The sequence below is a fragment of the Nylanderia fulva genome, unplaced genomic scaffold, assembly GCF_048542155.1.
Source record: "Nylanderia fulva isolate GAGA-0341 unplaced genomic scaffold, ASM4854215v1 Scaffold226, whole genome shotgun sequence".
In the NCBI taxonomy this organism is placed as follows: domain Eukaryota; kingdom Metazoa; phylum Arthropoda; class Insecta; order Hymenoptera; family Formicidae; genus Nylanderia; species Nylanderia fulva.
Genome location: NW_028190290.1, coordinates 968 through 73,056, shown reverse-complemented (window position 1 = coordinate 73,056; position 72,089 = coordinate 968). Strand labels below are relative to the sequence as shown.

The window sequence follows — 72,089 nt, the reverse complement described above, 5'->3', positions numbered from 1 at the left end:
CCCCAAAACGATCTTTGCGCGTTTTGCCGCCGCCACTGAATCCGCCGCCGCTGCCACTAGGTATGGATCCACCACTAACATGGATTCACCGACATACTGTCATCTGCAAGCGCACCTTCGCACCCTCGAGTCGCGCTATTCTCGCCACGAGAGATTGTCTATGTCCAATCGAGAGACGCGGACGCTTGGCACGGCTGCGTTCTTCCAGCTCTTCGATAAACCGTTCGCACTTTTGCAGCCATCCGAAATATTCGCCCAAGTTAGCAACTTGGCGGGAAACGCTCCAAAAGGTCGCGCTCAATTTCTCCATTTTGTAAAAAATTCACTTATTACAAAAAAAACTTCTTGCACACTAAACTTTTTTTCTTGCACCTCGAATGAAGAGAGCGTGCGCTCGCCAGTGGTACTATGGCCCGGCAGCTGCATCGGTCCTCATTATATATCCCGATCATCCCTTTGTTCGTGGGGATGATGATGCAATTGTTAATTCGCGAGAATATTTGTGTGATATCTTCGGAGAAATTTAGATATCGCTGATAATTCTTAGAAATACATAGATAAATTTCACCCCGTCGGATCGACACGCCGGATCGGATTAACATGTCGCAACCTGTACGGATCAACCCGCTTGATTGTCGGCAAACCTTTTGTTCTTAGTAATTCGCAGAATTATCTTATCAAACTTAGATATCCGATTGTCGGCGCTCGATCCAAGCTTGGATTTGGATTTGCGGCAGCCATTCGCAAGAATTTTTATCTTATCAAATTAGATGAAGAAACGCAACCCCTTGATTGTCGGTGCTCGGGATCCAAGCTTGGATTTGGATTTGGATTTGCGGCAGCGCCATTCGCAGAATTTTTATCTTATCTTCGGAGAAAATTTATGAAAACTTTGATACCGCTCAAGCTTATCTTTGATACCTTACAAAGACGCCGCTTATCTTTGATACCTTACAAAGACGGCCGCTTATCTTGGATTCGAAAACTAGCTTATCTTATCTTGGATTTTCGGAGAAAATTTATGAAAACTTTGATACCGCTCAAGACGCCGCTTATCTTATCTTATCTTGTTTATAAATATATCAGGTAACATGATCCCCTTATCAGGTTATCTGATATGTTTATAAAACAAAAGATAAGCTTATCTACTGATAAGACCCCCTCCCCCCGCGTGACGTCACCCCCCTCGCCCCCGATTCCCCCCCGCCCCTCACCCCCCCTCATTGCAAACCCAGTAGAATCCTATCCTATTGAAAACCCATGTGAATCCTATAAAAAATTAATCATTGCAAACCCATGGAATCCTGGAAAAATTAACCATTGCAAACCCATGTAAAATCGTACCCATTGAAAACCTTTAGAACCATAAAAAATTAACCATTGCAAACTCATGTAGAACCATAAAAAATTTAAACCATTGCAAACCCATGAGAATTGTTTAAAAAAATTATCCTTTGAAAACTTATTAGAATCCTACTTTGAAACCCCCTGTAAAATAAATTGTATGAAAATTATCGTTTTAAACCCCTGTACAATCGTAAAAAAAGTAATGAAATAAAAAAAATTGCCCCAAAGTGAAAGTAGAAACTTGTACCAGTGGAAAATTAAAGTTGCAGACAATATAGAGTCGTATAATGAATCATAAAAATTTAAATTTGCAAATGTAGAATCGTACCATAAAAAAACTTATCTTTAAAAAAAAGATAAACAAGATGCCAAGTCCATGCGCCATGTGAAAAAGAAATAAAAAAATTTTAGTTAAAAAAACTGGGGGGCGCTGCTAAATAATTTCTAACAAAATTAAAATTAAATTGTTACTTTAAAATCATACATTAAAAAATGTTTTGTGTTTAAATTAAATTAATGTTACTTTAAGGTGCCTTGTAAATTTTTAAACTTAGCAGCGCCCCAGTTTTTTTAACTAAAAATTTTTTTTTTTCTTTTTCACTGGCGCATGGGCTTTGGGATCTTGTTTATCTTTTTTTTAAAAAATAAGTTTTTTTATGGGACGATTCTACATTTCAAAATTTTAAAATTTTTTTGATTCTTAACGACTCTATATATGTCTGCACTTTAATTTTTCCCCTGGGACAAGTTTTTTACTTTCACTTGGGCAATTTTTTTTTATTTCATTACTTTGTTACGATTGTACATGGGTTTATAATCGTAAATTTTTTATACAATTTTATTGTACTGGGGTTTTCAAAGTAGGATTCTACATAAATTTGCAATGGTAATTTTTTTTACAATTCCATGGGTTTGCATGGGTTTAAATTTTTTATAGGTTCTACATATTTGCAATGGTTAATTTTTATAGGATTCTACATGGTTTGCAAAGGGTAACAAGCAAAAAATATGTCAACCACGCACAGAAGCAAAAAAAAAAGAGCTCCATAAGACACGGCACACGGCAAAAAATTTTCAAAAGGGGAGGACCAAAAAGGGGGAAACACGACACACATTACCGAAGGGAAGGGTTTAAACACAATTTGTGGGAAAAAGGGGGAACCCTTTAAAATCGCACAAGAAAAAATTGGAAAATGGGGACCCGCGAAACGCAAAATGCCCACGGCACGACAAACCCAAAAAAAGGGAAATGGGCTTTAAACCTTTTTTTCAGGGGGAGGGGCTTTAAACCGACAGGTATTAAACACGACGGCGTGAGGACAGCCAATATCAACGATTTAAAAATGTAGGGAAAAATCGCACGAAAATCTCGCGTAAAATTTAACCTAAAATAGAGCTTCCATTTTTTTCCGGGGCCCACGAAGACGGGGCTCGACAAGACAAATTTGAAAACTTTTTCACAAAAATGACATTCTGGGATGAAAAGGAAAAGTTCCACTATTTCCTCATCTTTAAGGACACCGCAGGGGGGAAGGGGGATAAGCTCTATGAAAAAAACAAAATTACAAGGGGCCCGGGGGGGCGACAATAAAGGACTTTTTCGACTTTAAAAAAGGGATCATAAATAAACCACAAGGGGATTTTCGAAGCACCATGGGTTTATAAGGAAAACCCAGGGCGCTTTGGCGCGAAATTGGATACCATTCTAAACATCTGGGGTTCTTTTAAAGGCCGAAAAGGCCCACGGACCCGGGGAACGATTTGGATTAAAACACGAAATTAAAAAATCAAAACTTTTTCCCCAAAACCAAAACCCAGGGAAAAAAAGCTTTTGTCCAAGGAGAAAAGAAAAAATTTAAAAGTCTCCACGACTTCCTTTTCAAAACTTTGAAAGTGCTAGAATCTTTTTCTGGGAAAGTTGCAAAATAATCAACAAAAAAAAATTTTTTAAAAGGGCATAGGTAAGCACAAAAATCAATCATTTTTAAAGGTTACCCCTAACTATCTTGCCCCCCCCCATGCAAGGAGAATCTTTTGGATAACCATTGTGAAGCCCCTTAAACCCGAAGACAAAACGAAACAAAGAAAAAAGGGAGCTAAATTTTTGGGACAAGGGCTTGAGATCAACAGACATCAAGCCTGCGGGGAAACCGGGATCGGGGGGCAAATGCAAAAAAAGGCAAACACAACACACAATTTCCAAACAAAAATGACAAGAGTCGGGAAGTTTAAGGAACCGCTCGCAAGTCAAAGAAGCACCAAAACTATGGGTTACCCCAAGGGTTTATAAACTCACTTTCGTAAATTTTTTTTATTGTCTACGCATTTTTTGTATAGGGATTCAAGGAACCCCAAATTTTCATGTCGCGGGCACTCGACAGGGCCCCAAAAAGGAATTTCATTACTAAAAAATTTGGGGCCAAATCAACGCATTTTAAGGGAACAAACATAGAAACCTCTTTTATAGGAGTCATGCAAAAACTTTCAGCAAAAAAAGACGATTAGCTTCGTTTTAAATCCCCGTCTAAAAAATTTTTAGTGGGCCCCTAATTGTATTGTACACCAAAAACCAGCCATTACCTCAAAATTTCTAACAAAATCAAAGCTAATGTTTCCCAAGCACTTTAAAATTGGGGGCGATCCAAACTTTAACATTCCGTCAAATATCGAATTTTAATTTGCCGCCGAAATTTTGGGGGCTCATTTGTGCTGGCCAACAACTTTAAAAAACACCCAAACCTTTAAAAAAAGATTTCAGGGGGTTTGGGAAATTTCGGGGTCAAATAGGTAAAAATGTAAACCATCACAACTATTTTCATTTGGGCATAACGGATAAATTAAAGGGGACGTTTAATCGATTCGGGGGAAGTAGAGCATAACATATCACACCTACCCTTCCTGGGGGAAAGAAAAATTTTTCAACTTTTTTAAAAAACGCACCAGCAAAAGGATAAAGGGGCCCTTTCCCTATTTCCTCCCAATAAAAGCGGAAAAATTGATTGCCTTTTGGAGTTTCAAGGGAAAACGCTCTGAAACGCCAAATCTTTAAAAAACGTCTTTTGGAAGCACCCGGGCAAATGAAAGGGCTGAAAAAAAAATTCATTTCGAATAAAGGACTGGGTCACATTAGGAGGGCCCAGTGATGGGGGAGTTAAAATCTTTCCAACACAAACACCAGCTTACTATCTACCGCATCTTGCGAATCCAAGGAAAAAAGAGTACTCCCAAACTGAGAGGGGGGTTTCGATGCAAAACTAAAAGGTATTTCTTTAACGACGTGCTAAGGTTGGCCCGACACGGGGCAGGACATCTTTTCCCATTTTGTCAAGATTTCAAACCCTTAAACGCCCCTCAAACCGGGCCGACTTTATTTAAAAGGGACGGCAGGTACTAGTAGACCCTACAAAACATGTCTTAAACGCATCCTCGGGCCAATTCGCCAAAGAAAAATTAAAACATCCAAAACTTTTTAAAACACTTACATAGGGGCCCTTCCTCACCCATCACTTGGCCATTGCACCCTTGCAAAAACAACCGAAAAAAAATTCCCAACCCAAATTTTCCCCCAATTGGGGGTCCAAAGTGGGAAAAAACGACAGGGGGATACCTAGTCCGGGGTGAAAAACACCTTTAAGGGAGATATACACTATTAAAAGGAAAAAAAACTTTTAAATTATTGAAAAGAAAAATTTTGGAATTAGCAAAAGGGGCATCAAGGTTCCCCTCGGCAAGGCCAGCCAATAATTCAAACAAAAGGGTTTTTGGGGGGCGGCAGCTGACAAAAAAGGTAAAACCCACTTTGGGCCCTTATTTTGGAAGGTAACTGGATCAATTCCTTTTCCCCCGGGGCACCCTTTCGAACCACAAAAACAATCACAAAACGAAGTAATTGTCAAGGACCCTTTAATTCTAGACCACTCACGCCATTTTCTTCTGATCCTGATGACCTTGCACCTTTAAAAAAGCAGGACACTTTTAATAGGGGGACCTCTAAGTTTTATCCCAAACCTCTTTGGAGAATCTTGCAATCAATCGTTTACACGCTGGCAGCATCTGGAGCAATTGAGGAAAAACTTTTTGGGCCCGACTTTGGACAAAAGGAATACCTTCATCATCTCCACCCCAACGAAAAATAAATGGCAATCTATTGATTAACAATATATAAAGGGCAAAAGGTAATTCTAAAGGGGGACAACATGCCACCTTTTTTTTTGGCCCCTAGGAAAAAATATCAGAGATCCTCCGGGACACGATGGAATCGTTCGACCCGGCTACCATCAAGACAACTAAAGGTTCTTATAGCGCCCTATCACACGTTTATGTTTACTTCCTTTCGATAATGAGCCTCAGTCATGACTGTCAAATTATTCTTATTTTTCCATTATTATTATTTTTTTATATAACAACAAGTTATAATTATTGTTTATATCCTAACATTTTAAACTACCATTATAATATGTTCATTTATAATTATCCTATTTAGATTATTCAAATTAGTTATAAGTATAACAAGTGTCTTAACTTGTATTATCTTCCTACGTTGAAAGGTCACCCTTTCAAGGGGGGCAGTATGTACACGCTACTCGTGTCCAATTAGATTTAATGTCATCGCCTCTATAAATTATCGCACGAGCAATACGACTGCTGCGCGCAGGGCGCTGCGATCGCCTATACCACGCCTCTCTCTCGTGCGTCTTCCGGTTGTTGTTCGCCTTTTCCTGTACGTTCTCCGGCTGTCGTCCACGCGGCGACACGCAGTTTTTCTTATTATACAGTCCGCTTACTACAATAAACATTTTGGTTACACAACGAGTATCAACAATTCCCTCATTTATTCACTATGATCAAGGAATACCTTATATTTACCACGATATAAGGTAACACGGCGTCAGCACAAGCGACGACGAATACGCGTCCACATACGCGCGAGGCAACAAGCCCAAGTTGAAGCTGCACACATCCTTCGGCTCGCACACACTACTTTTCTTTTCTTATTTTCATTATTTTTATTAATATTATGAGAATCTAAAGAAATCAATACATTGTGTTCATTACTTACGTTATTTAGAGACTCGAAAGGATCGGTACTGCACTGCGTTTTAATCCTCTTGTCGTTTTATTTGTGAAGGAGTCTTCAAGAAAATGATCTTCACACAATCCCACAGTCGAATAGAACTGGCAGACCATTTTTCTATTTTCGTATTTCCTGTAATAAAACAAAAGAAAGAAAATTTAAAAACTAATTTATTTACTCGATATGTTACACATGTAATTGTATTAAAATTTGTAGAATTAAATTTAATTTTTTTACAATAAAAAAAGAAATAATTAATATTTTAATATTAAATTATTTTATATGTACATGTAATTTTATATGCACATGTATTATTTTATATGTATATGTAAAAAATATTATTTACTACGCGAAATTTATTCGGCATATATGTATATGAGTATAGATATGCATATATCTTCTTATATGTTTGTCACATAAAATTAATGAATATTTAGACAAAGACAATATTTTTAGATTTTTCTTTTTATACATTTTATACATTTATTATTATTAATTTTAAATATATATACATTTACATACTATTTATATATCAATATAAGTATCAAAATAAGTATTAGAAAAAAAGTAATATAACCCAAGTATTGTAGTAAACAAATAAAGTATAAAAAATGTTTTAAAACTCATTTAAAACTTATTTTCAAAGATATTTTAAAATGTGAAAATATTTGGTTGCCCTTTTATCATTAAAAGAACGTTTATTTAACGTCAATGTAATATAATATTTATTTAACGTTTATTAAATATTTTTTTTGTTATATTTTTTGTTAATATTTTATTAATAAAATATTAATATTTAATAAACCTTAAATAAATATTTATTATACAGTAATGTAAAAAAATGTTTTTTTTTAATTTAAAAGAAGGGACTTAATCAATTTTTTCACATTTTTAAAATATCTGAAAATGAGTTTTAAACATTTTGTTTGCTATATTTGTTTGTTACTTAGGAATATTAGTAAAATATAATAAGGATAAGATATAATAATGAAAATAAGCAAAAAATGGTAAGTATTATAAATAGTAATAATTATTTTCAACCATCCGTTAGTCATAATATTTTCCCTTTATTTTCTTTTGCTTAAAATAATTTTTCTTACACAAAACAAAAAATACATAAAAATAGTAAAAAAGACATTGATAAATAGGATGGTATTAGAATGGATAAAAATCGAAATGCTATTTTTTAAAATTTTTTTTTTACGACAAATTAATATTTAGAAATTTTTGGAAAACTGAGGAATTTGAATCCTATGGTTGGGATCTCAGAAATTCCCCTTTTCCTTCTCTTAACATCCCCTGTAAGAAAAAGACGAGAAAAATATTGGTCCGAAAGTCGGCTGAATCGGGAATCGAACCCGAGACCTTCCGCTGCCGGGCGACTGCTCTTCCAGCTGAGCTATTCAGACACCGTACAAATCAATATTTCTCTCATGTTTAGAACCCCCCACCCCCCCCACCAAGCGCGTCGTACCTGGTCTAAACGCAACAACTTAATAAGAATAGTTGTCAGTCAGCTCTCCTATTTTTTTTAAAAACTCCCTCTATCTCGACTAAGACCAAACGCGATGTATTGCGACAAATTAAATTTTAGAAAATTTTTGGAAACTGAGGAATTTGAATCCTATGGTTGGGATCTCAGAAAATTTCCCCCGTTCCTTCTCTTAACATCCCCTGTAAGAAAAAGACGAGAAAAATATTGGTCCGAAAGTCGGCTGAAAACGGAATCGAACCCGAACCTTCCGCTTGGGCCGGGCGATGCTTCCAATCTTCTACAAGATATTTAAATTGTTACATTTCGCTCAAATGTATTATATCGGTCACTTTCACCCTTTTTTATTTTACTTACCACATTTGGGATATAAATACAAGCTATTCCATCAAAACAATCTCTGATAATTTGCAAAACATTCTGGGACCCTGTTTCTTCATCCTCAAGGTCCCCAAGAATTATTTTGCATAATCCGCATGTGTATACTTTCTGTCATAAAAAAAAAACAATTATTCACCCGATGTGTCATTCCCAAAGTTCGGTTCCAAGTCATAAAGTTTATAAGAATTGAAATAGATTCGTAGCACATGTTACGGTACGTTTTTCTTTCCGAAACGCCCCAAAACATACACTTAACCTCCAATCTTGAATTATGCACAATCATATATATTACCTTCGCGATTGCTTTTTTAATATTTTTTTATATTAAACTTATTTTAAAATTTGGATATAAACCATACACTAACCTTTGGAATCTCCACATTTACTCCTGCCATCGTTTCAATTTTATTTTGAAATATGCACAAATACCACTCCCGCGTTGCCGCAAGTGAAGTTGGATTATTCCAACTTCACTTGCGGTAACGCAGGAGTGATTCAGAAAGCCCCTAGATCTGTTCTTTCTGAACTGCCGCGCGCGGCAACTTGCCGCGTCCATCAGTAGGCACCTTAAGGGTCGACAGGTCGGCGGCCAAACTCCGAATTGATGTTGGAGACCTCGCGGGGGGTGACAACGCGAAACTCCGATTTCAGTGTTGCCAACGCGAGAAACCAATTCTCGGGTTTTATGAAATGGTGCATGTCTGTACAGACATACAGCATTGCATTGCTCAGCGGACGCACCGTAGAGAGACAAGGACCGATAATCACGTGTTCTCCTTTTTCCTCTACCGTGCCGGATACGCAGATGCCGCCTGAAAATGCTTTCTGGCCTTCCGTAGCAGAAGGCAGGAGCGGGAGCAAGGCTAATAATACCTACTTTTTATAAATTTATATATCCTTATGCACATATGTGCGATAAATATATATATATAATATATATATATATATTATATAAGGGATATGTTGATTATTCTTGATTTCTTTTTTATTATTTATGCTATTGTATAATTTGTCCAATAACTTATAACGTGAAAAAACGTACCGTTGAAATAATATATAATCAATGCAAGGATGTTCGGTAATTGTTACGTCCCGATCTTTCATCCCGAATATCATCCTGTGTCGTGGAGCTTCATCGTTAAGGGGGGTTGTTTATGAAAAACCGCCCGGTGGTTGTTTTCAGGCTCCATGACAGTTTTGGTCTAGCTGTCATCTCGTACGGACGTGACTGACCAGAGAGCAATTCTTCTTTCTTTCGCGTGTACATTAGTCATTGTATTTCATCATTGTATAAAGGATCATTTCTTCATAAGAGAGTTATTTTTTCGCGAGCCGCGAGTGAGTGAGAGTGTTGTGCGAGAGACGTCTTAATCCTCGGGGAATGTATCATTTCGACGTTCCGTTCCGCTGCGGTGAGATATTCCTTCGATCCGATCCCGGACGAGCCCCCAAAATGTTACGTCCCCCGGGACGTTCTTTCTCGCAAAAGACGGTCTCTCGCACACACTCTCACTCATTTCGCGGCTCGCGAAATAAATACACTCTTTTTAAGAAAAAATGATCCTTTATACATGATGAATCAATGACTAATTACACGCAAAAGAAAGAAGATTGTCTCTGGTCAAGTCACGTCCGTACGAATGACCGCTAGACCAAACTGTCATGGAGCCTGAAAACAACCACCGGGCGGTTGTCGTAAACAACCCCCCTTAACGATGAAGCTCCACGACACAAGGGATGATATTCAGGGGAGAAAGATCAGGGACGTAACAATATCATCCAGTTTAAATTAGAGTCAAATATATCAATATCAATTTTTTATAATACAATATATATATATATATATATTGGAATATAGAAAAATAATAAAATATATTCGGCGATTTAAAAATTTTTAATATATTGAAAATATTTTTACTACATATATATAAGTGTAAAATAATTCAGAAAATAAATTTAATAAAATCTCCATACCAGCTGTGTGCATGTGTGCAATTGATTTATTGAAATTTATTTACGGAAGTATTTTGCATTTATATATTTATAGTGTGTGTAGTTGTAAAATGATTAAATATTTTCAATATAAAATTTTTAAGTTTATCGCCTATATAAAAAATATATTTTTTATGATTTTCTATATTCTAATATATTATAAAAAAAATTGATATTGATATATTTGAACTCAAGTTTTTTACGTGATTAAAATATTTTTGCTTGAGCCTCATACGTTACTCGTAAGTTCTTTCATATCTGAAATATATATATATATATATATATATATATAAATTTATATAATTATATATAACAAGCACTTTTACTTAATTATGTATAGACATTTTCATAATATAATTCTGCGATTATACGTATACTTTTATATATTTCTATATAATGTTATATTATATTTTAAATAAAAATTGGGTTGTTCAAAAAGTTATTGCGTTTTTTTCATTTGATTTTCAGGTGCGTTTTATTTAATATACGTAATGAAACATTAATCAATATATATTGGCCGTTTTGTTCAATGACCTTTGCCATCTCTCGGGCAATTTCATAATACCGCGTTCATAAAACTTCCTATCTTTCTCTGCGAGAAACTTGTCAAGGTGCTGTTTGATGAGGTCTTCAGAAGCAAACGTTTTACCGTTCAAGGAGTTTTGCAAGGAGCGAATAGATGGAAGTCTGATGGCGCAAGGTCTGGGCTATATGGTGGATGTGGCAACACATCCCAACCAAGCTGCAATAATTTTTGCCGAGTGACCAAACTTGTGTGTGGTCTCGCATCGTCGTGGTGAAACACCACACCCTTATGATTGATCAGCTCGGGACGTTTCTGGTGCGATGGCATCACTTAATTTCTGTAGCTGCTCACAGTAGACATCGGAATTGATCGTTTTATTCTGTGGAAGCAGCTCATAGAAGACTGGTCCCTTCCAATCCCAACCAGATTAACAGCATCACCTTTTTTTGGTGGATGTCCGCCTTTTGCTTGCCTTTCCGGTGCTTCATCTCGCTTACTCCAACTCCTTTTTTCGGCTCACATTGTTGTAGACAATCCATTTTTCGTCGCCCGTGATCATACCTTCAAGAACGGATCGTTTTCTTCGCGTTTGGTGAGTTGATCGCAGACGTTCATACGCTTTGTCAGATGAATTTCTTTCAACTCATGCGGTACCCAAATATCGAGCTTCTTCACGAAACCAAGCGATTTCAAAATGTCCATGAACACTTCCAATGGACACTTTTAGAGCTGGTAGCAAGCTCCCGAACCGTTGAATGCTTATTTGCTTGCACCAATGCCTTGATTTTATCGTCGTCAATCTCGGAAGGCCTACCGGAGCGATGAGCGTCTTACCGAAAAAATCACCACCACGGAATCGGGCGAACCAGTTTCTGGCACTGACGTTTTTCAATGACATTTCTGCCGTAAACTTGACGCAACTCTTCCCTTGCTTCAGTTGCTTTCTTCCCTTTTTTAAAGTAATAAAGCAAAATATGGCGAATATGCTCTTCAAAATTCTCCATGTTTAAACTACAATTGCAAGCACACAAAACTCGACTAAATTGCGTCAACTTTTTTTTTGGTTTTTAGGTTAAGTGTCAACAACAAAATGTGCATAAACATTTGAACTTCATGGCATTTTGCCAAAACGCTTGCGACTTTATTTATTTTTTTTTTTTTTATTTAGCAACGTGTAAATGATTTAACGCTAGCGACTTCGTCAACCAGAAATTTGTTTTGAAAGAGCAAAAGGCTTGCGATAAAAAAAGCCAGCGACAAGCGTCAAAAGAAGCATCGTGTAGAGCATTCTTTACACGCCGCAATTTCACAATTTTAGACGCTAGCAAATAAAAAACGAGCATCTAGAAAAAAATTTTTATTAGCGGATTTGCTGACAAATTAAGAAATTTGCTCAAAGCGAATAAAAGCAGCATCGTGTAAAGCACACTTTAAGTGTAGATCAGAGTGTATAAAAAAAATGAATTTTCGGGAAACTGACCTGAGTTATACAATCCTCCTGATCCTTCGAAAAGGACGTGAGAGCCATCCTCATTAGCATAAATACTTTTAGTAAAACACATAATATTTTTAACGTTTTTAACATAGTAAGTTTTCTCCTCTTATAGATGTTTGCAGTCGATTGGCTTTCATTCTTGACTGGTGACCAACCGCTATTAAATACCATAGAATCTTCTCAATGATTTAAATATATTAATCAATTCAATATCCCTTCAATGTTTCTTGCAGAGTCGAATCTAGATCGCGCGAAGCACTCGTCTCGGATGAAAGACATGAGAGGGCATAAAAATGAACAATAAATTGAACAATTTTTTTAAAAAAGTTTTTTTATAAAAATGCGAAAATGATATTAATATGTAGCAATTCAAATACCTACCAAGCTTATGTTAATTTGACATGCATTTGTGCATATGTAGATAAAAGGGGCGTCAATTGCTAATAGTGCCTCGGATGAGAAAATATCTAGATCCGGCTTTGATTATTTGTGTAGATACTAAATTATTAGCTGACACTTGTTTCTCGCGCGCTTTGTGCGCTCGGTATATAGTTGCGGATTTATGAGGATGCGCAAATAACAATTGGAATTTAAATTCGAAAGACTCGGGTTCAGTTTTTGATTCAACGACTTTCGGATCATTATTTTTTTCGCCTTTTTTTCTACAAATGATTAGGGGAAAATAAGCGAATTCTCGGTGTAATTAACGTCATCCGCGTTTAGCTCTTATAGCTTATTTATTCTTAATATACTTTTATTTTTAGTATGTTAAAGCTTGTATGTTTTTATTTATTTAGAGTTTGCCACATTATTTTTTATACTATTAATATACTTTTAAACTTGAACTAATAATCTACATATGTTAGTTTTTTAAAGATTTTTCTTGTGTTTTTAATGTTTTCTAAAATTTAACTTGTATGTTTTTTATGTGTTTTCTTTATTTTATCATGATTTGCTTTACATTTTTATATTTTTACGCGACAAGGAGGCAAGTATATTTTAAGCCGAAGTTCTATACTTACTTACTTGTCTATACTTCTATCTATATCTATACTAATATACATATAAAGAAGTAAAGTTTGTTTGTTCCATTGTGTGGGATAATCTGAGAAACTAATAAATTTTTTACTGGTGTATATCCTTCTGAGTAACATAGCCTATGTACTTAATCGTCTTACAACTTCTAAAAATGTGCGCGTTGTACAAAAAATGCGTTCTTTGCTCTTTATATTTTCCAATAATTTAATAATTTAGCGTAAAAACTACACGACCAATTTTGATAAAATCTTCACCAGTACATTTGTATGAATATAGTATGAATTATTTACGCTGCAACGTTAAATTATAAAATTATTGGAAAAATATAAAGCGTAAAGAACGTAAAGAATTTTTTTGTACAATACGCGCACATTTTTAGAAGTTTGCAAGACGATTGCATATAGCCTATGTTACTCAGGAAGATCTAAGTTATTCACCTGTAAAAGATTTTTTCTAATCGGTTGAGTATAGTTTCTGAGATTACCCCAAACAATGAAACAAACAAACTTTATCTCTTTATATATTATTAGTATGGATTAAATAAAGTTTTCTTAGATATTACACGTCATATGCAATTTTTTTTTTTTAATGATATTTATTAAAGTATATTTAATATGATTAAAAGTAAATACATAATTATCTAATAACGCAATAATCATTAGAATTATTTCATTTGCGATGATATACATATGTAAGAAATATGGACAACAATATAATTCTCTACAATTTCTTTCTAAAATAATTACAATTGAGCTTTACATTTTACTATGCAAAAATACTTTACCCTAAAAATTATAATTATATACTTTATTAGATATTATATATTAATATTTATTCAAATTTATTTTAAATTTTATAAATATTTATTACTGTTGTTATTATATAATTATACTTTATATTAATTACAATTATATGTAATATTTTATATTTATGTTATTATTAATGTATAGAAACACAATTATTATGTAAAAATAAATATATACTTATTTTACTGATTTTACTTAATTCTTCAGCCGCAGATAATAAGAAAAGCGGGTTATTCCACGGAAAAATATTACACCCGTATTATTTTTAGCTGCGTATCTCGACATTTAGGAGGTAAATTACCCCCTTGAAAAAATCGTTTTTTTTTTTATTTTTTAGCCAATACTGTCGAAACGGTAAAAGATATAAGAAAATATTTTGAATAAAAATTGGATGGTTTTTAATATTTTTTAAAACAGTGTAATCAAATTTTGCAAAAATGTCAAATCCCTCTTCCTCTCCCTCTTCATACTGCACTGTTTTAAAGAATATTAAAATCCATATAACTTTTATTTGAAACATTTTTTTTATACTTTATACCGTTATATCTTATACCGAAATAAAAAAACCAATTTTTTTCAAGAAGGGTTGTTTTATCCTCTAAATGTCAAGATACGCAATTAAAAAAAATACGGGTTTAATATTTTTCAATGCTTCAAAACATATTCCAAGTTCATTAAAATCAGGGTCACTTCCAATCGTTCCCTTGTTAGTTTTAACAATATTAGTTCAGTCAGTAATATTGAATTTTTTATTAGCTTTCATGAAATAGGCGTCTACGATTTACCTGCGATGATTACACTTATTACAAATATGAGATCACAATCATTGCACGCGTACATTGGTCATTCTATGGGCGAACCTGTTTTTTACGTAATGACAACAGAGCGTCCAAAAATTGCTAGAATGGTAAAAATGATGTTCAGTTTTGGACCAGGAATTTTCTTAGATCATATGAGAGGTCCACTACGATCGATGTTTTATTTGGTGAAAAAGATGCAGGTAATAATATGTAAAAATAATATACTACTTTGAGCTAGAATAAAATTAAGTAAATTGCATTTTGAATAGAAGATATCTTTAATTGCAGCCAATATTTCGAGTTTTGTTCTATGACGAATTACTCCCACAAAAAGTTTTTGAAACGGCAATGGCATTAATCGGCTGCAACTCAAATTTCCTTCTATCAGAGATGTGCGCTATTTTCATATTTTCAGTCTTCGGTTACGACCGTGAGCAGTTTACTTACGTGAGTAATAACTGAGTAAGTATTCGTCTGCGAAATTATAATAATAAATTTAAAAGGTTCTAATAGTCAAACAATTTTCAAACCGTTGAACGAGAATATATCACAGATAAAAAATTAAGGAAACGTTTTGAAGCTTTATCTTTTATTGTGTGTATACACTCACACACACTCACATATATATATATATATATATATATATTTTTTTTAATTTGCTGTTTAGACTCAGCTGCCTGTAATCGTGAGTCACATACTTGTCAGCCTTTCGACTAAGACAGTGGTGCACATAACGCAGGGAATCCAATCGGGCAAGTTTCGTCGATACGACTACGGTGCCACGAAAAATCTCTTAATCTATAATTCGATAGAACCGCCGGATTATGATTTATCGAGTGTTAAGGTGCCGATCGCGATATTCTATGCCAACAACGACTTCCTGGTCGATCCCATTGTAAGTAATATATGTACAAGTAATCTCGTTGTAAAAAATATGCATTGATAAAATGAGAATTATTACATAATAAATTAAAATATAAAATAAAATTGAGAAGTTAAAAGAATTATTAATTAGTTTGGAAGAATAACATAATGTAGTTATTAAGAGAATTAATTTAATTATATAAAAGAAATTCGTATAATAACTTATAAAATATTTCTTTAAAAATGTGAAGAGGTTGTATAATTTACTGCCCAACGTAATAGATTTGTACAATGTGCCGCGGCTCAGTTTTAATCACGTGGGCTTTATATGGGCCGAGGATGAACCTACACTTGTGTACAAAAGAGTTTTTAAAATCATGAAAGGGAAATATTTAAATAATGTAACAACGATATGATAATAGGTACATTGCGCTGATCTGGATTATGAAAATTAAATAAATAAATAAATAAATAAATAAATAATAAATAAGTAAGTAAATAAATAACCTTGGCAAAATTGATTTCGACGTAACTAGCAATTTTATTCAATACTTTCACGACGTTTCGACCATTTGGTTGTGGTCATTATCAAGTGAGAATTCTATAACACAATATTACAACAATAGTTTTTAACAATGTTGAAACATACAAGAACATATTTAAATGTTAAGTTATGACCACAAACACAAACATGCCCATCAAATAAAATGAGATTAACGCAACATAAAACCGATCTTATTTAAAATTAATAGTTAAAAGAGGAACACGTCCCATCGCTATGATGTTTCGTCAACGACTAAATTTGAAACCACTAAACAATCTTTATTAATTTGTCGTAAATATTTGTCAAATTCTCAGTGTCTTTCTGTAGGTTAACAGTATTATCATGCTTCTTTATGAAGAACATTTCAGCAATCTCTCTTTTTCTTACATGTTTCTCATTATGTAAAATGGTCGGTGATTTCCAATTAAAGTCATGTCCAAAATCACATCTGTGTTTACTCAAAACCGAATGATTAGACTCATGTAATTTAATATTGCTAGCATGTTCCTTCACTCTAGTGCATAAATGTCTTTTCGTTTGTCCAATGTATGAGGCATTACAATTTTCACAATTAATCTTGTATATTACATTTGTTTTTATATCATTAGTTATTAAATCTTTACCTCGTTTTATCAGCCTATTCAACTTTTTTGGCAAACTATAAACGACATTTAAGTTAGCATTTTTAAGTGACCTTTTAGTCGCTAACGTCTTTAACATATGGAAGTGGAATCACATAATTCTTATCTTGAGTCGAATTCACATTATCGTTATTATCCAAATTATTATTCAAATTATCGTTATTATCCGCATTGTGACGGTTAACATTTCTATTATTATTTAGTACATTAATTCTTTTATTTACATATTTATTATTAATACGACCCGGAAAGCAATTATTAATTAAAATGTTCTTTACAATCTCAATATTCGTATTATGAAATTGTTCGTTTAAAAGTAAAATTGCATGATTTACTAAATTATAAATCGTATTAATTTTATACTTAATAGGATGACTCAAAAGAAAATTGATGTATCTGCCAGAACATGTAAGTTTCCTAAACCAATTAGTTGTCAATTCATTCCCATTGCGGATAACTGTGGAATTTAAAAAATTAATAGAAGAATTGGTCTCTGTATTTCATGCGTAAATTTTAATCGTTCATGATAATTATTAAATGTACTTAAAATTTCATTTATTTTAGAGTTAGGTAAAATAACAAAAATGTCATCCACATATCTATAAAAAGTCTGAACTTTAAAATCGTAAGTATATCTTTTTAATTCTTTGAAGTTTTTATTATTTCGATTAGCTGAATTTTTTAATACTGTCGATAAATAATTTAAAAATTTTAAAGTTGCGATCTTATACCGCGATTGATGTCGCTTTTGTTCAAAATCAAAATCTAAATTTCTTAAAATTATACATCATCGTTTATTATGTATATAATAGTATTTATTATTTTTTAGGACTATTTTTATATTTAATTTTTATTAATCATTACTGGCGACTTTAAACTATTAAAAGAGTTTTTTTAATTTTTATTGTTTAATTCCTATATTAAATTTTTTTTGTGTTTTTTAATCTATAACTATATGAAATAAAAAAATAAATGTTTACATGTAATAGTAGCATCTATATACACAACAAACACATGTGCTATATATGTATATACATATTGTGGGATCCGCGAAAAAGTATCGGGCCTTCGGGTGACTAGACCGGGACCCGAACCCGGAACCTTCCGCTTGCCGGGCGACTGCTCTAACCATTAAGCTACCTAGGCCCTCTGCCTAACCTTCTCGCATCACCCACTTACGTGTTATGGAGGAGTCCCGATACTACAATATACAATAATTGTGTTATGCAAATATACATATAATAATATATGTAAAGATCTAAGAACATTGTGCGCATTATTTTTATTTATACAGAATGTTAAAGAAAAATCATTCAACATTCATAAGGTACCCGTACGACATTTTAGATTTCAGATACATATAGCAAATAGATAAAATTTGTAATGTTGCTATATAGCAGATACACAGTAATACATATAAATTATGTATTAAGTACATGTTTAATACCGATAAATGTCCGCGCTATGGATACGTAATTTACGTTATATATCAGATACATATGATTATATATATTCGATATATGTTAAATACGTAAATTATGTATTTCATACGTATCTGCAATATTGCTAATAGGCGTTTAAAATGTATCATACAGATTATTTATTCATACACATACAGGGTATCGATTATTGTGTAACTTTTTCTGAAGTAAAAACAAAAAAGTAAAAAAATTTCTTTCAATCACACATCGATTTCATTTTAAAATTAATGTATGATTGGCGGAAATTTTTAACTTTTCACGTTTTCACTTTAGAAAAAGTTACACCATCAATACTCATAAATAGTACACACAATACTGTAAAAATATTTTAACAAATATCAGTGTTTACTGTTATCTAAATAACATTATATAGATATGATATAGATTAAATTTTCATCTTATCTTTGTATAGATGATAAAATATATTATCTATATCTGCAGCTTAGATAAAATGTGTTATATTTATTAAATTATTTAGAATATTGTTCAGATAATTTGGTTTAGAATCATAGCATATAAAAAAACTTAAATAGTAGATCAAGCAGTAAAATATTTAAATATTATAAATATTTTAATTATAAATTTTATAAATATTTATAATATTGAAATAATCTCTACAAGAGATTTAATTCCATACATCCCCTGTTCCCCCTTTAAAAGGGACCTTCCAATTTTAAATTTTGGCCGTGTCCAAGTAAAAATTTAGTGCTTTGTGCACAGGTTTTAATCCTAACGAAAAAATTTAGTTTCGTTGAGATAACGCACTGTCATCCGCGATGTGGCTCTTATTGCCTGTTTAACACTCTCAATTTATAAATTACCATATTCATCTCGACTAAAGAGCCAAACGCGATGTTATTGCGACAGATTAAGATAAGAAAATTTGGAAACTAAGGAATTTGAATCCTATGGTTGGGATCTCAGAAATTCCCCTTGTTTCTTCTCTTAACATCCCCTGTAAAGAAATAGACGAGAAAATCTCAATTTATATTTATATTTATATTACAGAGCCTTGTTAAATTCTTATTTTGTTTGTTTTCTTTTATTTGTAAATTTATTTTATTATATTTGTATCTTTAACCTTATGATTTAACGTTATTTCAAAATATTGATATAATCTGCACATTTATGAGTCAACTTGCTTTTAACATGAAAAAGTTTATAAAAATTACATTATTCTGATTGATAATATAAATTGTTTAAATTTATGGAGGTTGTGTATTTATATAAAAAAAAAATTATTGTTTAGTTATGAATTAACACTTTTCTAAATTATCTTAATTCTTATAACAAAATACAGAAAATATTTCTATTTTTTTATTTTCTAAAAATGCCACAAAAAATTTGAACAAGTATAGGTTTAAATTACATCAAGAATAAAAAAATTTTTCATTACAGTCGATAATGCAAGTTTTATTCCATGGCGAAATATTTCCGCAAGATGTTTATAACACATTAATGACGTTAATCGGCCGCAACCTGAATTTTATCAAGCGGAATATTGCGCCAATAATTTCATATTTGCGCCCTACGGTAGCGACCCAGAGCAGTTTAATTATGTGAGTAATAATTTCTTTGCAAAAAATAATATTAAATTATAAAATAAAGATGGTTGGTATCAAAGACGAGAATCAATGAAAGGATTCATTTTTTTAATTGAATTTTTTAGAAATGTCTTTGGTCGCTCTAATTTCCATAAATTTTAAGATATTTGAATAAATTTTTTTACGAAAATAAATTATCATTAAATAATGTTTGGTATTGAGTTTTGCGATAATCAGTGAAAAATTTCGATTTTTATAAATATTATTTTTAACAAATATTTTTTTCATTTTTCTACATTTTGAGATTACAAACTGTAAATGTTTTTACCTCGAAAAATTTGCAACCATATTTTGGTACCAATTTTGAGAAAATCGATCCCTTAATGAAGGTGTATTTTGCGGTCAGACAGACAGATGGTATATATATATTGACAGTTATTAAGCTCGCGCGAAAAAAATATATATTAAAAAAATGTTAGATACAGGTTTTGAAGCCCGCGCAATCGTGCGATTTTATATCGGATCTTATATATTCACAGATAAATATATGTATGTATATATATATGTGTTTTATTCCTTATTTAGACTCAACTGCCCGTTATCGCAAGTCACCTGCCGCCGCCTCGCTTAAGACGGTGGTGCACTTCGTTCAAAGAATGCAATCGTGCAAGTTTCGTCAATATGATTACGGTGCCATGAAAAATCTCATAATGTACAAGTCGGTGGAACCTCCAGAGTACAATTTATCAAATATCGCATTACCGATGGCGATATATTACGGCAATAACGGCTTGATGGTAGTTCCCATTGTAAGTGATGAAAAAAGTATTTATTTATTTATTTGATAAAAAAGAGCGTAAAAATTATAAGATATTACAGTAAAGTGACTCGGCTGTATAGATAAAATTGCATATAAAGAATCGGGAAGTTAGCTTAAAAGAGAAATTATCGAGCACATGATAATTCATAAAAATATTTCTTCAAGGATGTGAAGAAGTTCTACGATTTACTGCCCAACGTAATAGATTTCTACGAAGTGCCATGGCCCAATTTTAGTCACGCGGACTTTATATTTGCTAATGATGCGCCTACATTTCTGTATGAAAGACTTTTTAAGATCATGAAAGGAAAATATTGAAACAATATAACAACGATATATGATAATACATTAATCATCTGAATATTTCACACTGAACTCTAGTAACAGATATACGATTGACAACATTTGCGTTAATTTCTATAAAAGCTGACAATATAATTTAGCATTATTTAGAATTAGTATCTACAATACTTGCAAAGTAACAATAATAATTTTATTCATTTTCTTTAAGGGGATCCTTCAGCAAATGACGAACTCCGACAAAATAGCAGCACACATATCCAAAATGTGCACGTGTACATATATGTACGAATCGTATTTCTAATTACAAATTTTATTAGACTTCTAATCTAGGATTGAAAGGATAACAGTGCTTTCTTTCATGTCTATCGAATCCCAGGGAATGTGCATTTTTATTCGTACAAAGTGCATATGTTTTATATATAAAGCACATATTATAAGATTCACACACATGAGATTGTTATTATTATAGTTTATTGTTATATTCTGCTTCCATCTATCTGTAATTTCTTTTTTCATTAGTGTAACATCACAACAAGTGAACGATGCAATGCAGCATTAATAAATAGTGAGTAGAATGTTAATGCGCACAGTCGTTATTCATTTTGCTCGTGTGTTTTCTGCCTTTTTCCGATAATACATATCCCGATACTCCAAAAAACTCTCGAGCTGTCCGTTTTCATTCCATGTTTAGTGAATTCTTATGGATGCAGTAAGATTGATCGGGTTTATGTGTTTGCTGTCGTTCTACGATTGTCTTGTTGGAGATGCGTACCCCGAACCAAGCGAGCCTGTGGAAAGAATAATTCGGTCTAGTTGGAACAAAGCCGAATTCAATCCCGAAGCAATGTTTAACACTGTAAGTACACACTTTTAACTAAATGAAATGAGAATTAAAGTTTTCATTATTCCAGTTAACTGAATTTCTTTAAATACTGTCAAAAAATTATTGAAAAAAATGTGATCTTATATAGGGTGTCACTTAATTTGCGTCTACTAATTATAAGTGCACAGTGTTAATTCTTACAAAAAAAAATAAGTCAAAAAGTTCTGAACAATGTTTTTTTATATTGCCTAATAAATAAAAAATTATTCAATAAAGTAGGGTTGCAAAAGGCCGAGCTTTAGCCTACTTAGTGGGCGCAAATTAAATGACACCCTGTGTTTGTTAAATTAACAAATATTTAGTTCAATACGTTCGAATAATTCATTTATTTGAAACAAATAAATATTTATTAGTTTTGAAAAGGATTTTCTTATATCAAATAAGTATTTTTTATATCAAATATTTATTTGTTTCAAATAAATTATTTATTTGAACGTATCGAACTAAATTGTTAATTTAACAAATTTCTTTTTCAGTGTAGAAATTGAAATTTCACAGATTAAATTTAAATCATCGTTAAGTAAATAATCTTTAATAATATTTATCGTTTTTTAGAACCGATTTTTAAAATTTATAATATTGTTTAAAGCTAGTTGTTATTTAATTTTTTTCCTTATTTTAAAATACGTAATAATACATATATGAAATAAGATATGAATATTAACATAAAATAGTAACATGTATACACAAGACACATATACAAACAGTGTTTTACAACTTTTGTATAAAACATATTTATCGAAACTGTATAGATTTCGTCAAATTAAGGAATTTAATATTTGTTGTACATCTTGTGTATACAGTTGTGTATATACAAAAATATATGCAAAAATAAGAAGCAGTTGCGCCATTCATTATACATGTATCATTATATTTATATATGAACATATAGTATATAGCTCTATATTTTATCTTAAAAATAATTATGTGTGTTATTTTTTTAGGGCAGTTGATTTCTTTATGTTGTACATAAAATTATTTAAGTTAGATTGTCAGAAAATAAATGTTTTACGAGATATTTCAGAGTTTATATTAAATTTATATCAACATCAAGGTATAAAATATCTTGTAAACTATTCACTTCTTGATCATCCTATTTTTAAAATTTTTTTGCAGAACATTGCGAGAAATTAATTTCAAAAATATTTTTAAAGATTATTGTATTTTTATTTAAAAATTTCAAGATTATTTTATCTGGCGTTGGCACTACCATTCTAAGTCGAAATGATGAGATCAGCAAATATAATATTTTCAAACTACAATTTTTATCTGAAATTTTTAACTTATATTTTTCGAGATGTTCTAAGGTTTCAATCTTTGTGGAACACTGTATGTATACTTATAGTGAAATCAATAATGATTGCACACGCGTCTGCTACTTAAATTGCATACACATTCAATGTTGCAATATGTTGCTTTTATGATGTTTTTTCATTAATTTCTTTAGAGGAAGAATATACATATATACAGAATAATTCAGAAGTACGAGTGTACAAACTTTGATAGATTGTTGTCTGTGAGATCATTCTGAGTACAAAAGTTTAAAAATTTTACTACTCTCATAGTAAGGTTACATGATTATTCGTAGAAAGTGATTCTGAAAAATCAAAATAAAACAGGAAAAAATGTACAAACATCTCATTTGTTTAAATATTAATTTCATACATAATTTTTCAACATGTGCTCTTTGAGCTTGAATGCAGACGTTGCAAAGACAAATCAAGAAATTGTACACATTACATTAGTTATCCCTGATAAAAAAAATCGATAGAAAACATAGGAATCGATAGAATTTGTAAAAAATTGAAACGTTTTCTATCGTAACCTATATTATTTCACTTTTTATATTTTGAAAGAAATGTTATTGTTTCTTATCATTTTCTTTCATTTTCTGTTATCCATCGGATTCAGTCGTTAGAATACGATAAAATTCTTATAGTAATATATTGTTTTTTATTGTTTTTTTTGGAATTTACCGAGAAAAAATGATTGAAAATTTATCGTATTCAATTGTATATAATTGTAGTTATAAAACTACGATTAAAAATCATGCAATCGTTTTTCTATTGTTTTTTATCGATTTTTTTATCAGGGATGCAAATGGCATTTGCATCGATAATCCTTTAATGCATGCTTCCACTAACACAATGTTTTCTATTTTTGTGCAGCCTGTTTTACAGCCTGTTTTTCAACAAAGTTAAGCTATTATACTCGTTTTGTTGAATTTTACTGAGAAAAAATGATTGAAAATTTACCGGAATCAATTGTATATAATTATAGTTATGGAACTACGATAAAAAAATGATGCATTCGTTATCTATTGTTCTTTTCGATTTTTTTATCAGGGTCAATTTGCATTGATAATCCTTTAATGCATGCTTTCCCTGATACATTGTTTTCTATTTTTTACAGCCTGTTTTTACAGCTTGTTTTTCGACAAAGTTAAGCTATCATACTTCGATATATCGGTTTGCTGTTTATATCATTCGCAGAGCCAAATCTAGGATGTGGCGAGCGAGGCACTTGCCTCGAGTGAAAGACATGAGGCGGCATAAAAATAAACAATAAATTGAACAACTTTTTAGACAAAAAATTTTTTTTAGAAAAATGCAAAAATGATATTAGCATCAACTTAAGTAGCAATTTAAGTAGCAAGCGCGTATGTTATTTTGACGTGTGTGTGTGTGCATGCGTATGTAAAAAAGAAGGGCGTCAATTACAAATACTAATTTCTTTGAGTGAAAAAATATCTAGATCCGGTTGTTTTTTCGATGGTTTTTTTTTAATACATTGAATTTGTATGTGTATGCGTATATATATATTAAATATAAATTTTTATTTTTCTCATGATCGATAATGATATTTATGATGATTTTCAAATTATAAAACTGTTGATAAATTATTTTCTTCACTCAAATCCTGTGTAAAATAATGCGTATATAGTATAATCAATTTTTATCCAAGACAATAATACAATCTCTTTTTTTGTAGTTTTTCAAAATATTCAAGTAGAAAAATGATCAATAAATAAAAATAAATATAAAAATTATTTAATTATATTATTTTTATTATATTTTCGAAGGAGTAAACTTATTTATCTTATTATTTCGATATATTTGCAGTATTGGTAAATCTATATTTTATAATGCTGTTATCTAATAATAAAAGATTGAAACTACTTGTTGATTTGACGATTTAGTAATGCAAAAGCTTTGCAATACTGATTGAATAATATACGTAACCTTTTTCGTGTTTTATAATACATTTTTTTGTAATAAATAATTTAAAAAATATGTCCAACACTCTCATTATAGATATAAATATTGTAAAAATTTTAATTACAATAATTAAAAAACAATTAGAAATAAATAAAAAATAAAAAACAAAACAAAAATTAAAAATAATAAAAGAACAAAAAAATTATAAGTATAAAAAATAAGCTTGTAAAAGTTGGAAATAATCACACATAAATAAAGTCTGTTGTTTATTATATAATTTTTCTTATTTAAATTTATTGTTATCATACATATTTAGCGCTATATAATTTACAAAAATTTCAGATTTTTGAATTCAAAAAATTTTTTTAATTATAATTATTATTATTAATTCTACAATTTACAAGAGCAGTCGGGAGACGCCGCGCGTCTAAAAACTGTAACGTCCGTTGAGTATCGATATTTGTGTTTGTGTCTATTTATTACATAAAACGTGCGCGTGCGTATATGTCTCAAATTTAGCGCGGCGTCTCCCGACTGCTCTTGTAAATTGTAGAATTAATAATAATAATTATAATTAAAAAAATTTTTTGAATTCAAAAATCTGAAATTTTTGTAAATTATATAGCGCTAAATATGTATGATAACAATAAATTTAAATAAGAAAAATTATATAATAAACAACAGACTTTATTTATGTGTGATTATTTCCAACTTTTACAAGCTTATTTTTTATACTTATAATTTTTTTGTTCTTTTATTATTTTTAATTTTTGTTTTGTTTTTTATTTTTTATTTATTTCTAATTGTTTTTTATTTTTTATTTTTTATTTTCTAATTTTTTTATTATTTTTTTTTATTTATTTTCTAATTTAAACATTATTTTTTAATTTAAACATTAAAACTTAGTTGGCAGCAGTCGGGAGTTTTTTTTTTGTAAAAAATTGTATTATTATTTTCTAATTTTTTTATTTTCTAATTTATTTTTTATTTTCTAATTTTTTTTTTTCTAATTTATTTTTATTATTTATTTTCTAATTGTTTTTTATTTTTTATTTTTTTTTTAATTGTTTTTTATTTTTTATTTTTTATTTTCTAATTTTTTTATTATTTTTTTTTTTATTTATTTTCTAATTTATTGCTGCTCTTATGCTGTTTCTTCATTCTTTTGTCTCTCTGCTTCTTCATCCTACACATGTAAAAGTTTTTATTATGTAATATATATATTACAATGTATATAATATAATAATAATAATAATAAAGACACACATACACTCACCATGTGACTGCAATGTTCTATATTCTTTCCAAATATTTTTCTGCTACAATTTTTTTAATTAATATAATATAATATAAATAGAGAGATAAATAAAAAAAAATAGCTAGATAGATAGATTGATAGATAGAGAGAGACAGATGACAAAGACAGATGACAACAATATCTTATATCAAATACGTAAACTTGTACGCAGTTATAATTATGGCTTTGACAAATATATTAACTTTCTTATGGCTATATAAGTTTATACATTATGTAATCACAAGTAAGTTTATATATTTGTATAGCCTTAATTATTATTACATATGTGAATAATCTTTTGTAGTAGATAATTGGCTATGTAAGTTAATATATTTGTCTGCATTGCCATAATTATTGGTGCGCTAATATCTTTGTATAACTATAAATATATTTGTATACATATTTTTAATTAATTATATAATTATTATATAATATACAAATAAGAGAAAAAATAACTATATACATTTATACAATTATATATGTGGATATTTATAGCAATGTGGCTACGTAGCAAATTTAATAGCAAATAAGTGGCTACGCAGACAAATATAAATTCATATAGCCATGTTATGACTACAACAGATTAATTATATTATTAATTATATTATATATTTTTATTAATTATTAATAACAAGACTTACTCGTTTTCTATTATTAATAATGTTTTCTTCTTCAGATATCTCCAAGCGAGTATCTTCTTCCTACATATAAATAAAGAAACAATAAATAAATAATAATTAACAATATCCTAAATAAAGAAAAAAACAATAAATATAAAAGAAGAAACTTACTCCTTTATTTATATCTTCTTGAGATATATCCATAATAATACACTTCACTTAATATTGTTGTTGACAATAACACGCAACAGGTGACAGCTAACCTATCCTATCAGTCCCGTCATTATTACTTCGAGATGTATATACCAATGTCACCAACATTCCCTATCCGGATACTACAACGAATCTCATTGGTGAATCATTTTTCCTCTTAGGTTCACACAGCAGCCAATGAGAGACCGTATTGACGAAATAATACTCATTTTTCACTTTTTATTAATAGAATAAATAACGATAATAATACGCTTTAAACCTTCCTTGATTAATAAGAAACTTATGTTCCAAAGTTCATATAAAACTATGCAGTAGTTATCGAGAATTAAGGTCACGACCGATCCGGGCTCGATGAAACGCATACTTCCTCTCTTTTCGCCAACCTACGGTTGGCAGCAGTCGGGAGAAAAATATGTCCAACACTTTCATTATAGATATAAATATTGTAAAAATTTTAATTACAAAAAAATATGTCCAACACTTTCATTATAGATATAAATATTGTAAAAATTTTAATTACAATAATTAAAGAAAGGGAACGGATAAAATAGAATTAATTTTTGACTTGACAAGAAAAACACTATCTACGCACATAATTTGATCTCAAGATTTTTCTCGATTTCTGTTGTCAATTTGCTGTTAGATTCTGTAAGCAGGTACTGGTAGCAAATCGTAAACAAATTATGGGAATAACCGATGCTGATCTGTTAGCAACTTTTGTAAAAATTTGTCGCCAATCTGCTAACAATTTGCGCGCATTTTGCTTTCCGGGAATCGTCATGGAAAGGTTATCAAATTCTAGCAATCCTAATAATGCCTTAAAAATGTCCTAAACGTCTTTGAGAAGTCTGTTGTTTTTCTCCTGTTTTATCGACAAAATGTGACGTTAAATAAACTATAAATCTATTAATTGGCTATACGGATTGTTTTTTTCTGAAATTAGACTAGGCCGGATTTGACATTGAATAAAGGAATCTAAGTACATGTTTAGATATCAATTTGGAAGCCTAGTAAACGAGAATAGCACATCCTACATTTTTGTGCATGCAAGTTATTATCTGTGAATGATACTTTTAAAGACTCTCATTCTAACCAAGTATGATAATGATTTTCATGGTATATTTAAAATACAAAACTGCTGATAAGTCAGTGATTATTGTATTTTTTTAATTAAACTTAATACAAAATAATGAGTAGATATAATAAATTTGATTGTAATAAAAACAGTGTAATAAATCTCTTTTTGTAGTTTTTTAAAACTTTTCAACTAAAAAAGATTATGGAAATAATAAAAATCAATAATATTACATTTATATAATTATAAATAATAAATATAAAATATATTTCAAAATTATGTGTGCTGCATAAAAATTACTACATTTATCATGAATAATATAGATAATATACTTTACTTTCCCGATGTAGTAAACTCACTTATAGTTTTACAATGCGTTTACAGTATCATTAAAACTATCTTGCTATTATTTAGAGATTGACATTACAAGACGTTGATCAAATATTTACAAGTTCAACTTGTCAATTTATTTATTGCATTAACTATATCGGAACAATATTTGTCGCATTTTTTAATTTAAATGCGACAATATATCTATATATGCGATAAATAATTTAATTAAAATTCGACAAATTAAAGTGACTTCAAAAAATTTTATATATAATAAGAATGATTATCTTCTTTTAAAGATTTATATATATGCGAAACTTATATGTATATAAATATAATATTGAATATACTATCCGTATTTTCTTTATTTGCTTCATGTAAAAATTGTAAATATAAATACTTTCTTCATTTTACCAGCAAAAGAGTGTAATACAAAAAACTATAATCACATCTAAAAAACTTAGTTGAATTGCTGAATTCTTTATGTAAAATGTGCGTGTGGTGAATTATTAATATACAAAAAAGAATAAATAATGAATAAATGCATCAATCGTAAAAGAAAACAATGTTTAGATAATTAAGTCATAATTGAAAAGAAATCTTATATTATCAGTATACATCTCTGACATGTAATTTGCAAATAACATTTTTTTCGTAAATTATTTATAATAATTACAAAGTATATTTTAAATGCCACTTGATTGCAGTATTGCATATAAAACTGTGAGTTAAAAAAATATATTAAACATAGTAAAATTTCTACATATTGTAAATAAGGTTATAACTTGAATTGTAATATTAATAAAGAAAGGATTAAATGTAACATTCACTGTATTATAAAATGTGAGCAAAAGTAAATAAAAGCAATATTTCTTAATAGATATTATCTAGAATTGCAAAAATTAATTGCTCCATACAAAAATATATACACATAAAGAGAATTACGATTGATTCGTCTCTCTATGTCCAAAAATATCCAATGAACTTATTATAAGTACCGAATCTTCTATATTATTTCTTAAGGTCTTGATACTTTCGAGACAATTTGTAAAGTTTGGTCTACCAATTACAAATTTCCAACAATGTAGCATCAACTGATACAACATCGGTGGACAGTTGAGAGGTTTTGGCAGTTTGCCTCCCTCACGCACATATTTTATAATTTCGGAAGTATTTTTGGCAGGATAAGGATGTTCACCCAATGACATAATTTCCCACATTAGTACTCCGAAAGCCCAAACATCGCTTTGTGAAGTAAATATTCCAAACACTAAAGATTCCGGTGCCATCCAGCGAACAGGAAGTGGGTGGTCTCCTTTCTAAAACACAATTTTATAACACAATTAAGTTATTTTTATCGAACTTCCTTCAGAAGTTTAGAAACAAGCGTTATGCGCATACAGTCAACTCTCATTTTCCCTTCTTCATAGGTATACAAATAAAAAAAATTTATTTTTACCGTTATAATCAGCTTAAAATTGTATGATTATGAAAAAATAGAAAAAAAATTTTAGCTCTCTCAAATAATTGTATTTACCATACGGTAATAGTGATCCTTGTAAATATCTCTGGCTAGTCCAAAGTCGCCGATTTTCACAATACGGTTTTCATGATTTTTTACGGATATTAAGCAATTTCGACACGCGAGATCTCTATGCACAAATTGCTGCCTTTCTAAGTAACAACAGCCTCGAGCAACATCTTCGCACATGGCGAGCAAGTCTTTCAGACGCAACGCGCACGAATCTGACGATTGCAATGTTCCATTATTTCTTAAATAATTCAATAAGTCACCAGGTTCTATTAATTCCAATATAAGTAACGGTGAATTCGTGTTCAAACAAATGCCTAATATTTTTAGCACATTTTTATGTCGAAAGTGGCTCATAAGTTTAGCCTCTTTCAAGAATTCCTTTTTTTCTTTTGAAGAAGCTTGTCTTTTCAGCATTTTTATCGCAACTGGTGTTGTGTCCAACCCTTCAAAATTTTTGATGATTCCTTGATATACCTGTGAAATATTACATAATTAACAGACAAATCAATAAAATGTATGCTAAAAATGTTTATCCTATTTGACTTTTTTTCAGAGAAATTTTAATTTTAACAATTACTTTTATTTAAAAATATGTTTGACCATCAATTTAGACGATTAAAAAATAAAAAATATACTTAAGTAATAAGAAATTGATACCTACACTACCAAATGCGCCGCTACCTAAAAACTTTGTTTGGATAATTTGATTTTTTTCGATTATGGTCAACGCAAATTCGTCTGAATTATATTGCAATCTAGAAGGGTTCAGCAAATTTAGTTGAGTGCACCCGAAAGATATTTCATTTAAAGGTACTAATTCCGTATTGATCATTATTGGAGGCGAAACTATTTCGTTACTTCTTTTGCGTTGCCTGTATGCTGTCATATAAAAAAACTTTTAATACACGACATAATGCTCCGCATTGCAATATCTTAATTCTTTTTAAGAAATAATGCTGACTTTTTCAAATTTTATATGTTTGTATATCTATATACCAAATCTAAACAATTTATAATAAAAATCCAAAATTTATATGAAATATACTTACTACAATAAAAGTAGTAAACATTGTATATTACAATGATTACAATAAGACATAATATTAATGGCAGATAATATTGCATAGCTGTCCCAGTTGCGCTAGGAATCTTTCTTGCATCACCTTTGTTACATAAAAGTACAATTCTTCGTTTCGGATTTTTTATTTAAGATATTTTATCATAATATCTAAGAACTACATTACTTGAAATGGACATCAAGGAAAGATTGAAACGTAATAAAATTAATAAATTGCCAGTTGGTCGACACATATTTCTCAAAAATAAAATACTAACACTCTTCTCTCGACCAATTTGGCAAAGTTTTATTACTTCACAACGTTTTGATCATGATTTAGGTCCTTAGCAAGTGATTTGTGAAATGTAGTTAAAATTTAAGAAAGTAAGCTAAGTAATGTCAAAAACATGATGTCAGTTTTACACAATGTACTCACTTGCTTACTTCTTAAAATTTAAACTACATTTCGCAAATCACTTGTTAAGGATTTAAATCATGGTCTAAACATTGTGAAGTGAATTAATAAATTTTTGCCAGGTTGGTCGGGTGTTTATTAATTTTTTTTTAATTCTATCTGGCGGTTCTTCATGCACATAATAATCAATTATTATTAAGACATTTTACTTAAAACTTCATTATTCAATTTCTAATGCGAAAAAACTTTTAAGACATTCTTAAAGTAAATCTATGTTTTCATAACGTCTTCATTTGCTTACCGAGCGTTCCAAAAATAAATTCTTTTCCATCAGACGGCCATGTGAAATTTTTTTTATACTCAGTATATTTTAAGTTCAAACGAAATTTGTACTTAGTTTGCGGCAATAAATTTTCTATGTGATATGTTATTTTATCATTATTCCCCTTAATATTATTCGCAATTTCCCATATCCTCTTTCGTGACGCAGCATTTTTGTATTCTAGTATAAGGAATTCAGTAGGAATCGTCAGATTAACGCTTGGAATCCACGAGATATTCATACTGTTTGTATCGATCCCATTCAAACTTAAATTATTTGGTTCGGACATGTAGACTGTTTTTATTACACTGTCAGTGACGACATCTGTCCGAATGGTTGGATACACACTCACGTATATCTCGTATTTTTGCTTTGGTATCAGTGACGGAATTACCGCGAAAAACTTGCCATTTGTCGTACTTTCTAGTTTATTGACTTTTATTGAGCGAACCGAATTTTGATTTTCTTGAGTGTTATTTGGATATTCTACCAATTTTACCTCATAATTCACTGCCACGCAATTTAATTTTTTCGGTGGCATCCAATCAATTACCGCCAGATTTGGCATTACAACTTGAACTACTACATCATCCGGTGCATAGAGCTTGCCCGTAGTTATCAGTTTTACATCTGGGCCGAATTGCAAATCCAGCGATATCTTGTAGGTGTTAGAAATTCTCAATGCCAGCTTTAACGTGTATTCTGTCAACTGCGTCAAATTTTGGAATTCGTACTGCCGTTCGTACGTTTGGACACGAAATTCCTTGAATTCGTTGAGATCATTGTCTAAACATTTTAAATAACTCACAAAGATGTCATATATAAAAATAAAATTGTACTTTTTACATTCGTCAGTGAGATTCGGCTCCGGAAGGTTCACCTTAATGCTGTCTGCAGTTATTAACATTTCTTCAACACGATTATCCTTTGTAGGTATTAGACATATCTTCGGGGGATATGATTGTAAAGTTTTATCAAGAGCTATTAAGTCAAAAAAGCCGTAATGGATTGTTTGAAAACATTGAAATATGTTTTCTTTGCTTTTGAGAAGAGCATTTTCCTTTCTTAAAATATATATTTCTTCATAAGTAATCAAGTAAATATTAATACTATCAATTACTATATCATTAATACGATAAGTAAATTGATTTGGAAATCTTAAAATCATATTGCAATTACAACCATTAATATCCGTGACGATTAAATATTCCTTGTTTATTATCCAATATATTAGCGGCTCGTCAATATTCGTTGTATCAATCGTCATAAAAGTGTAATCAATTTGTAGCAATCCTAGAAATGTCTTGAGGCAGAAGCATGTATTGTCTGCCATATATAATTTGTTTCTACCATTCAAATCCGTTTGCACTATTGAAGAATCTACTGTCCAATATAAATGTCTGAAAAATATTTATATTGCTCACTTTTATTAAAACATTATTATAATTACATATCTATCACAAACGAATATATGTTTATTTATATCTTATACGTTTCTATGTAAATTTATGATTGCATTACTTATGGATCTTTAATACAAAATTTGCATATTAAATTAACAAGTTATAGAACAACACAAATCTTTAATTAAAAAAAACACAATATATTGTTCAATTTGTTAGATTAATTAAATTTAATGTACCTCTTATATGGCAATACTTTTAAAAATGAAGTATGCTTTGCAGCCAGTGCGATTTTTTCGTATGTTTTGATGCCTTTTTGTTGTACTAATGTTAAGTTCAGTTTCATAATGTAAGTACCGTCCATAGTATTTTCTAACCAATAAAGATTTTCATGAATCCAATCGATGCACAGAGAATATCCACCGCCTTTGATTTTTGCTATTATTGTATAATTTTGATTTGTTTCGATTGCATTCGGATTAAATTCCAATGTTATTATTTCTACGTCATTAATCCCATAAATCTTGTGTTCCAATGCTGAGTAAACGATTTCAGTACAGTATTTATATATATCACGTTTAAAGCCGATCTTTAAATCTATATCCAGTACATGCAATCTTGATATCTTATAGATGACTAATATAGGTACTGGATTCTCATGCGTGGTCGACACGTTGATGAACTTAGTATAAGAGCCAGCACCAAATTTGTTATGCGCTTGTACTTTGAAATAATACACTTCATCAGGTTTTAAATTGTACACTTTAAGTTGCAATATCGTGAAATTTTTGATTATAACAACTCTTCTATGAATTATTTGATTCTCAAAAAACCAATATTGAACTGTATATTTTTGTATCACTCCATTTGTAAATTTAGGTTCGTTCCATCTATAAAGAATATAAAAATATTTTATCTTTTTATTTTTAACAACTTCTGAAATCTATTTACATATAATTATCTATTACACGTGACATATAGATAAGTTTCATTTTAAAAAATCGGGTTGACCTTAAAATGATCTTAAAAACGCTATCTAAAATCAAACTGATAATATATATTTTCGAGATAATTCGCTTTTCAGGAATGGATTTCTCATGCTTATAGAGAAGAAAGAAATGTTATACACCCATAAGTTCGGAAATGATTAGTTCAGGTCCGTTTAAGGTCCGGAAATGATTAGTTTTTGAGTTTTAAAATTCTTGTAACAAATAATTTTTGTCTCATTTTTCGTTTTAGGAATCTTCGCTTAAAGGTATTGACGATATTTTTTAAACATAAATTAATACCAATTGTCGCTCGTATATTGAAAACAAAGTGATAAATATAAGGCCAACTTATCGAGCTGAATATTCGAGATGTTCAGTCAACTACCATTTATTACATGTATAAATTATAAAACTACAGTCATTATATTAAAACTAACGCAAATTACAATCATTCTATAAACGTTTCGACCGCACGCGGTCTTCTTCAGTATAATTATTGAAATATAAATTCTTACAATTCACATGATATCGAAATTTAATTATAGTTATTCAGAATCGAGAGTTTTTGAGCAATTAACGCGTGTTTCAATCCGTCCTGTCCAACAATGTTCGCCTCGATATGATCGAAAGAGATTTTAATGTAGTGCAAACAGTAGTTAGGATAACTACTGGAGAAAAATAGCTTGTATTCAACTCGTAATCAGCTCGTAATCATAGACGATCAAATTAGTCAAAATTCATAATTCTGACTACTTTGATCGCTCATATCTCTGAAACCAATTGTCGGTTCAACTTAAAAATCAATTATAATTAATTTCTTATCATAAAGTATCATTTGGTAAACAAATCAATTCCAAATTCGCGAAACCCAAAATAATCAATTTTTGCGGAAGCTCAATTATCTTTTTTTTGCTTTGTTCGTTATTTTGAATCTGGCAGTTCCGCATTTGCCACACGGCATTTAAAAGTAGGTTTAACGAAAATTTTAAGCACTTTAAAAGCTATTTATCTCAAGAAATAAAATGTGCAGGAGGGTGGCCGTATTGAGAAAGAATGTCCTATATATATATATATATATATATATATATATATATATATATATACATATATATATCAAGAGACACGGTAGTGTCTCGCGACCAGTTAAGGGCGTAGCGGAGACACCGTGTATCTTAACGCGAGTCGGACATTTGAGTCTTTATAATATTTCGAATCCTCAATAATGGCTGAAGCAATCGAGTTTATACTAGACTTAATCGATAGATTGAGTTCGAATTATATAATAAAAGTGTCTTTATTTCTGCTCTACGTGATTTGTAAGCAGAGATATATAAATGCAAAATCGAAATATGAAAAATTTCTATTAAGAAACGTCCCCGTCATCATTATCATCATCGACCACGCATACATAGTAGTATCGTGCTACACGTATTCACACGTATACAACACATGCGCACACATATATCACACGTACACAACACATGCAAGATGCATGTAGTGGTAATTTTGTCCATCTCGCACGTTTTACAACAGATGGCGATAGTAGCGCTTCGCCATATCGGCAGCGTGCGGGGTTATGTTGGCTAACTCTCTCTCTCTCTCTCTCTCTCTCTCTCTCTCTCTCTCTCTCTCTCTCTCTCTCTCTCTCTCTCTCTCTCACACACACACACACACACACACACTCTCATTCTCACTCACTCACTCACTGTTCGTCTTGTGTACTTATTTAGTACATTCATGATTAAACATCTATATGCATTAATGTGAAATTTACTTACAATTAGTTTACTTGAAATATTCAATCTCTAAAGTGTTTATCTTATAAGATAGACAAAAAAATCTGAGTAAATAATAAGAAAAAAAACAAAAGGATTATTATTGTCATAATTTTTTATCAATTAAGTACTCTCAACTATCCAATAATTAAATAAATACGTACAAATGTGCGCGCGTGTACACACATACACATATTGATATTAAAGAGATTGAAGGAGAGGAAGGAGAAGATAAAAATTTAAATATTCACATATATTTTCAAATATTATATATGAATTTATAGTTTACATATCTAATTAATAATGAATTTCTAATTATATTAAACATATCAAAATAAAGACATACATGTATTTATCAAATGAATAAAATTATTGAATACAGACTTAAAAAATTTATTAACCCATACAACACCGTTAGATTGCAAAAACATTACAACAATCTTTCACCGCAATATTGCAATATTGCAAATTTACTGCAAAATGTTGCTACATCATTGCTGTTGAATTGCAGCAATGTTAAAATGTCCGCTTTTTGAAAGATAATAAAATTATTGATTATCGTTAACATCTTTTATTGTACAATATTGCAAAAAATTATTTTACAATATTACAGTATTATACCCAGCAAATACCAAGTTACAGTTATATAATTGTTAGTTGTAATTTTCCACTCAACAAAATAATTGTTATAATACACGTATTATATTTTTGAATGGGAAATTACAACTAACAATTATATAGCTGTAATTTGGTGTTTGCTGGGTATATGTATATATATTACAATATATAAATTGTAGAATTTGGATTACATGCAATATTTCCGAAATATTAATGTTATATTGCTACAAGTATGCTGGAATTTTGTGCACCTATATCTCTGCAATGTCTTTATAATGTTGCATTGCAACTTGCAACATTGCAACGTTGCTGCAATATAATTGCAATAATCTGTGCTGTATGGGAAACATAGACTTAAAAAATTAATTAATTAAACATATTCTAAATTTAGAAAAAATAAACTTTATCTATATATGCAACAGTTTTTTAAACTAAATTTTGAAATTCTATTTTATATTAGACAATTATCTCAATCAACATCTACGTCCACATTAGCTGCACTGCAGACTACCTCTACAGCCACATTATCTGCTCCGCGGATATAGCGTTATGCCAATTACGATACATTACATGTACTTACTTACTTGCCTTTACTGTACCAACTCTTGTTCTTTCCACGTAATCATGTTTTTACAGTTATCGTTTGCTGTATATCTTCCAGCAAACTTTATTTCGTGTGAAGTGTATTTAATTAATTAAATCTCTGCGAAAGATTGAGAAGATGAAGGGATAATTCAAACTATGAAGACACATGGTTACATGGAAAAGACAAGAGTTGATACAATAATAAAGACATACATGTATTTGTATCCTGCTGGCAGGATAAGGTTATAGAAGTTGATTGAGATTAAAAAATAATAATGAAAATAATAAAAAAAATAAAGACACATGTATTTGTATCGTGTTGGCATAAAGTTATAAAAGTTGATTGAGATTGAAAAATAATAATAAAAATAATTAAAAAAAGGAAATATTCAATCATCATTTAAAAGCATATTTGAAATCTGTAGAATAAACAGTTTTTGCAAAAAATGTGGAGCATTTGAGCTCTAGTAAGTCTAAAAATAAATGTAAACATCAATTAATAATAACTAATGTTATATACAGAGTTTGTATTTTAAGTAATGAGAATATTTTTGTCCTGACGCGGCTGTACGCCAGAGGGCGCTCCGACCGGTTGGAGTCGTGGGGCCTTTGACCTTGATAACGCTCCAATCGGCGGTCGCCTGCTGGCTTTGGTTGAGGCAGGATCACGCGTGGCGTAGACGTCTTCAAAAAAGTGTGTGCAAGTTCAAAATGCAACAAAGCATTGAACAGCGTTACGCAATCAAATTTTGCGTTCGCCTTGGAAAATCGGGTGCATCAACGCTGGAAATGATTCAGCAAGCGTACGGCAGGGAAAGCTTATCGCAAGCTCAAGTTTTTAGATGGCACAAAATGTTTAAAGAAGGCCGGGAGAGCGTGGAGGACGAGCCCCGTGCAGGTCGCCCGTCAACATCAAGAACCTCAGAAAACGAACAACGTGTGCGACATTTGCTGAACACGGACCGGCGTTTAAGTGTTTGCATGATCGCAGAAACGCTAGGAATAGATAAAATGGTTGTGCACAAAATCATCTCACACCTGCTTCGTGGTTACCGAGCACTTGACAAAAAATGGCATCGTAACAATTCCACAGCCTCCCTACAGCCCCGACCTTGCCCCAGCAGACTTTTTCCTCTTCCGCAAAGTGAAAACCGCCCTCAAAGGGCGCCACCACGGGACCCTGGATGTTGTCAAAAGGGCTTGCACGCATGCTCTGAAGGATGTTTCGGTTGGTGACTTCCAGGGAGCGTACGAAGCGTGGAAACGTCGCCTGCAGAAGTGTGTTGATGCTCAAGGAGCATATTTTGAAAACTACTAAAGTTTTGTAGCGATATCTCTAATAAATTATTTTTTGTGGACTTATTCTCATTACTTAAAATACACACCCTGTATATATTATATATATAAACCAATTTGTTGCAATATTCACTATAAAAGGTTGTAAGGGTAAGATGGCTAAAAGTGAATAATTTAAAAGATAGTTAACATAATTTTACATAAACTGAAATATTTCATAAAATAAAATATTTTTAATATTTCGAAGTTTATGTAAGATTATGTAAAAATTATACTTTTACAACTTTTTATAGTAAATATTGCGAGGAATCGATTTATATGAGAAAAATTAAGGTAATTCTATTTTGAAAATATAAGTGACCTTTAAATAACCTTGAAAATCGCCGTTTAGGAAAAAGTCTGTGTCAACTTTTTCTTTTTCGAAATCCTGCAACTTTTATCTAAATTTAATAGAAAATGTATAAAAAATGCTCGACATTAGTACACACACACACACACATACACACATATGGGTAAATTTATATAAATAGGGTGCTTTAGGAGGAATGATCAGGATTCTAGGATATGATTGTACACATCATTTTAAGCAAAGAAGTTTAGATAAACATGTTTAATAATTGTTCTATTCTGGTCATAAAAATATACAAAAATGAATGATATAATCTCTAAAAACTCACCTTTAAAAAAAGGTAAAAAAAGGCGACCAGTTAAGGGTACGCCATTAACAAAAATTATCCATTGCAAACCCATGTAGAATCCTATCCTATTGCAAACCCATGTAGAATCCTATGAAAAATTAATCATTGCAAACCCATGTAGAATCCTAGGCAAAATTAACCATTGCAAACCCATGTAGAATCGTACCCATTGCAAACCTATGTAAAATTCTATAAAAAATTAACCATTGCAAACTCATGTAGAATCCTATGAAAAATTAACCATTGCAAACCCATGTAGAATTGTATTAAAAATTATCCATTGCAAACTTATGTAGAATCCTACATTGCAAACCCATGTACAATAGAATTGTATGAAAAATTATCGATTATAAACCCATGTACAATCGTAACAAAAGTAATGAAATAAAAAAAAAATTGCGCCAAGTGAAAGTAGAAACTTGTACCAGTGGAAAATTAAAGTTGCAGACATATATGGAGTCGTATAATGAATCAGTAAAAATTTAAATTTGCAAATGTAGAATCGTACCATAAAAAAACTTATCTTATAAAAAAAAAGATAAACAAGATGCCAAGTCCATGCGCCATGTGAAAAAGAAATAAAAAAATTTTAGTTAAAAAAACGGTCCGAAAAGCTAGTATTTTTTAAGATTATCCAATAAACAGTTTGTATCACTTGTCAAAGTAAATCTTTTAACAAAGATAGTAATATTTCAATAATCAAGATAGTAATATTCAATAACCATTCTCTGTACTTACTCGAAATTTGAGATCACCCACTGGAGGTTTAGCATATGGTATTCCACGAAAGGCATTGTAAGAATCGCCATAGACGTTTTCCTCAACGATGGCGACTAATGTCCCTTCAGACACATTTACTTTTACTGTTTTGAGTGACCCTGAAAAATTTATGCTCTGGCTATATTATTACGATAAATAAGTATTTATATATAAACATATATAGAATTTGCTTATCGTGATCCAAAAGTTACGCGATGTCAATATAGAGTTGGTATCTTGATAAATATGAAGATATTATAAATAGATAATTATTTTGTGTGCTACAAGAAAAACGTCACTCTTATGAAATATATCTTTGTAACAGCAATTGGACTACTATTAACAAATTCTTCGATATTGTAAACAAAATTTGTCTTGTCGCAGATATAGAATTTTTTTTTAACAAAATTAATTTTCGTTAAAAATCATTTTGCTGTCTTACAACAACTAATATACTTTATTACACAAGATATATGTACAACAATATCAACGAACGGATTCTTTTCAATGTCATTTTATTGAAAAAGGAAATATATATTAGGGGTATATAGAATTATATATACAGAGTATCTCAAAATTACATTCTTCAGCAAAAATTTCGAAAGAAAGGTCATTATTTTTTGCATGTTTCCAATTTTTGCCATATACACATATCTTTGTAACTAAATCTTAAATTAAAATTCTATTAAAATAAGAAATGTGGTTGTATTAATATTTCATTTTTACAAGGTTTAATTTATAATAAGTAATAATGTATAATAATAAGATATAATAAGCTTTACGTTATAATTTAACGAAAAGCTTAATTTTTTTCTATCGCTTATAACTCGAAAATTATTGGTGCCTCGAAATTTTTGCCGAGAAAAAATTGTCTTCAAATGATCTCAGGAATTTCCTTATTATCAGAGTGTTTGGTAATTTTAAGACACTCAATATATATACATATTTTTATAAAATTCGTGTTATCTACTCGAAGCACAATTTTCCTTTGTTATTTTCTACCAAATGTTAGCTAGCGTCTGGATGGTATACGTATCTAAAAGCTAGATTACCACAATATTACACATAGAGGCAAGCAATGACTATAGGCTTACTATATATTGATGCTAGTTCGCGTCTAGAAGAACTGGCTCGTAGCTATGCATCCGCGATTTTAAATTTTCACACGGGTGATATTGCATGCGCGCAGCATTAGGGGCAACGGAGAGGCGTTATATGAAAACTTGCTATTGCGTCTTGTCATTGTGTTTCCCGAGGTATGCCCGAAGAATATTGCGATGTGCAGGATGCGCACTATATAAATGCAAATTTACTCGCGGAATTGCGGAAACAAATAAAGTAGTGGTCCACGCACACTGAAGCGGTAATACACAAGTCTACGGAGAAGCTTTCTCGGGCAAAGAGAGATAAATAAATTAAATGTGCAATTGATTGTGAAATAGGGAATTTATTTAAATTGGAAATTATTCTATTCGGTAACCGATCGAGCGACAGTTTGTGTGTTTAAGTGCGCGTTTTCCGCTGGAAAGCTTTCTGTATTAGAGAGCTTTGGATGCTTTCCATAACGGAACGATGTTACATTTTAGGCTTTTTTTCTTGAATTATATACCAACTACAATATTTGCTTATCCAATTAAAATTATATAGATGATCATCTAAATAAGATCTTGTTATTTTGTCTTTAGATAGATAATAAAAATATATATTTTCTATATCTGTATCTTAGATGAACAAAGGGTTATCTTTACTAAATTATTCAGGTAATTTGATTTAGAGTCATAGCATAAAAATAATTAATTAGTATAACTTAAGCAATAAGTATGTCGTCAATGTTTTCTGTTCTCTAAATAAAATTATATATATGCAATTCTGGCGTTATTTTTTTAGCTAGATAATAAAAATATATATTATATGTATATCTGCATCTTAGATGAAAACAATTAAGTGTTATAATTACTAATAAATTATCTAGAATAATGGTCAAATAATTTGATTGAAAGTCATAGCTCGTAATTGCTGTTATTTGAATAAAATTATGTAGATGATCGAGATTAAATTTTGACGTCATTTTATCTTGATATAGATAATAAAAATATGTTTTTATATATGTCTATAGCTGCATCTTGATAAAAAAATGCTATCTTTATTAAATTATCTAGACTAATGTTTAATCTAGACTAATTTGTTTTAAAGTCATAACACATAAAGATACTTAAATAATAAAGCTTAAATAAGCGTTAACAATTTATAAATAAAAATATAAATATATTTTTATATATACCATTTATAATTTATTATATATATAATTCATTTATAATATATTATATATATTTTCTATAATTATATTCACATAAACGGTCTTAAAAATAATATTATCAGAAAATTATTTAGATGAATACCACATAATTTTATCGTTTATCTAGATATATTTAAAACATAATCACCTTTATTTTATTTACCATAATTATTTAAAACATAATTACCTTTATTTTATTTACCACATAATTTTAGCGTTTATCTAGATATATTTAAAACATAATCACCTTTATTTTATCTAAGATTAATTTACATATTTTCATCTCAGCTTTATGAAGTTAATTTAAATATTATTTAAACACAACACTGACCATCTGGTAAATAAAAGTCTTACCTGTGTGGTTACCAAAGACAGGTTGATTGAGTATTTGAAGCGTTAGAATGTATCTCAAAATAAAGATCAGACATAGGTTCACGTTTAACATTATCTCTCTTCACGGATGGCAATATTGTTACACAATATCTCGACTAGTACAGGCTGACGAGGTCAACGATCTGTAATAATTTAAAATTGCAGACGATACATTTTTGCCATAAATAAATTGTAAAAAATGTAGAAATATTGGTATCTGCGAAGTGACGATACATAATATTTTAACTGTATGATGTTGACCGCTGTAACTGGGTCATACATTGTTACACAATATCGCTTATATTGTTGGAAAAACACTCTATTTATTACATTAATTAATTTTTTCTGAACTGATTCTCTCGCAAAAAACTGTTGTGTACATGCTATGGAAACAAAGATTCCAGTCACAGGATATTTTATGCTGTGACACTAATTCCTTTACAACACCCGTGTATATACCATATCTATACAAAAATAATAAAGAAATGCAAGACAAAGAACAGATTTAAATATCTGTTATATAAATAACTCTAAGTAAACTAACAAATATTTTGTTGATATCTTGTGGTTCTAATTGAACTACGGAAAAGGCGATAGGAATACTGATACGCAGTGACGTCGCAAAGAATTAGAGAAGTAATGTTTGCTATAAATTTGCTGTATGGCAACGATCGTCTGTTCGTTCCGGTGATTTATATGGTACTGAAAATGTGCGAGAGTCTCGAAACGGCTATCAGTATTATTGTATCGTTATATTTACATTTATTTTCATGTACGTCTGTGTATTGGTGTGTGTCTCCTTCGTCTTGTGTTTATTATAATCCTGCTTACCTGAGTACGTATATGTGTGTCTACGGACATGTATGTCTTTATTTTAAAATGTTTATTTAATTATATTTGTGTTTTTTTCATTATTTGTATTGTATAATTAAAAAATAATATTTTATTAAAATTTATATCATCTTATATCATTTACATTGCAAACATACATTCAAGTAATATCTTCCAATTTTAGCGTTAATAATTGTCTTATATTAGAAAATGGAAAAAATATTGTTTTAACGGATTTTATTTTTCTTAACATTTACTCAAAACAAGTAAAATTTTTTTTTACATATTGTACACTTCGATTATTTTAAACATACCAATTATTATGTACAAATTATCTTGTCAGCAAATCTGTGATTTTTTGTATAGCTGGTGGTATAAGAAAACACAAAATTTCATTCGCTATAATTTTTTAAAATACGTTATGTACCTTCTTATCGGAATTTTAAAAGAAGGAGAATACTCGCGAATTATGTTGTTTTCACCTATTTGTAAAAAGTTTATGAATTCAAAAAATTATTAAAATACTTAAAGAATCATAGGTTTCTAATATAGTTTTTAATACATTTTAAAATAACTACTACTACTACTACGACTATATTTTAAATTATCTTTATATATAAATAAATTATATCTTATTGTGGATGATATAAATATTGTTTTTATTGTAATATAAATATATATTTAATAAATATATTTTTTAATCAAAGAAACTTTTGTATAATTCTTAAAATATCATTTTGTACAGTCCATTTCATGATTATTTATATTGGAAAATTCTCGGTGTATACATCTATAGAAAAATAATAAAGAAATTCAAGTAAATAAAGAGATTTAAATATATTACATATTTTTATATAAATAATTCTAACTGAACTCACTTTATATTGTTGATATCCTGTAGCTTTTATTGCACTACGGAAAAGGCGATGCTGATAGTGATGCGCAGTGACGTTGCAAAGAAATTGAAGGTAATATTCACTGTAAAGCTGTTCGGTAACGATCGTCTGTTTGTTCCTGCGATTTATATGGTACTGAAAGTGTGCGATATTCTTGAAACGACTTCCAGTGTTCTTGTATCGTCATATTTACGTTTATTTTCATGTACGTCTGTGTATTGGTGCGTGTCTTCCTCGTCTTGTGTGTATTATATTCTGCTTGCCTAAAAGTATGTATGTGTGTATCTGCGCTGATTTGTATATGTGTCAGGGTTGGGAAAGTTACTTTGTAAAAGAAACTAGTTACAGTTACAGTTATTTCATTGAAAAAGTAACTAGTTACAGTTACAAGTTACCGATTTTAAAAAATAATTCGTTACAGTTACAGTTACTCTAAAAGTAACGAGTCGTTACTTTTCAGTTACTTTTTAAAAATAATTATACATTGTTTTAAATATAAGGAGCTTACATTTTATGCACAATTACAGTCAAGTATTTAAAAAAATTCTTGAATGTAATATTGATCGATTTGCTTGCGACTTTGCAATTAACATCAATGTATGAATGACCTTTATATACAACAGTAAAAATAGTTAAAGTAAGTTACTAAATGGTAATCGCAAAGTCGCAAGCAAATTGATCAATTATTACCTTTAAGAATTTTTTTAAATATTTGACTGTGATTGGTCGATCTTAATTATGTGTTATATTATTTTATGTACACAAAATGAAAATTTTAGGTAAAAGATTAAATCATATGAAGATCCATATGCTACTGTTATCAAAATTTAATTTAATAATATAACCTACCATACTTAAACAATACTTTTAGCGCATGTTTCCAAAAAAAGTAACTAATAAAGTAACTATTAAAATAGTTACTAGTTACTAAAAAAATGTAACTAAGTTACTGTTACAGTTACAGATGGAGAAAAGTAACGAAGTTAAGTTATAGTTACCGAAAAAAAGTAATTGTAACTGTAACTTCGTTACAAGTAACTCGTTACTTTCCAATCCTGATATGTGTGTATATTAATTTAAGATCTCAAAGAACAAATCCAATCGTACAACCTCCAGCTAGTGCGTTTTGGGTGCAGCTGATGTCGGCGATAATTGAAAGCTTGTTTTATTGAAAATAACGTAATTGACATCAATCGTGTTTATTACTAGCATTTATAGTGTACAATATTCATATCATCTCTCAATGTATTTTATTATCATATCATTGTTCATTTGAATATTTCCCTTTCATGATCTTCAAAACTCTTTCGTACAAAAGCTTTGACACATCCTTAGCAAATACAAAGTCCAGATGATTAAAATTGGGCCACGGCACTTCGTGCATATCCATTACGTTGGGTAGTACATTGTAAAATCTGTTCACATTCTGGAAGAAACATTTTTCGAATTATCATGCATAATAATTTCTTTTAAAGACTATATTTCCGATTATAAAAATACGAAGTATTATCTACATCCCAGGTAGCAAGCTGACGTTAAAATGACGTCATTCGACAACAAAATAATGTCATTTAATATCAAAATGACGTCATTTTGACATTTAATTACGTCAGCTTGCTATATCTGGGATATATATAAAGTCAAGTTACAATCTCTACTAAAAAAATCTTATAATTACATTATTTATCAATAAAGAAGTAGGCGTACGCGATTCGATTACTTGAACAATGTGCATCACAGTCTTAAGCGAGACGGGGATTGGTAGGTGATTCACCATAAAGGATAGCTGAGTCTAAATAAGTAGTAAAAACACATATGCGTATATACTACACACATACACATATATACAGGGTGTCCGGTAACTAACGGACCAACGATTACAAATGGATTTTTTGGTCAATTTGGGAACGATTTTTTCTTAGCGAAAATGTCGAAAAAGGTCATCATTTTTTACAACTTTCCAATATTTGTCATTATGTATTTTTATAACTAAGCCTCAAATTAAAATTTTATTATAGTAAACTTTACCTGAAATTAACTGAAGAATGTAATTATGTTAGACTTTTAACTCCAAAACGTTTAGTTTAAAAAAAAAAAACATTTTTTTCAATCGCTTAGAACTTGAAAATAATTGACTTCTCAACATTTTTGCTAAGAAAAAATCGTCTCCAAATTGGCCAAAGAATCCGCCCTTAATCATTGGTCCGTTAGTTACCGGACACCCTGTATATATGTATATATATGTATATATATATATATATATATATATATATATATATATTTTAACACTAATTTAACACTTATCTTTTATACATATATACAGAGAATTTTTATATTATATTTTATATACAGGGTGATTCAGGAGGAAAGGTAAAGATTTTAGTGGGTGATAGTATAGGCAAATGCGAACAAAAAATGTCCTATTAACATGTGTCTTATTTTTATTGGTTACAATAAACCACTCACAGCAGAAAAAAGTCAAAGGCACAAACAAAAGTAGACGCAAATGACTAAGTTCAAAGTTGATTTTCAAAAATGCCACCTCCGACTTCAATACACTTTCTAATTCTTTTGACTGTACTACGTGTAGCTCTTCTGAGGTCATCTTGACGTTCTTTTATGAGAGCAACAGTATTCATAATTATAAAAATAAGACACATGTTAATAGGACATTTTTTGTTCGCATTTGCCTATACTATCACCCACTAAAATCTTTACCTTTCCTCCTGAATCACCCTGTATATATATATATATGTATGAATATATATATATATATATATATATATATCCATTTCTTAAAGAAGCATGTAAAGTCAATAATTTTATTTCTCGAAGTTTATTGTTGTCTTTTTTTGCGATGTTAATTGGTTGTCTCGATTCGCGTTATATTCGTAGCATTGAGCAGCTGTCATTACGAGGGTTTTTAACAATTTGACAGTAGAATTTAAAATAAAATTAAATAAAATCATGAAACAAAATCAAACAATAGCGCGCGCAGCGTGCGCTTATGTTGTCTAGTGTATATAAATACAAATTTCGATTAGAAGTGTAATCGCACAATCCTGAAACGTAATAATCATTCTTTGATTGCGATATTTTACAAAAAATTAGATATGAAAAGAATTAATTAAAATCAGGCGCAGATATTATGCGCGACAAACTTGTCTGTACACTCCTCTCTAATTATATTATACATTAAAATACATATATTTATTTATTTTATATATCTTTTTTAAACTCTCCCTCCAATTATTTTATATAAATTAATTAAATAATAATTTTTAACTTTTCTCTTGTTCTCTTTCTCTCTCGCTTTCTCTAATACCAAATTATAAATAATATATAATATAATTTCAAAATAAAATTTTATATCTTACACAATAGATAAATAAATTTTCAATTCTTCTATAGTTATTTTAATATAAAATATTAAAAGAATTTATTAAATAAATAAAAAGAATTAAAAGAAGAGAATAGTTTTGCATAAAATAATTAGAGAAGAATGTGAAAACAAAAGTTTGTTATTTAACATACATATGCGTCTGGTTTTTATTAGCTCTTTTCGCATCTAATTTTGTATTTGTATATTAGAGATTTTCGAATTTATTACTATTATTTGCAAAAGAATTATTACTTACATAATTCAATTGCTCTGGGTCGTAACCGTAGGGCATAAATACGAGATTGTTGGCGCACAACTCTTCTCGAAAAAAATTCAGGTTGCACCCCATTAATATTATTAGTGTGCTGGAAGCAGCTTCCGAAAATAGTTCGTCATGGAACAAAACTCGCAATACTGGCTGCAATCAAAATTCTATTTATTTCATAATAATAATAATTTACTCGTAAATATATAATCGTTCACAATTTTGGTGATATTTTTAAACAATAAGAAAATTTTTTAGCATATTATTATATTGTACAAATTAAAATAATTTATAGAAGCGTTAATTCTTAACAGAGCATTATATATTCTTAAATTAATACAAAATTTTTATAAATTTTAACGACTTATATTTTTAATCGAATAATATATAATTTTAATACATTTTTTTATGTTCACAATCAAGTTGACTTATAAATTAGCAGGTCATATAAACATTTTTAAATAACACATAAGGTTATTAAAATACAATTCAAATAAATTTTACGAATTAATTTTAAAAAGATTAAATTGCTTCCTCGTATTAAATATTTATTACATGTTTAGAATTCAACATGTTTAAGGAAATAAATGTTTTTTTTTTTCAATATTTTGAAGCAATCTTTTTGGAAAATATTTTCTATGATTAAAATATTAAGATTCAACATTATCGATATCAATATCGTAATTTATTACACTGTTTTGTTATATTTTAATATTAATAAATATTTAAATAATATAAATATTTTGTGTTTTATAAAAACTTTAGGTATATCATTGATTTCTCATGAAAAACCGTAAAAAACAAAACATTCTTAAAAGTAATAATATTACGTAAGTAGTAATAATAATAAAAATTATTCATTATTTTTTTAATTATTTTAACAAATCAATATTCAAGAACAATAACAAATGAAGACAACGAGCTACTTTATATAGTAATTTTTTAAAATTTTGGACAAGATATATAGAATGTTGTGTTATTTATGCATTACTTTATAACAATAAAAAATATTATTTTCCATAATTTCTTATTATTATTTCTAACATCAACTTTTGAAACTAATTGTAAGTTTTAAAATTCTATAAAATAAATTTATTGACTAGAATTACTTTAAAAAATGTAATATTTGTATTATCTTTTTGGCTACCTGTAATTCTTCAATCGCCTAACATAATATTTATTGGTGTTTCTATATTGATGCAAAAGAAATACATATTTACTTATACGTATATATTTATAATGTTTAAGAGAATAAAAAAGAAATATGTTTTTTATTCTCAATATATATATATATATATATATATATTTTATTATCAATATATATATATGTGAGTGTGTGTGAATGTATACATACAATAAAAGATCAAGCTTCAAAACGTTTTCTTAATTTTTTATCTGTGATATATTCTCGTCCAACGGTTTGAAAATTGTTTGATATGATTTTTATTCGTATATTAGAACCTTTTAAATTTATTATTATAATTCGCAGACAAATACTTACTCAGTTATTACTCACGTAAGTAAACTGCTCACGGTCGTAACCGAAGACTGAAAATATGAAAATAGCGCACATCTGCGATAGAAAGAAATTTGGGTTGCTGCCGATTAATGCCATTGCCGTTTCAAAAACTTTTCGTGGGATTAATTCATCATGGAACAAAACTCGAATTATTGGCTGCAATTAAAGATATCTTCTATTCAAAATGCAATTTACTTAATTTTATTCTAGCTCAAAGTAGTATATTATATTTACATATTATTACCTGCATCTTTTTCACCAAATAAAACATCGATCGTAGTGGACCTCTCATATGATCTAAAAAAACTTCTGGTCCGAAACTGGACATTATTTTTACAATTCTAGCAATTTTTGGACGCTCTGTTGCCATTACGTAAAAAACAGATTCGCCCATAGAATGACCAATGTACGCGTGCAATGGTCGTGATCTCATATTTGTAATAAGTGTAATCATCGCAGGTAAATCGTAGACGCCTATTTCATGAAAGCTAATGAAAAATTCAATATTACTGACTGAACTAATATTGTTAAAACTAACAAGGAAAAGATTGGAAGTGACCCTCACTAATATTAATCAACTTGGAATATGTTTTGAAGCATTGAAAAATATTAAACTCGTATTTTTTTTAACTGCGTATCTTGACATTTAGAGAGTAAAACACCTCCCCCCCTTGAAAAAAATTGGTTTTTTTTATTTCAGTATAAGATATAAAAAAATGTTTTACACACACATATAAAAGTTATATGGATTTTAATGTTTTTTAAAACAGGCAGTATGAAGAGAAAATGGGGAATTCGACACCGCAAAAACTTACAAAAAATGCTCTTGCTGATATATCTTCTTTGTTTTTTAATACTTTGTAATAAAAAAATTCTATAGATACTTCAAAATGTATACATTCGAATAATTAATCATTTATTTTAAAAAATCTTTCAGTTTAAAAGAAATTACTAAAAATACATGTTTTTTTCGGTCTTATAGGTAGGTATAACCCCTTAATAAGATAACGTGTTACGACTTAAAAATCGGGCAGCCATTTATAACAAAGTAAAATATGCTAGTATGGCAACGTACCAGCGCGGCGTTTAAATGTGTTTAAATTGTCTCCATCGTTTTAATTTTTAAAAACAATTTTTATTTATAAATTAATACAAATTGTCGCTCGTATATTAAAAACAAAGTGATAAAAATAAGGCCAACTTATCGAGCTGAATATTCGAGATGTTCAGTCAACTACCATTTATTACATGTATAAATTATGAAACTACAGTCATTATATTAAAACTAACGCAAATTACAATTATTCTATAAACGTTTCGACCGCACGCGGTCTTCTTCAGTATAATTATTGAAATATAAATTTATACAAATTCACATAATATCGAAATTTAATTATAGTTATTCAGAATCGAGAGTTTTTGAGCAATTAACGCGTGTTCTAATCCGTCCTGTCCAACAATGTTCGCCTCGATATGATCTCTGATTTTGTTCAGATCTTGGATAGTTTCATCGTTAATATGCGAGAAATTAACCCGTTCCGTAGGCGCTGCGATTAATAAAAAATTACCGATCAACGTATGTCCAAATTATAATATATATCCCCTACAATTGGTAGTATGCTTACCTATTATCGTCCTTCTTGACAATTTTGCCACTCATTAACAGTTATTAAGGATGACACATAACAAACCAACAATACAGAAAGACAGCTCATTTTAAACTCTACTTGATCGGAGAGCGTGCGTGTTTATATATGATCTAATATCTATGTTTGACTCGTTAATGTCCTATTTGTCTTATTATTATTTATTGTTCGCTAATATATCCAAAATATCAAAATACGACTCGCTAAGTAACTCAGTATCATTGTTTAAATTTAGTCCATTTTTTTGTTCCTTGATATGTAGCATCTCAGAAATGAGTCTTTTATAATAATTATTTTCGTTGTCCATGATCTTAACATTGTCCCAATTAAAAGTATGATGTTCATTTCTTATGTGTTCAGAAATTACTGAATGTTTCGTTGAGTCCAACCTAATATTATTTTTATGTTCTTTAATTCGCGTCTGCAATTGCCTCTTTGTTTGGCCTACATAAGATGCATTACAATTATTGCAACTGATCTTATAAACCACATTCGAATTGCATGGATGTTTAGTTTTATCTTTCTGTGCTTTAATAATATTATCCAGTTTGTTGAGACATCTATACCCTACCATACAATTTTTATTTTGTACCGAGGAAACAATCATTTCTGAGATCCTATCTATATACGAAATGACAAAGAATTTTTTATTAACCGAGTCATTTCCTACCATTAACAAAAATTATCCATTGCAAACCCATGTAGAATCCTAGGCAAAATTAACCATTGCAAACCCATGTAGAATCGTACACATTGCAAACCTATGTGGAATCCTATGAAAAATTAACCATTGCAAACCCATGTAGAATTGTATTAAAAATTATCCATTGCAAACTTATGTAGAATCCTACATTGCAAACCCATGTACAATAGAATTGTATAAAAAATTATCGATTATAAACCCATGTACAATTGTAATAAAAGTAATAAAATAAAAAAAAATTGCGCCAAGTGAAAGTAGAAACTTGTACCAGTGGAAAATTAAAATTGCAGACATATATAGAGTCGTATAATGAATCAGTAAAAATTTAAATTTGCAAATGTAGAATCGTACCATAAAAAAACTTATCTTTTAAAAAAAAAAAGATAAACAAGATGCCAAGTCCATGCGCCATGTAAAAAAGAAATAAAAAAATTTTAGTTAAAAAAACTGGGCGCGCTGCTAAGTTTCAAAATTACAATGCACCTTAAAGTAACATTAATTAATTTAAACACAAAACATATTTTAACTGTAATGAGTTTAAAAGTAACAATTTAATTTTAATATTGTTAGAATATTATTTAGCAGCGCTCCCAGTTTTTTTAACTAAAATTTTTTTATTTCTTTTTTACATGGCGCATGGACTTGGCATCTTGTTTATCTTTTTTTTTTAAAAGATAAGTTTTTTTATGGTACGATTCTACATTTGCAAATTTAAATTTTTACTGATTCATTATACGACTCTATATATGTCTGCAACTTTAATTTTCCACTGGTACAAGTTTCTACTTTCACTTGGCGCAATTTTTTTTTTATTTCATTACTTTTGTTACGATTGTACATGGGTTTATAATCGATAATTTTTCATACAATTCTATTGTACATGGGTTTGCAATGTAGGATTCTACATAAGTTTGCAATGGATAATTTTTAATACAATTCTACATGGGTTTGCAATGGTTAATTTTTCATAGGATTCTACATAGGTTTGCAATGGGTACGATTCTACATGGGTTTGCAATGGTTAATTTTGCCTAGGATTCTACATGGGTTTGCAATGGATAATTTTTGTTAATGGCGTGCCCTTAACTGGTCGCCTTTTTTTACCTTTTTTTAAAGGTGAGTTTTTAGAGATTATATATATATACAGGGTGTCCCATAATTTGCGAACCACTGCAAATGGGCAGATAGAGTGTGTTAAACTGAATAGAAAAGTCCTGTATCATTTTGCGATATTCGCAATAATTATTGAGTTATTTATTAAAATATCTAAACGAATAAGCAGGTAGAAAGCATTATTTGATCGAGAGGCGGCGTCATGCAGCGAGCGGCGACCAATGTAGTAACGCCGAAAAGTAAGATGATAATTTTGATACTAAGCGGCATATAACAAATAAGTCATCCGACATGCACACCGAGTCCAACGTACCGCTTTCGACCCGCTCATTCGTTTAGATATTTGGGCAAATAACTCAATAATTAATTGCGAATATCGCAAAATGATACAGGACTTTTCTATTCAGTTTAACACGCTCTATCTGCCCATTTGCAGTGGTTCGCAAATTATGGGACACCCTGTATATATATATATATATTTATGTATATATATATATATATTGACATATGTGGTCTGTCAAAAAAGGAATTAAATTAAATATGTACCGCATATTATGGTAACGTTGTAAAAATCATAATCATATGCGGAATGTAAAATATAATTTTTCCTTCAAAAATTACAAGTTTTAATTCATTTAGTTGTATTTATATATGTCTCATTATAACATTTTTTGTAAGTATAAACCTCATTGTTTTCATGAATCGTTATTCAGAGAAAAATATTAAACAAATATAAGCGATAAAAGTTAATAATTAGTACTTATATTTTAACGCATGCTTAGATTATATTATTTCATAATAAATTTTGATGATTTGAAATAAATGTACATACACAACATTTTATATACATTTATATGCATATTTTTTAAAACTTATTAGATTTTGAAATATTTACAAATAGGAGCTTTTAAAAATACTTATACTTTACAAATGAACTCTTACCGACTTCATTTCTTTTTCTCACAGTGTCGTTTTCAAAATAATACTGAACAGATTCGATATTTGATGACACGTACTCATGGACATCGATGAATCTGAAGGATGGGTTATCCTAGTAATAAATATGCATCATATAACTTATAAAAATCTACTATTCCATTGAATCACATGATAAACAGTACATAATGTGAGATTAGATTAAAACTTATTTGGCAAATAATTTAATAAATAAAAGTCATTGTAGTAATAAATGCAAAATTCCAAATAGTTAAATTAATATATATGTGATAAATGTCCCAACTTTCAAATCAATGTTCAACTTTATTACAAGTAGAAATAACCTTTGCTTTTCTTTCGAGATGACGGTTTTCGATTTTTTTATAATTATAGAAATGACATGTATAAAGGTAAATTAAATTATTATAAAATATCCAACTAGATACATATGTACAATAGATATACACTACTGTGCAATATATAAAATACTGTATAATATATAAAATACTGTGTTAAACACCGTTTATAGAAACTGTTTTTATTGTGTTTCTGATCAAAATATCTTTTTAAGTATCAAAGATTTTTCTTGCATTAAAGAGAAAGTTGCTTAAGGAACGCAAGATTAGATTAATAAAAATTATAAAGAATTTATAACAGTTTGTCTTACAAGCCTGGTTCTTTTTAATTGTTAAAATAGTTTTGTCTAATAATTGGGGTTTTTATATGAGTTTATGTACATATGTTTACGTATATATATATACTTTAAATGATAAATTGTATATTAATTGGAACATATAAAGAATAATAGCTGTTGTGTATATTATTAGCTTCGAAACTGTTTGATTGAGAACGCAATTTATTGTATGGAATTTTATTTTACCGATTTTCTATTTCAACATTTAGTAGTTTTGTACGCATGCAATATAATTTTACTAAAAAATTCTAATTTTCTATATTGATTACTTTAAATAACAAATAACTTACTAAAAATTTTATACAAAAATCAATAAATATAAATATTTAAAGAAAGTTTTAGAAATCACAAAAGAATAATGTGAAAATGTATCTGTGCATAAAAAATATGATATAAATACGTATGTTTGTCATGTTAACAGAAGATGAATCTCATACAGCACAAAACATTTCAGAGACTTTCGCAGAATTTATTCAAAAATATTTTATATACGTCTTAAACATGTGAAAATGTCCGCTATTTTTACACAAATATGTTTATGAAAGATTGTATAAACGTTTCAAATGTTACGTTTTCTATGTTATGTTTCTTAGATGTTATAATGATGTTTCAGTGTTACTTGAAACGTTGAAACGTTTCTGCAACATTTCTGTTGAGTTTTGTGCTGTGGGATGGAATGAATAACAAAATCATTAATATTAAAAATATTTTTTCATAAACAAGACAATTATATCAACATATGTTACGTTTAAGTTTAAATATTCATCACAATTAAATTTACTTTATTTAGTAACAAAATAACATCAATCTTTAAATATATGACGTAAAATTAAACTTTACTTTTATTATATCATTAATTTTTCATAAATAGTGACAGAGTATAAAATATTAATATCACAAACAATCTATTGTCTGAAGTGTATATAACATTTAATTTATTCGCGGGATCTAATATTTGTTCTGTCTTGCTGCGCTAAAGTTGAACATGTCCAACTTTAAAGCTCTCGTTAAGAGAATAACTGAGCGACTTTAGCAGCAGCATCAAAAAACGTTCCATGTAAAGATGGTAGCGAATGAATAACTAAGCGAATAACCAATAATTCAGTATCATGCGCATGTGCGAAACAAATTTTTGCCAAAACGCTTGCAACTTTTTTTTTATCAGCAACGTGTAAATGATTTAACGCTAGCGATTTTGTCAGCCAGAAATTCGTTTTGCGAGAGCGAAAAGCTTGCGATAAAAAAAGTCAGCGACAAGCGTCAAAAGCAGCATTGTGTAAAACACCCTTAAAGAATGCTCTTATAAAGTTGCAAGCGTTTTGACAAAAGTTTGTTTCGCACATGCACAGGATACCGAATTATTCGCTACTCGCCTGGTTATTCATTTGCTACCATTTTTACATGGAGCGTTTTTTGTCGCTGCTGCTAAAGTCGCCCAGTTATTCGCTTGACGAGAGCGTTAAAGTTGGACATGTTCAACTTTAGCGCAGCCAGACGCAGCGAACATTAGACGCCGCGAATTTAAAATTTTAGACGCTAGCGAATAAAAAATGTGGGTCTAGAAAAAGTTTTTATCAGCGAATACGCTGGCGAATTAAAAAGCTGGCTCAAAGCAAATAAAAGCAGCATCATGTAATGCACTTTTTACACGCCGCGATTTCACAATTTTAGACGCTAGCAAATAAAAAACAAGCATCTAGAAAAAAGTTCACAATTTTAGACGCTAGCAAATAAAAAACAAGCATCTACAATAGAAAAAAGTTTTTATCAGCGAATTCGCTGACAAATTAAGAAAATTGCTCAAAGCGAATAAAAGCAGCATCGTGTAAAGCACACTTTAAGTATAGATCAGAGTGTATAAAAAAATGAATTTTCGGGAAACTGACCTGAGTTATACAATCTTCCTGATCTTTCGAAGAGGACGTGAGAGCCGTCCTCATTAGCATAAATACTTTTAGTAAAACACATAATATTTTTAACGTTTTTAACATAGTAAGTTTTCTCCTCTTATAGATGTTTGCACTCTATTGGCTTTTATTCTTGACTGGTGACCAACCGCTATTAAATACCATAGAATCTTCTCAATGATTTAAATATATTAATCAATTCAATATCCCTTCAATGTTTCTTGCAGAGTCGAATCTAGATCGCGCGAAGCACTCGTCTCGGATGAAAGACATGAGAGGGCATAGAAATGAACAATAAATTGAACAATTTTTTTAAAAAAAGTTTTTTTATAAAAATGCAAAAATAATATTAACATGTAGCAGTTCAAGTACCTACCAAGCGTATGTTATTTTGACATGCGTTTGTGCGTATGTTGAGAAAGGAAGCGTCAATTGCTAATAGTGCCTTGGATGAGAAAATATCTCGATCCGGCACTGATCATTTGTATAGATTATAAATTGTTAGCTGACGCTTCCCAGTGAGAAATGATTGATCGAATCGTCATTGATTCGACGAATTTGACATTGATTCGACGAATTTCTCACTGAGTTGTTTCTTACGCGCTGCGCGCACTCGGTATGTAGTTGCGGATTTATGAGGATGAGTAAATAAAAATTATTCGAATTTAAATACGAAAGACTCGAGTTTAATTTTTGATTCAACGACTTGCGGACCAACATTATTCTCGTCTTTTTTTTTACAGAAGGGTTAGGAAGAAATAAGTGAATTTACACGGAAAAATTTAGCTACCATAACTATATTTTAGCTGTCCATATATTACACATGAAATTTAGTTATCATGCTTAAATTTTAGCTATGGCGATTAATATTTTTTAGATATAACATTCTTCGTTAAACTATGACTAAAAAATATTAATTACCACAGCTACAATTTAGGCACGATAACTAAAATTCAGGTTGTTATACCCATGTAGAATCCTAGGCAAAATTAACCATTGCAAACCCATGTAGAATCGTACCCATTGCAAACCTATGTAGAATCCTATGAAAAATTAACCATTGCAAACTCATATAGAATCCTATGAAAAATTAACCATTGCAAACCCATGTAGAATTGTATTAAAAATTATCCATTGCAAACTTATGTAGAATTCTACATTGCAAACCCATGTACAATAGAATTGTATGAAAAATTATCGATTATAAACCCATGTACAATCGTAACAAAGGTAATAAAATAAAAAAAAAATTGCACCAAGTGAAAGTAGAAACTTGTACCAGTGGAAAATTAAAGTTGCAGACATATATAGAGTCGTATAATGAATCAGTAAAAATTTAAATTTGCAAATGTAGAATCGTACCATAAAAAAACTTATCTTTTAAAAAAAAAGATAAACAAGATGCCAAGTCCATGCGCCATGTGAAAAAGAAATAAAAAAATTTTAGTTAAAAAAACTGGGCGCGCTGCTAAGGTTCAAAATTATAATGCACCTTAAAGTAACATTAATTAATTTAAACACAAAACATATTTTAACTGTAATGAGTTTAAAAGTAACAATTTAAATTTAATATTGTTAGAATATTATTTAGCAGCGCTCCCAGTTTTTTTAACTAAAATTTTTTTATTTCTTTTTCACATGGCGCATGGACTTGGCATCTTGTTTATCTTTTTTTTTAAAAGATAAGTTTTTTTATGGTACGATTCTACATTTGCAAATTTAAATTTTTACTGATTCATTATACGACTCTATATATGTCTGCAACTTTAATTTTCCACTGGTACAAGTTTCTACTTTCACTTGACGCAATTTTTTTTTTATTTTATTACTTTTGTTACGATTGTACATGGGTTTATAATCGATAATTTTTCATACAATTCTATTGTACATGGGTTTGCAATGTAGGATTCTACATAAGTTTGCAATGGATAATTTTTAATACAATTCTACATGGGTTTGCAATGGTTAATTTTTCATAGGATTCTATATGAGTTTGCAATGGTTAATTTTTCATAGGATTCTACATAGGTTTGCAATGGGTACGATTCTACATGGATTTGCAATGGTTGATTTTGCCTAGGATTCTACATGGGTTTGCAATGATTAATTTTTCATAGGATTCTACATGAATTTGCAATAGGATAGGATTCTACATGGGTTTGCAATGGATAATTTTTGTTAATGGCGTGCCCTTAACTGGTCGCCTTTTTTTACCTTTTTTTAAAGGTGAGTTTTTAGAGATTATATCATTCATTTTTGTATATTTTTATGACCGGAATAGAACAATTATTAAACATGTTTATCTAAACTTCTTTGCTTAAAATGATGCGTACAATCATATCCTAGAATCCTGATCATTCCTCCTAAAGCACTCTATTTATATAAATTTACCCATATGTGTGTGTGTGTGTGTGTGTATGTGTGTGTGTGTGTGTGTACTAATGTCGAGCATTTTTTATACATTTTCTATTAAATTTAGATAAAAGTTGCAGGATTTCGAAAAAGAAAAAGTTGACACAGACTTTTTCCTAAACGGCGATTTTCAAGGTTATTTAAAGGTCACTTATATTTTCAAAATAGAATTACCTTAATTTTTCTCATATAAATCGATTCCTCGCAATATTTACTATAAAAAGTTGTAAAGGTATAATTTTTACATACTCTTACATAAAATTCGAAATATTACAAATATTTTATTTTATGAAATATTTTAGTTTATGTAAAATTATGTTAACTATCTTTTAAATTATTCACTTTTAGCCATCTTACCCTTACAACCTTTTATAGTAAATATTGCAACAAATTGGTTTATATATATAATATATATATAACATCAGTTATTATTAATTGATGTTTACATTTATTTTTAGACTTACTAGAGCTCAAATGCTCCACATTTTTTGCAATAACTGTTTATTCTACAGATTTCAAATATGCTTTTAAATGATGATTGAATATTTCCTTTTTTTAATTATTTTTATTATTATTTTTCAATCTCAATCAACTTTTATAACTTTATGCCAGCACGATACAAATACATGTGTCTTTATTTTTTTAATTATTTTCATTATTATTTTTCAATCTCAATCAACTTCTATAACCTTATGCCAGCAGGATTCAAATATATGTATGTCTTTATTATTGTATCAACTCTTGTCTTTTCCATGTAACCATGTCTTCATAGTTTGAATTATCCCTTCATCTTCTCAATCTTTCGCAGAGATTTAATTAATTAAATACACTTCACACGAAATAAAGTTTGCTGGAAGATATACAGCAAACGATAACTGTAAAAACATGATTACGTGGAAAGAACAAGAGTTGGTACAGTAAAGGCAAGTAAGTAAGTAAGTACATGTAATGTATCGTAATTGGCATAACGCTATATCCGCGGAGCAGATAATGTGGCTGTAGAGGTAGTCTGCAGTGCAGCTAATGTGGACGTAGATGTTGATTGAGATAATTGTTTAATATAAAATAGAATTTAAAAATTTAGTTTAAAAAGCTGTTGCATATATAAATAAAGTTTATTTTGATCGACGATGAAATCTTTGATTTGCATAGACAGGTAGAGTCATTACAAAATAGGATTTTTCATCTCACCAGCGGGTTATTTAATCGTTTACCTGTACTCGCGTGGAATAGAATTTTCGAACATCATAACATTGCTTTTAAAAATTGCCACAACAGATTGGTTACTGCACACGAAAAGAAATTCAATTGGCTTAAGAGAAAACAACACTATAAGTATATCAACAGCATCAAACCTATAGATATACATTGTTCTTTACATTTTGAAACTTCACAACCGACGAAAATATCACAAAATTCTCTCAGGGCAATCACTAATGATGCCAAGGAGATCAATATACACATAGAAGCCAATAAATTTCTCAATGATACAATTAACCCTTTGGAAAATACTAATAAAAAATGGTTTGTTAATCTTTCCAACACAGACATTCCGCCTAACGTTTCTAATCTGTTGCAAATGGGTGATAAATTCTGTCTTCCGAATATTAGTAAAAAAACAGCGATACATGAATTCATCAAGGACATAGAGAGTAATAGCAAACGAAATAATATTAATAATCTCACAACGATCAGAAATATCGCGGTTCCAAAATTTGCACAACTTCTGAACACGAAGGATAAAAATGACGTAAGTCAACAAAAATTACTTGGTGCACACAGAGATTTAATAAAATTTTGTAAAGACAATCCGAATGTTCTATTCACACGCGCGGACAAGGGTAATGCTACGGTGGCAATGGAAAGATCTCATTATATTATTAGGTGCGCAACTAAGTTCTCGCTGTTTTTTTATGAAAATGCAACTTTATTGTGAAAAAATGGTTACAAATGAATCATTCAAAGTATTGCCCATCGTTAGCCACAACTTTTTCCCATCTTTCTGGCAGAGCTCGAATACCGTTACGGTAAAAGTATTCGTCTTTTGAGGCTATCCACGAATCAAGCCATTTTTTGATGTCTTCATATGAGCGGAACTGCTGATCAGCCAGACCATGTGCCATCGAACGGAACAAGTAATAATCGGACGGCGCAATATCTGGGGAATATGGCGGGTGGGGTAGGACTTCCTATTTGAGCGTTTCCACGTAAGTTTTAACGGGTTTGGCAACATGAGGCCGAGCGTTGTCATGCAGTAGAATCACTTTTTCGTGCCTCTGCTCGTATTGTGGCCGTTTTTCGCATGCAATCGCTTGGAAATGGCTTGGCGGGTAACTCCTAATGCTGAAGCAAGCTGTTCTTGCGTTTGGCATGGATCCTCATCGAGCAATGCCTCCAATTCAGCGTCTTCGAAGGTTTTTGGCCTTCCTTCACGCGGACGGTCGTCAACATCGAAATCACCGTCTTTGAAGCGACGGAACCAATCACGGCACGTTGTTTCACTTAGAGCAGCATCTCCGTAAACTTTTTGGAGCTCTCGATGCGCTTCAGCCGCCGTTTTCTTCGAATGAAATAAGAAAATCAACACTTCCCGCAAATGTCGATTATTTGGTACAAAATCAGACATTTTCACACAACTAAAAGTATATGACGCCAAAACAAAATCATTAACATGTCAAAGCGGTTTGTTTACCATATGTCTAAGCTTGGCTCGTGACGTTTTGGATATGTCAAAATCGACCAGCACTTACTGCTGGAGCCATCTATAGACAAACAGCGGGAACTTAGTTGCGCACCTAATAACAAAATGGAAAACGTTTTAAAAGATGTCAACACTTACACTATTGTTAAAAAAAATCCGTGCAAAAAAATAGAGAACGATTTGAATGATTTGTTGAAGAGATGGCTTAAGGAAGATTATATTTCAAAAAACGAATATTATAAATTACGTTGTAGTGATTCTCTCCTTCCAAAAGCGTATGGATTACCTAAAATCCATAAGGAAAACTATCCAGTTAGAATCATAGTTTCATCGGTTGATACAGCTCTATACTCGCTGGCTTCGTTTTTACAAAACACCTTACGAACTAGCCTACCCAAAGCGAAAAGTCATATTAATAATAGTTTTGATTTGTACAGCATATTGTCTGGTAAAAAGATTGATGAGAATGATAGGATGTTTTCCTTGGATGTGGTGTCTTTGTTTACGAACGTTCCTCTGGATCTTGCGATTGACGGTATTAACGATAGATGGGATTACATTGGAATAAATACTAAAATACCGAAAAACGAATTTTTGGGGGGTATAAAATTCATATTGACTTCTACATATTTTACATTTGATGACATAATTTATAAACAGACGTTTGGGACCCCTATGGGGTCACCGTTATCACCAATTATTGCAGACCTGGTTATGCAAGATCTTGAGGATACAGTTCTCAAAGCGTTGAATTTGGAATGTTTGTTTTATTTTCGTTATGTGGATGACATAATAGTGGCCACCTCTATGACTAATATGACTCAGATTGTGAATAATTTTAACAACTATCATGAAAGACTTAAATTCACGGTCGAACAAGAGGTTAACCATAGCTTGAATTTCTTAGATTTATCACTTAAAATTATTAATAACAAAATATATATAGACTGGTATCAAAAAGAAACCTTCTCAGGAAGGACGTTATCATTTTATTCAAACCACCCATTATGCCACAAAATTGGAATAATATATAACCTTGTAGACAGATGTCTATTGCTATCACATCCACTATTTTTTAATAAAAATTTGGAGTTAATTATTAATATACTCAGAAGCAATGGTTACCCTCTTGATCTGATTTTTAACAAAATTAATCATCGGATAGAACACATCATATCTAAGGGGAGCATTATAGAGAGACAGGCCAACATAGAAAGAACAAAAAGTATAGGAAATGACTCGGTCAATAAAAAATTCTTTGTCATTCCGTATATAGATGGGATCTCAGAAATGATTGTTTCCTCGGTAAAAAATAAAAATTGTATGGTAGGGTATAGATGTCTCAACAAACTGGATAATATTATTAAAGCGCAGAAAGATAAAACTAAACATCCATGCAATTCGAATGTGGTTTATAAGATCAGTTGCAATAATTGTAATGCATCTTATGTAGGCCAAACAAAGAGGCAATTGCAGACGCGAATGAAAGAACATAAAAATAATATTAGATTGGACTCAACGAAACATTCAGTAATTTCTGAACACATAATAAATGAACATCATACTTTTAATAGGGACAATGTTAAGATCATGGACAACGAAAATAATTATTATAAAAGACTCATTTCTGAGATGCTACATATCAAGGAACAAAAAAATGGACTAAATTTAAACAAAGATACTGAGTTACTTAGCGAGTCGTATTTTGATATTTTGGATATATTAGCGAACAAGAAATAATAATAGGACAAATAGGACATTAACGAGTAAAACATAGATATTAGATCATATATAAACACGCACGCTCTCCGATCAAGTAGAGTTTAAAATGAGCTGTCTTTCTGTATTGTTGGTTTGTTATGTGTCATCCTTAATAACTGTTAATAAGTAGCAAAATTGTCAAGAAGAACGATGATAGGTAAGCATACTACCAATTGTAGGGGATACATATTATAATTTGGACATACGTCGATCGGTAATTTTTTATTAATCGCAGCGCCTACGGAACGGGTTAATTTCTCGCATATTAACGATGAAACTATCCGAGATCTGAACAAAATCAGAGATCATATCGAGGCGAACATTGTTGGACAGGACGGATTGAAACACGCGTTAATTGCTCAAAAACTCTTGATTCTGAATAACTATAATTAAATTTCGATATTATGTGAATTGTAAGAATTTATATTTCAATAATTATACTGAAGAAGACCGCGTGCGGTCGAAACGTTTATAGAATGATTGTAATTTGCGTTAGTTTTAATATAATGACTGTAGTTTTATAATTTATACATGTAATAAATGGTAGTTGACTGAACATCTCGAATATTCAGCTCGATAAGTTGGCCTTATATTTATCACAAAGTTTATTTTTTCTAAATCTGGAATATGTTTAATTAATTAATTTTTTAAGTCTATGTTTAATAAATTTTTTAAGTCTGTATTCAAGAATTTTATTCGTTTGATAAATACATGTATGTCTTTATTTTGATATGTTTAATATAATTAGAAATTCATTATTAATTAGATATGTAAACTATAAATTCATATATAATATTTGAAAATATATGTGAATATTTAAATTTTTATCTTCTCCTTCCTCTCCTTCAATCTCTTTAATATCAATAGGTGTATGTGTGTACACGCGCGCACATTTGTACGTATTTATTTAATTATTGGATAGTTGAGAGTACTTAATTGATAAAAAATTATGACAATAATAATCCTTTTGTTTTTTTTTTCTTATTATTTACTCAGATTTTTTTGTCTATCTTATAAGATAAACACTTTAGAGATTGAATATTTCAAGTAAACTAATTGTAAGTAAATTTCACATTAATGCATATAGATGTTTAATCATGAATGTACTATAATAAGTATACAAGACGAACAGTGAGTAAGTGAGTGAGAATGAGAGAGTGTGTGTGTGTGTGCGTGTGTGTGTGAGAAAGAGAGAGAGAGAGAGAGAGAGAGAGAGAGAGAGAGAGAGAGAGAGAGAGAGAGAGAGAGAGAGTTAGCCAACATAACCCCGCACGCTGCCGATATGGCGGAGCGCCACTATCGCCATCTGTTGTAAAACGTGCGAGATGGACAAAATTACCACTACATGCATCTTGCATGTGTTGTGTACGTGTGATATATGTGTGCGCATGTGTTGTATACGTGTGAATACGTGTAGCACGATACTACTATGTATGCGTGGTCGATGATGATAATGATGATGATAATGATGATAATGATGACAATGATGACGGGGACGTTTCTTAATAGAAATTTTTCATATTTCGACTTTGCATTTATATATCTCTGCTTACAAATCACGTAGAGCAGAAATAAAGACACTTTTATTATATAATTCGAACTCAATCTATCGATTAAGTCTAGTATAAACTCGATTGCTTCAGCCATTATTGAGGATTCGAAATATTATAAAGACTCAAATGTCCGACTCGCGTTAAGATACACGGTGTCTCCGCTACGCCCTTAACTGGTCGCGAGACACTACCGTGTCTCTTGATATGGACAGCTAAAATTTAGCAATGGTAGTTAATTCTTTTTTCCCGGGTAGTAATTTCGGATTGAGATACATTTTCTGAAATAAATCTTAGTAGTATGCTAAGAAAATATTTGTGTTGGCGCATATTATTTAGTTACAGCGAAAAATTAATTCTCGGTGTAATTAACGTCATCCACGTTTGGCTCTTATAGCTTATTTATTCTTAATATACTTTCGTTTTTAGTATGTTAAAGCTTTTATGTTTTTATTTATTTAGAGTTGCAATATTATTTTTTTATACTATTAATACTTTTAAATTTGAACAAATAATCTACATATGTTAGTTTTTTAAAGATTTTTTTTTATTTTTAATGTTTTTTAATATTTAAATTTTGTTTTTTATGATAAATTATTAAATATTATTAGGCCCTGTGTAACGAGCACAAAAAATTTTTATTAATTCTTAGAAAAAATTTTTTTTAATTTGTCACGGTTACCCTATTCATTTAATTTTTAAAAAAATCAATAAGAGAATAAAAGTAGTAAATAATTTTAAGTTTAACAACAATGGAAAAAAGGAAATTATAGAAGGAAATGACAAAAACTTTTTTGTCATTCCTTATATTAATAACATCTCGGAAACAATGGCATCGACAATTAAGAAATCAGATTTTAGAGTAGGGTACCGTTGTCTCAATAATCTTAACAAATTCATCAGAGTCCATAAGGACAAAATTGCGCATGGTAACAATAATAATGTCGTCTACAAAATTAATTGTAAAGATTGTGAAGCCTCATACGTTGGGCAAACCAAAAGAAAATTACGTACTAGATTAAAGGAGCATATAAGTAACATCAAATTTGATTCTTCTAAGCATTCAGTGGTTTCGGAACATATTATCGATAAAAAGCATGCTTTTGATTGGGATAACGTCAAAATACTTGATATTGAATTTAACTACCACAAAAGACTTATCTCGGAGATGATACACATAAAAGAACAAAAACTTGGTATAAATAATAATACAGACACTGAATTGCTCAACAACGCTTATTTTGACATTCTAGAAGAAATAGGAAATCGTTAGACTTATTATAATATTTATGTTTTTTTTTACTTGACACCTATATATTCAACTTTTTAAACGACGCGACATCAGTCAAGTAATACATTCAGCAAAAATTGGAGTCATGGTCATATTTCTTTATTCGGATACAACTGTAAGCAACAATTAGCTAATTTTTTAATTTTTAATTCTTAATTTTTTACACATACATAAGTCAATTTTTAACTTTATACTTTAAAAAAAATTTTATAAATTCAGTTCATAACATCTTAAAAAACTTGGAAAGAATGGACAAGTTCATTGCCGGACTAACAGCCTTTCGCCGACCAACGAAGAGCGGTTGATTTAAAGCAATTTCGAAGCGCCACTCTGAGTTATTAATAATAATTTTAAAATAATATAGATTAACCGAAATAGTTATATGATTTTTGCACTCAGTGTGGACTGTTCGTGTCGAGCTACGCTTGATGATTTAAATTTAATGTCAATGTATTTCGCCTTTTAATCTTGACATCAGTTTTTAATTTACTTGACATTATATAGCGACTTAGTATTAGAATTTTTATTTTTATATTTATTTAATTATCATAACGATTACTGCGCACTGAAGAAGACCTAATACAGGTCGAAACGTTTGGTTTTGTCAAATTTAAAAAAATTTTTTCTAAGAACTAATAAAAATTTTTTGTGCTCGTTACACAGGGCCTAATAATATTTAATAATTTATCATTGTGTTTGTTTACATACGAGCTTAAGCACTGTTAGAGTTTAGTTGATTTTGTATGGTAATTGTTATTTTGTTTTTTATGTTTTCTTTATTTTATTTTATGATTTGCTTTATAATTTTATATTTTTACGTGGCAAGGGGGCGAGTAGATTTCAAGCCAAAGTCTTATCAAGAGACACGGTAGTGTCTCGCGACCAGTTAAGGGCGTAGCGGAGACACCGTGTATCTTAACGCGAGTCGGACATTTGAGTCTTTATAATATTTCGAATCCTCAATAATGGCTGAAGCAATCGAGTTTATACTAGACTTAATCGATAGATGGAGTTCGAATTATATAATAAAAGTGTCTTCATTTCTGCTCTACGTGATTTGTAAGCAGAGATATATAAATGCAAAGTCGAAATATGAAAAATTTCTATTAAGAAACGTCCCCGTCATCATTATCATCATCATTATCATCATCATTATCATCATCGACCACGCATACATAGTAGTATCGTGCTACACGTATTCACACGTATACAACACATGCGCACACATATATCACACGTACACAACACATGCAAGATGCATGTAGTGGTAATTTTGTCCATCTCGCACGTTTTACAACAGATGGCGATAGTGGCGCTCCGCCATATCGGCAGCGTGCGGGGTTATGTTGGCTAACTCTCTCTCTCTCTCTCTCTCTCTCTCTCTCTCTCTCTCTCTCTCTCTCTCTCTCTCTTTCTCACACACACACGCACACACACACACACTCTCTCATTCTCACTCACTCACTCACTGTTCGTCTTGTGTACTTATTTAGTACATTCATGATCGGCAGCGTGCGGGGTTATGTTGGCTAACTCTCTCTCTCTCTCTCTCTCTCTCTCTCTCTCTCTCTCTCTCTCTTTTTCTCACACACACACGCACACACACACACTATCTCATTCTCACTCACTTACTCACTGTTCGTCTTGTGTACTTATTCAGTACATTCATGATTAAACATCTATATGCATTAATGTGAAATTTACTTACAATTAGTTTACTTGAAATATTCAATCTCTAAAGTGTTTATCTTATAAGATAGACAAAAAAATCTGAGTAAATAATAAGAAAAAAAAACAAGGATTATTATTGTCATAATTTTTTATCAATTAAGTACTCTCAACTATCCAATAATTAAATAAATACGTACAAATGTGCGCGCGTGTACACACATACACATATTGATATTAAAGAGATTGAAGGAGAGGAAGGAGAAGATAAAAATTTAAATATTCACATATATTTTCAAATATTATATATGAATTTATAGTTTACATATCTAATTAATAATGAATTTCTAATTATATTAAACATATCAAAATAAAGACGTACATGTATTTATCAAATGAATAAAATTATTGAATACAGACTTAAAAAATTTATTAAACATAAACTTAAAAAATTAATTAATTAAACATATTCCAAATTTAGAAAAAATAAACTTTATTTATATATGCAACAGCTTTTTAAACTAAATTTTTAAATTTTATTTTATATTAGACAATTATCTCAATCAACATCTACGTCCACATTAGCTGCACTGCAGACTACCTCTACAGCCACATTATCTGCTCCGCGGATATAGCGTTATGCCAATACGATACATTACATGTACTTACTTACTTGCCTTTACTGTACCAACTCTTGTTCTTTCCACGTAATCATGTTTTTACAGTTATCGTTTGCTGTATATCTTCCAGCAAACTTTATTTCGTGTGAAGTGTATTTAATTAATTAAATTTCTGCGAAAGATTGAGAAGATGAAGGGATAATTCAAACTATGAAGACATGGTTACATGGAAAAGACAAGAGTTGATACAATAATAAAGACATACATGTATTTGTATCCTGCTGGCATAAGGTTATAGAAGTTGATTGAGATTGAAAAATAATAATAAAAATAATAAAAAAAATAAAGACACATGTATTTGTATCGTGCTGGCATAAAGTTATAAAAGTTGATTGAGATTGAAAAATAATAATAAAAATAATTAAAAAAAGGAAATATTCAATCATCATTTAAAAGCATATTTGAAATCTGTAGAATAAACAGTTTTTGCAAAAAATGTGGAGCATTAGAGCTCTAGTAGGTCTAAAAATAAATGTAAACATCAATTAATAATAACTGATGTTATAATATATATTATATATATAAACCAATTTGTTGCAATATTCACTATAAAAGGTTGTAAGGGTAAGATGGCTAAAAGTGAATAATTTAAAAGATAGTTAACATAATTTTACATAAACTGAAATATTTCATAGAATAAAATATTTGTAATATTTCGAAGTTTATGTAAGATTATGTAAAAATTATACCTTTACAACTTTTTATAGTAAATATTGCGAGGAATCGATTTATATGAGAAAAATTAAGGTAATTCTATTTTGAAAATATAAGTGACCTTTAAATAACCTTGAAAATCGCCGTTTAGGAAAAAGTCTGTGTCAACTTTTTCTTTTTCGAAATCCTGCACCTTTTATCTAAATTTAATAGAAAATGTATAAAAAATGCTCGACATTAGTACACACACACACACACACACATATGGGTAAATTTATATAAATAGGGTGCTTTAGGAGGAATGATCAGGATTCTAGGATATGATTGTACACATCATTTTAAGCAAAGAAGTTTAGATAAACATGTTTAATAATTGTTCTATTCCGGTCATAAAAATATACAAAAATGAATGATATAATCTCTAAAAACTCACCTTTAAAAAAAGGTAAAAAAAGGCGACCAGTTAAGGGCACGCCATTAACAAAAATTATCCATTGCAAACCCATGTAGAATCCTATCCTATTGCAAACCCATGTAGAATCCTATAAAAAATTAATCATTGCAAACCCATGTAGAATCCTAGGCAAAATTAACCATTGCAAACTCATGTAGAATTGTATTAAAAATGATCCATTGCAAACTTATGTAGAATCCTACATTGCAAACCCATGTACAATAGAATTGTATGAAAAATTATCGATTATAAATTCATGTACAATTGTAAGAAAAGTAATGAAATAAAAAAAAATTGCGCCAAGTAAAAGTAGAAACTTGTACCAGTGGAAAATTAAAGTTGCAGACATATATAGAGTCGTATAATGAATCAGTAAAAATTTAAATTTGCAAATGTAGAATCGTACCATAAAAAAACTTATCTTTTAAAAAAAAAGATAAACAAGATGCCAAGTCCATGCGCCATGTAAAAAAGAAATAAAAAAATTTTAGTTAAAAAAACTGGGAGCGCTGCTAAATAATATTCTAACAATATTAAAATTAAATTGTTACTTTTAAACTCATTACAGTTAAAATATGTTTTGTGTTTAAATTAATTAATGTTACTTTAAGGTGCATTGTAATTTTGAAACTTAGCAGCGCGCCCAGTTTTTTTAACTAAAATTTTTTTATTTCTTTTTTACATGGCTCATGGACTTGGCATCTTGTTTATCTTTTTTTTTAAAAGATAAGTTTTTTTATGGTACGATTCTACATTTGCAAATTTAAATTTTTACTGATTCATTATACGACTCTATATATGTCTGCAACTTTAATTTTCCACTGGTACAAGTTTCTACTTTCACTTGGCGCAATTTTTTTTTATTTCATTACTTTTGTTACGATTGTACATGAATTTATAATCGATAATTTTTCATACAATTCTATTGTACATGGGTTTGCAATGTAGGATTCTACATAAGTTTGCAATGGATCATTTTTAATACAATTCTACATGAGTTTGCAATGGTTAATTTTGCCTAGGATTCTACATGGGTTTGCAATAGGATAGGATTCTACATGGGTTTGCAATGGATAATTTTTGTTAATGGCGTGCCCTTAACTGGTCGCCTTTTTTTACCTTTTTTTAAAGGTGAGTTTTTAGAGTACTTACTTACTTATCTATACTTCTATCTATATCTAGACTAATATACATATAAAGAAGTAAAGTTTGTTTGTTTTATTGTTTGGGATAATTTGAGAAATTAATAAATGTCTTACTGGTGTATATCCTCTTGAGTAACATAGCTATGCGTACAATTGTCTTGCAACTTCTAAAAATGTACGCGTCATAAAAAAATGGGTTCTTTACGTTTTATATTTTCCAATAATATAATAATTTAACGTAAAACCTACACGACCAATTTTGATAAAATCTTCACCATTACATTTGTATGAATATAGTATGAATTATTTACGGTACAACGTTACATTATAAAATTGTTGGAAAAATATAAAGCGTAACAATTTTTTTTGTATAATACGCGCACATTTTTAGAAGTTTGCAATACGATTGCATGTAGCCTACGTTACTCAGAAAGATCTAAGCTATCCACCAGTAAAAGATTTTTTCTTTATATTTGTTGCATGAAAATTCATCATGAATAATATAGATAATATATTTTATTTTCCCGATGTAGTAAACTTACTTATCTTTTTACAATACGTTTGCAGTATCATTAAAATTATCTTACTATTATTTAAAGATTGACAATATACAAAACGTTGATCGAATATTTACAAGTTATACTTGTCAATTTATTTATTGCATTAACTACATCGAAACAATATTTGTCGCAATTTTTAATTTAAATTTGACAAATTAAAGTAGCTTCAAAAAATTATACATATAATAAATAATTATCTACTTTGTAAAAATTTATCTATATTCGAACCTTATATACAAATATTGAATATATTTTCCGTATTTCCTTTATTTTCTCCGTATAAAGATTGTAAATATAAATACTTTCTTTATTTTAACTGCAACGGAGTGTAATACCAAAAACTAATCAAATCTAAGAAATTTAGTCGAATTGCTGAATTCTTTATGTAAAATGCGCACATGGTAAATTATTAATATAA

The 72,089-nt window shown here is 29.9% G+C and overlaps 3 protein-coding genes and 2 long non-coding RNA genes across 10 annotated transcripts; 1 reads left to right on the top strand and 4 right to left on the bottom strand.

Annotated features, from left to right (window-relative positions):
- The first annotated feature begins 15,325 nt into the window (after window positions 1-15,325).
- LOC114930697 (lipase 3-like) lies at window positions 15,326-21,505 on the top strand. 6 transcript variants are annotated; one of them, XR_014924719.1, is made up of 6 exons: window positions 15,326-15,398; window positions 15,619-15,846; window positions 19,880-20,040; window positions 20,611-20,834; window positions 21,011-21,123; window positions 21,357-21,505. XR_014924719.1 is itself a non-coding variant. In XM_085482996.1 (6 exons), exons 4-6 carry the CDS (start codon window positions 20,682-20,684, stop codon window positions 21,373-21,375), a joined length of 285 nt encoding a protein of 94 aa, XP_085339122.1. In that variant the 5' UTR covers window positions 15,326-15,413; window positions 15,619-15,846; window positions 19,880-20,040; window positions 20,611-20,681; the 3' UTR covers window positions 21,376-21,505. The 6 variants fall into 6 exon arrangements, 3 of the variants coding, with proteins under 3 accessions (XP_085339122.1, XP_085339123.1, XP_085339121.1); XM_085482996.1 differs by having other exon boundaries at window positions 15,326-15,413; XR_014924720.1 differs by lacking the exon at window positions 21,011-21,123.
- Window positions 21,506-26,386: 4,881 nt separating this feature from the next.
- On the bottom strand, window positions 26,387-27,774 carry LOC114930688 (uncharacterized). The gene is made up of 4 exons (XR_014924717.1): window positions 27,338-27,774; window positions 27,188-27,247; window positions 26,520-26,568; window positions 26,387-26,435 (listed from the first exon to the last, which is right to left on the bottom strand). It is a non-coding gene; the product is annotated as an uncharacterized LOC114930688 (long non-coding RNA).
- Window positions 27,775-29,725: 1,951 nt separating this feature from the next.
- LOC114930671 (proto-oncogene tyrosine-protein kinase ROS-like) lies at window positions 29,726-40,348 on the bottom strand. The gene is made up of 7 exons (XM_085483001.1): window positions 40,215-40,348; window positions 33,755-34,405; window positions 32,092-33,512; window positions 31,368-31,481; window positions 30,980-31,197; window positions 30,322-30,792; window positions 29,726-30,103 (listed from the first exon to the last, which is right to left on the bottom strand). Exons 1-7 carry the CDS (start codon window positions 40,283-40,285, stop codon window positions 29,726-29,728), a joined length of 3,324 nt encoding a protein of 1,107 aa, XP_085339127.1. The 5' UTR covers window positions 40,286-40,348.
- A 4,028-nt stretch (window positions 40,349-44,376) lies between these two features.
- On the bottom strand, window positions 44,377-44,959 carry LOC146723157 (uncharacterized). Its single transcript, XR_014924721.1, has 2 exons — window positions 44,613-44,959; window positions 44,377-44,524 (listed from the first exon to the last, which is right to left on the bottom strand). It is a non-coding gene; the product is annotated as an uncharacterized LOC146723157 (long non-coding RNA).
- An 823-nt stretch (window positions 44,960-45,782) lies between these two features.
- LOC114930685 (lipase 1-like) lies at window positions 45,783-52,146 on the bottom strand. The gene is made up of 5 exons (XM_085483000.1): window positions 50,041-52,146; window positions 49,779-49,952; window positions 48,269-48,430; window positions 46,309-46,422; window positions 45,783-46,056 (listed from the first exon to the last, which is right to left on the bottom strand). Exons 3-5 carry the CDS (start codon window positions 48,359-48,361, stop codon window positions 45,892-45,894), a joined length of 372 nt encoding a protein of 123 aa, XP_085339126.1. The 5' UTR covers window positions 48,362-48,430; window positions 49,779-49,952; window positions 50,041-52,146; the 3' UTR covers window positions 45,783-45,891.
- Window positions 52,147-72,089: the final 19,943 nt, after the last annotated feature.

What these genes read in the sequence shown, in the direction of transcription:
- LOC114930697 (XM_085482995.1), top strand. Translation starts at nt 20,682, where the DNA reads ATGCAATCGTGCAAGTTTCGTCAATATGATTACGGTGCCATGAAAAAT. An exon ending in GCTTGATGGTAGTTCCCATT is followed by an intron (nt 20,835 to 21,010) that starts GTAAGTGATGAA and finishes TATTTCTTCAAG; the next exon opens with GATGTGAAGAAGTTCTACGA.
- LOC114930671 (XM_085483001.1), bottom strand. Translation starts at nt 40,285, where the DNA reads ATGGCGATTCTTACAATGCCTTTCGTGGAATACCATATGCTAAACCTC. An exon ending in TGGGTGATCTCAAATTTCGA is followed by an intron (nt 34,406 to 40,214) that starts GTAAGTACAGAG and finishes TATTCTTTATAG; the next exon opens with ATGGAACGAACCTAAATTTA. An exon ending in TGTTTACTACTTTTATTGTA is followed by an intron (nt 31,198 to 31,367) that starts GTAAGTATATTT and finishes TTTATATGACAG; the next exon opens with CATACAGGCAACGCAAAAGA.
- LOC114930685 (XM_085483000.1), bottom strand. Translation starts at nt 48,361, where the DNA reads ATGGGGTGCAACCTGAATTTTTTTCGAGAAGAGTTGTGCGCCAACAAT. An exon ending in ACCCAGAGCAATTGAATTAT is followed by an intron (nt 46,423 to 48,268) that starts GTAAGTAATAAT and finishes CTACTTATTTAG; the next exon opens with ACTCAGCTATCCTTTATGGT. An exon ending in CTTCTTTATTGATAAATAAT is followed by an intron (nt 46,057 to 46,308) that starts GTAATTATAAGA and finishes TGTTTCTTCCAG; the next exon opens with AATGTGAACAGATTTTACAA.